At 37.8% G+C, this 72,089-nt stretch overlaps 3 protein-coding genes and 2 pseudogenes across 3 annotated transcripts; 2 read left to right on the forward strand and 3 right to left on the reverse strand.

Moving 5' to 3' along the window:
• The first annotated feature begins 1,061 nt into the window (after window positions 1–1,061).
• Window positions 1,062–11,718, forward strand: LOC138083288 (olfactory receptor 8B8-like). Its single transcript, XM_068977073.1, has 2 exons — window positions 1,062–1,090; window positions 10,785–11,718. Exons 1-2 carry the CDS (start codon window positions 1,062–1,064, stop codon window positions 11,716–11,718), a joined length of 963 nt encoding a protein of 320 aa, XP_068833174.1.
• Window positions 11,719–19,603: 7,885 nt separating this feature from the next.
• LOC138083482 (olfactory receptor 8B3-like) lies at window positions 19,604–20,538 on the reverse strand (annotated as a pseudogene).
• An 8,449-nt stretch (window positions 20,539–28,987) lies between these two features.
• Window positions 28,988–29,917, reverse strand: LOC138083259 (olfactory receptor 8B3-like). Its single transcript, XM_068977040.1, has one exon. It carries the CDS (start codon window positions 29,912–29,914, stop codon window positions 28,988–28,990), a length of 927 nt encoding a protein of 308 aa, XP_068833141.1. The 5' UTR covers window positions 29,915–29,917.
• An 8,606-nt stretch (window positions 29,918–38,523) lies between these two features.
• LOC138083483 (olfactory receptor 8B3-like) lies at window positions 38,524–39,443 on the reverse strand (annotated as a pseudogene).
• Window positions 39,444–48,363: 8,920 nt separating this feature from the next.
• LOC138083793 (olfactory receptor 8B8-like) lies at window positions 48,364–49,305 on the forward strand. The gene has a single exon (XM_068977697.1). The coding sequence runs from the start codon at window positions 48,370–48,372 to the stop codon at window positions 49,303–49,305; it is 936 nt and encodes a 311-aa protein (XP_068833798.1). The 5' UTR covers window positions 48,364–48,369.
• Window positions 49,306–72,089: the final 22,784 nt, after the last annotated feature.

The raw sequence follows: 72,089 nt of genomic DNA on the forward strand, positions 1-72,089 counted from the left end.
CCATTCACCATCGCAACAAAAAGAATAAAATATCCTGGAAGAAACTTACCTAGGAGAACAACAGAACTGTACACAAAAAATTATATGGCACTGAGGAAAGAAATCAAAGACGACATAAATGGTTGGAGAGATATTCCATATTCCTGGGTAGGAAGAATCAATATTGTGAAAATGACTATTTTACCAAAGGCAATCCACAGATTCAATGCAATCACTATAAAATTACCAATGGCATTTTAACAGAACTAGAACAAAAATTTTCACAATTCATATGGAAGAACAAAACCCCCCAAAAGCCAAAGCAATCTTGAGAAAGAAGAATGGATGGATCAACCTTCCTGACTTCAAATTATACTACAAAGCTACAGTCATCAAGGCCAGATAGTACTAGCACAAAAACAGAAATATAGATCAATGGAACAAGATAGAAAGCCCAGAAATAAACCATTCACCTATGTGTACCTTATTTTTGACAAAGGAGGCAAGAATACAAAACGGAGCAAAGACAGCCTCTTCAATAAATGGTGCTGGGAAAACTGGACAGCTACATGTAAAAGAATGAAATTGGAAAAATTTCCAACACCATACACAAAGATAAACTCAAAATGAATTACAGGAAGAAATGTAAGACACGAAGCTATAAAACTCTTAGAGGAAAACATAGACAGAACACTTCATGACATAAATCAAATGAAGATCCTCTATGACCCACCTCCTCGAGCAACAGAAATAAAAACAAAAGTAAACAAGTGGGACCTGATTAAACTTAAAAGCTTTTGCACAGCAAAGGAAACTATATGCAAGGTGAAAAGACAACCCTCAGAATGGGAGAAAATAATAGCAAAGGAAACAACTGACAAAGGATTAACTTCCAAAATATACAAGCAGCTCATACAACTCAATACCAGAAAAACAAACAACCCAATCAAAAAACAGGGGAAGACTTAAACAGACATTTCTCCAAAGAAGACATACAGATGACTGATAAACACATGAAAAGATTCTCAACATCTCTCATTATTAGAGAAATGCAAAGCAAAACTACAATGAGATATCACCTGATGCTAGTCAGAATGGCCATTATCAAAAAGTCTACAAGCAATAAATGCTGGAGAGGGTGTGGAGAAAAGGGAATGCTCTTGCACTGTTGGTGGGAATGTAAATTGATACAGCCACTATGAAAGACGGTATGGAGATTCTTTTAAAAACTAGGAATAAAACCACATTATGACCCAGCTCCTAGGCATATAGCCTGAAGAAACCAAAATTGAAAAAGACACAAGTATCCCATTGTTCACTGCAGCACTATTTACAATAGCTAGAATGTGGAAGCAACCTAGATGTCCATCAACAGATGAATGGGTAAAGAAGTATGGTACATATGCACAATGGAATATTACTCAGCCATAAAAAGGAACACATTTGAGTCAGTTCTAATGAGGTGGATGAACCTAGAGCCTATTATACAGAGTGAAGTAAATCAGAAAGAGAAAGATGAATATTGTATTCTAACCTATATACAGAATCTAGAAAAATGGTACTGAAAAATTTATTTACAGGGCAGCAATGGAAAAATAGACATAAAGAATAGACTTATAAACATGGGGAGAGGGGAGGAGAGGGTGAGATGTATGGAAAGAGTAACACGGAATCTTACATTACCATATGTAAAATAGATAGCCAATGGTAATTTGGCTCAGGAAACTAAAACAGGGGCTCTGAATCAACCTAGAGGGTTGGGATGACGAGGGAGATCAGAGGGAGTTTCAGAAGGGAGGGGATATATGTATACCTATGGCTGATTCATGTTGAGGTTTGACAGAAAACAACAAGATTCTATAAAGCAATTATCCTTCAATTGAAAATAAATTAAAAACAAAAAAACACCTCAACATACAGAAAGCTAAGATCATGATATTTGGTCCCATCAGTTCATGGCAAATATTGGGGAGATACTGGAAACAGTGAGAGACTTTATTTTGGGGGGCTCCAAAATCACTGCAGATGGTGACTGCAGCCTTGAAATAAAAAGACACTTGCTCCTTGGAAGAAAAGCTATGACCAACCTAGACAGCATATTAAAATGCAGAGACATTACTTTGCCAACAAATGTTCATATAGTCAAAGTTATGATTTTTCCAGTAGTCATGTATAGATGTGAGAATTGGATGATAAAGAAAGCTGAGTGCTGAAAAAATGATACTTTTGAACTGTGGTGCTGGAGAAGACTCTTGAGAGTCCCTTGGATGGCTTGGAAATCCAACCAGTCAATCTTAAAGGAAATCAATCCTAAATATTCATTGGAAGGACCTGATACTGAAGCTGAAACTCCAATACTTTGGTCACCTGATGTGAAGGACTGACTCATTAGAAAAGACCCTGATGCTGGGGAAGATTGAAGGCAGGAGGAGGAGACACAAAGGATGAGATGGTTGGATGGCATCACTAACTCTATGGACATGAGTTTGAGCAAACTCTGGGAGTTGGGGACGGATAGGGAAGCCTGGCATGCTGCCATCCATGGGGTTCCAAAGAGTCAAACAAGGCTTAGCGACTGAACTGACTGACTCACTCACTTCAGAGAAATATTTGATTTATATAACACACAGAAAGACAACTTTCTGGGATATTATTGATGTAAAAGTACTGGCATAAAATGATGTATGTATACTGGTGTTTATTTTGTCAGTGCTTTTGATGATAAAAACTGTAAGTATATAAAATCTCTGTCTATGTGAGATGGTTGGATAAATTATGTTTACAGCATAGAACACTGAAGAGGTTTCGATGAAGTTGTTTTAAATGATCAGATGTGTTCTTCAAAAACAAGAGGTCAGATACTCTTTTAAATAATATTTATTTTAAGTCAAGGATATAGCCCCTCTAAATGTATTTGAATATATCAAACAAGTAAGAAAATATGAGAGGGTATGCTAGGTTTAAACATGTGTAACTGGCTTGATGAGCTGGTGGGTAACTGTGAAAGGAAATAGATTGCTATGTAAAAGGGGAAGGAGGAGGATCCTGGGAAGAGGGCAAATAGGAAGCCCTGCAAATATTTCCCCACTTAAAAACAATTGCACTGCCAGAATCTATCTTATATAATTATTTTGGAGCTGTGTAGTCTATTGAAGCCTCACAACTTCCAGGACATTTGGACAGTTGATTGTGGTTGATTTCAGTCATTTTCACTGTAGTGCAGCTACCCATGCCCCCACACAACCCTATGGCTAACCCACCTGCACAAGTTCCAGTTGAGCTTTGCAAGAATGCTTATGGGACCCAGGTGGTAAATAGGTCATTTTCCTCTAAATATCCAATGTCTCTTGTCTGATTATTGATGGTTGCTTCTGAATCAGAGGTGCAGAGAGGAGAGCAGCCATAATTGGTGCATCTCCCCACCATGGCTTTGCCCCTTCCTCCCCCCAGCCCAGCTGAAGTGAGTTTCAGGGAATTAAAAGACCAGACCAGTACCTTGTATCCCTTCCATCTTCTTCTTCTTCTTCCTTTTTTTTTTATTTTCGTCTTTTAGAAGCCAGACATTAAAGACTGGGACTTTTAAGAGGCATACACACAAAAAATTAGAAAGTCTTCATGAATGTACAGTGAGAGGTGCAGGCTCAAACAGATCACGGAAGAACTTGTTTTGCCTGAAACTGGCCCTCAGCGCAGAGACTGCCTATAACAATGACAACTAAAAACATAAAAAGGGAGGTCAAGATAGCAGAGTAGGAAGACAGTGGGTTCACCTTCCCTGAAGAACATATCAGACTACAACCACATATAGAGCAACTCTTGCTGAAATCAGCGAGGATTAGCAAAACAACTGTTCACAACCAAGGCTGTAAAGAGAGATCCACATGGAGTCTGGATGGAATGTAAACTGATATAGCCATTATGTGAAACATTAAGGAGGTTTCTCAGAAAACTAAAAATGGAATCACTGTATGATCCAGCAATTACTACTCTGGGTGTATATCTGAAGAAATGAAAACACTAATTCCAACCCCATTGTTCATAGCAGCATTATTTATAACTGCCAAGATGTGGAAGCAACCTAAGTGTCCATTAGTAAATGAATGGGATGAATCAGGTTTGGAATATATATGCAGCAGGTACTAATCAGTCAAAAAAACTAAGTTTCCTATTTGCAAGTTTGGTGGACTTATGAAGTTATTATGCTTAGTGAAACAAGTCATATAGAGATAGATAAATTCTACATATTTCACTTATAAATGAAATATAAAAATTTAAATGAATGAATAACTATGCTGTTAGTATAACTAATGTGAGACTAATATAACAATGTAAATAAACTATGCTTTCATTAAAAATTAATTAATTAGAAACATTTCTAGGATTAATGTTAAGGAGGTTAGCACCTGTGTTTTCTTCTAGAAATTTTATGGTTTCAGGTCTTTCACTTAATTCTTTAATCCATTTTGAATTAATTTTTGTGTTTGGTGTAAGATAATAGTCTAATTTTGCTCTTTTGCTTGCCACAGATCTTTATTTGATTCATTTTTGGTAGGTTGTGTGTTTCTAGGAAAATTTCTTCTATACTCTTGCTATATTTCTTACAGCAATTTATTTTTTATTTTACTTTATTTTAGTTTACAATACTGTATTGGTTTTGCCATACATTGACATGAATCCACCACGGGTGTACATGAGTTCCCAATCCTGAACCCCCCTCCCACCTCCCTCCCCATACCATCTCTCTGGGTCATCCCAGTGCACCAGCCCCAAGCATCCTGTATCCTGCATCAAACCTAGACTGGCGATTCATTTCTTACATGATATTATACATGTTTCAATGCCATTCTCCCAAATCATCCAACCCTCTCCCTCTCCCACAGAGTCCAAAAGTCTGTTCTATACATCTGTGTCTCTTTAGAGCAATTTTTTTTCTTCTAAGTTAGTTCCAATATTATTTAAGAAAAAAGTTCCCATCAGAGGGAGCTGTTTACTTAGATTATTGCTGAGACAATTTCCAATTGAGACTAATTATCTTCACTGATAGGAACTGTTTCATACCTCATAACTTTATTCCTTAATACACAAGGACAATTAACACATTAATATATTTTCACACAAGGTTGTAGTTCTGATACAGAAGAAAAGTTTATTTTAGGATACTTGAAATTTTAAGAAATCTGTCTCCTAAGAACCAGTGTCCTTTCTTTCCTTTGCCAAGAGTTATTTTTTAGACTATGTAGATAATTTATCTATATGAACTAGTGAATCTAAGAGAAAACCTTTTTCCTATAAGTCATTGATAAGACTGTTGATATACATAGTAAGGTAAACTCCAGATACCTGCACTTCTCTTCAAATAATGCATGTACTGTAACACTGTGGGATTTGCTAGGACATATTTCTAAGTTCTGTTGTCCAGAACTGCAATTATCCATTGCCTTTGTGCCCAGGACTTCTATTCTTTTGGTCTGTTTAAAAATTCAAAATATGACAAGATTTGACTAAAAGAACATCCCTCAATCATGGCTACTTGCTTTGAAATGGGGAGTATTGGTTGTCAAAATAATTCTTGAGAAGAGAGTCTGGTGTCTCTTGTTAATATCACAAACATTCCTGGAATTTCCTAGAAGGATATCTAATTGCAATTCCTATAATTAATAATTGTCTATTTATTTGGATTATTTTCCAAAATGCTACGTCATTAATTTCCTCATTGTATGAGGACAGCATTTTCAAAATCCAATGCGATATACTGGAATGATCCTAAACATAGTTTTCAGGTTGTAGATACAAAGAATGAAGGAAAAAAATTCAAAGGGAAACCTAAAATTAAAATGGCAAAATGTGTAATCTTTAAGTGAAGATTACTATAGACTGAATGTTTGTGTCCTCCTGAAATTCATATGTTGAAACCTAATCCTCAATGTGATGGTCTTAGGAGGTGAGAACTGTGGTAGTTGATTACATCATAAGGGTAGAACTCTCATGGATGGGATCAGGGCTTTTGTAAAAGAGGTAGCAGAGAGGTCTACTTTATCTTTTGTCCTGAGAGGATATACCAAGAAATGGCAGGCTGTGAACCGGGAAGGTGGACCTCACCAGACACTGAATCTTCCAATGCCTTGATCTTGGATTTCCTTGGATCCAGAACTTTGAGAAATAAACTTTGTTTTTTTTATAAGCCCCTCAATCTGTAGATTTTACTGTGTGTGTGTGTGTGTGTGTGTGTGTGTGTGTGTGTGTGTGTGTGTTAGTTCTCCGTCATGTCTGACTCTGCCACCCTATGGGCTAGAACCTGCCAGGCTTCTCTGTCCTGAATTCCCATGTAATTCTCCAGGCAAGAATGCTGGAGTGCATTGCCATTCCCTTCTCCAGGGGATCTTGTCAACCCAGGGATTGAACCTGGGTTTCCTGCATTGTAGGCAGATACTTTAACATCCAAGCCACCAGGGAAGCCCCAGATTTTATTGTAGCAGCCAAAATGGGCTTCCCTAGTAGCTCAGACATTAAAGAGCCTGGCAGGCTGTACAGTCCATGTGGTCACAAAGAGTCAGACATGACTGAGCGACTAACACACAGACAGAATGGAATCTTACAATGTCTTTTAATCTTTTCAATATTTCTCTCTTTAGAGTTGCCTTGCAAAAAGTATCCCATAATTGTGGTAGCAAGGTCATTATTCTGGGTTTTGAATTTTGACCACTTCTTATTCTGTGCAGTTTGACAAATTTCAGAGAGTCTGGTACTTTCTTTTACTACTTAGGGGACCCTACTATATAGGTAAAAATGATACTGTTTTTCCCTACTAAATGTTGTTTATTTCTAAATTGTGTCTGACTCTTCTGTGACCCCATGGACTATAGCCCAGCAGACTCCTCTGTCCATGGGATTTCCCAGGAAAAAGTACTGGAGTGGGTTGCCAGTCTCCAGCATATTTTCCTGACCCAGGAATTGAACCACATCTCCTTTGCAGGTGGATTCTTTACTATTGAGTCACTAAGGTAGCCCTACTAAATACGTGTGTGTGTAAATAAATATATATGTATTCTTTAAGCTTCTCTGGTGGCTCAGATGGTAAAGAATCCTCCTGCAGTGAAAGAGGTGTGGGTTCAATAGGTTGGTAAGATACCCTGGAGAAGGAGGAACCTGTTTCAGTATTCTTGCCTGGAGAATTCCACAGACAGAGGAGCCTGGCGGACTACAGTCAATGGGGTCACAAAGAGTCGGACATGACTGAGTGACATTCTCTGTTCTCTCTATTCTATTCTTCAGCTCCATGATTTCTCCTTAGTATTTTTAAGTTTTTTGTATCTTTGTGAAATTCTCACTTTATTTATGTATTATTCTCTAATTACAGTAAGCTTGATACTTTTTTGAATTCTGTGTCAGGTACTTTACATATCCATTTCATTAAAGTCAGTTTGCAGTACTTTATCTTAATCTCTTCTGGAAAATATTTCAACTAGTTTTCATCTTCACCGAGTCTCTGCTTTGGTGTCTGCATGTTACACCAAACACTCACCTGTCCTAATAATTCATGGGCTAGCCTTGTACTGGAGAAAGCACTAATAAGCCTGGCCAGTCCTTTGTGTTAGTTCAGCCTTCTCTCTTTGTTCTTAGTGGGCTTCCAGGTATTCCAAGTGCTTGGTCCCCTCAGTGGTCTAAACAAGCAAGACCGAAGCCAAGTCCACATGCAGCCCCCAGATATAATGTGTCCCAAGATGTGTGGTGTGCTTCCTTCCTCTCCAGGGAAAGCTATAAGAGAGGGGTTTTCAGTACTTTGTTCTCTGCTGATCTGGTGAGGGGGAACTATAGTGACTTCCAGCCCTGGGTGGTTCTCTCTCACCCAGGATAGCTACTAATTCTGTATCCTAGGTCCCCTATGCTTTCTGACACAGGCAGTCTTGAAGCCAGTCTCCTGGGCAGCCCAAGTAGAAGTTGGGGCATTGGCCACATAGTGCATACCTTTCCTTCCCCAGGGAGAAGCTAGAGCTGGGGAGTTGGCCCCAACCTGAAGGTTCTTTGGAAGAATAAGTACTATGAAAAGAGGATTTCCTGAATTTCCCTAACAGGTTCTGTATAACTGGTTTCACACATTACTGGGAGCTGGACCTTTCTAATGGCTCTCTGGATTTCTTACAAAGGAAATCTGTACTTGAAATGTTTCTGAATCAGTGTGTTCATGGAGGGTAGGTGGTTCTAGGGCTTCCTTTTCTGTCATCTTGCTGAATAGGTAATAAGAATTTATTTTCAGCTTTTCCTTGGGGGATGTATATCTCTATGAAAGTGAAAAGTCACTCAGTTGTGTCTGACTTTATTCAACCTCATGGACTATACAGTCCATGGAATTCTCCAGGGCAGAATACTGGAATGGGTAGCCGTTCCCTTCTCCAGGGGATCTTCCCAACCCAAGGATCGAACCCAGGTCTCCAGCATTGCAGGTGGATTCTTTACCAGCTGAGCTATCACGGAAGCTCAGTTTTAGGGAATGTGGTTCAAGATGGCGACATAGGAAGATCCTGAGCTCACCTCCCTCCGTGAATGCAGTGATTCTACAGCTATATATGCTTTCATATATAGCTTTCATATATATCTTTTTCAATAGCTCTGAAAAATATCTGAAAACTTGATGAGCACTTTCTTCACCTTGTAAGGTGAGAAAAAGGCCACACTGAGGTAGATAGAACAGGCTGAGATACAGTCTCACTATAAACTCTACTCCGGTGCAGAAACCAAAATGGTGAGGGTACTCACAAACCTGAGTTTTTTGCTCTGTTCAAGTTCTGATATAGAAGAAAATTGTTATTTCAGAACCGTTTAAATTATAAGAAAGCTTTCAGCTGAAGACCCAGTGTTCCTTTACTCCTTTAATAAGAGTTATTTTCTAGACTGTGTAGAGAATTGATCGATTAGAAAATCTCAGAGGGAACATTTTTCCTATAAGTGAGTCACTGATAAGCCAGTTTATTGGGATTCCCTGGTAGCCCATCTGGTAAAGAATCCAAATGCAATGCAGGGGAACCTGATTCCATTCCTAGGTCAGGAAGATCCCCTGGAGAAAGGATAAACTACCCACTACAGTATTCTTGGGCTTCTCTGGTTTCTCAGATTGTAAAGAATCTACCTGCAATGAATGATGGGTTCGATCCCTGGGTTGGGAAAATCCCTGGAGGAAGGCATGGGAACCCACTCAAGTGTTCCTACCTGGAGAATCCCCATGGATAGAGGAGCCTGGCAGGTTACAGTCCATAGGGTCACAAAGAGTTGGACAAGACTGAGCGAGTAAGCACAATGCCAGCATTGATTTGCTAGGGCTCATTTCTGAATCATATTCTCCAGAAATGCAATTGCTCACTGCCCTTAAACCCAGCTTCAATATGTCTGGCTTCATGCATGAACGGGGTGAAAGACTCTCTTAACAATTTTCTGAATCTTACATATTTGGTACATAAATTGTTTTTGCATCAGTTGTTTTTGTAGGAAAAAAGACTAGGGCTTTCTCTTCATTTCTGTAATCTAAATGAACAGAACATGGGAGATTTGGCTCTTCTTTGGTTAATGGACAATCCCTAAGTGAAAACTTGAGTAAACTATGGAATCTCTAAGGGACTAAGGACAGATTAAGGTACAGGATGCAAATGCAATCCCCCCAGGTCCCTATTTTACATAGAGTATTTCCCTGGGGAAGAGATTGAACAAGCTTCTGCCGCATTTATAAGTCAGTGCATTATAGCATTACACTCACATTAAATCTGTGACTTACCAAGTGACAAAAATAATAATAAAGAAGAATGTTTATTTTTCTCTGCTGCTTGAGTAGACTGAAAGTCATAAAGAGAAATTATGATCTATATTTCTAAAAGATTTTGAAGTCAAATCAGAAAATACATGTGGGCTGCATTCTCTTAGAATCAAAGGAACCAAAGCTTCAGAACCTGAAATTGCCCTACTAAGACCAGAGGGTAAAACCAATGATAAGAAAGCCCTGGGGTTTTCTGAAGAAAGGAAGGTGAGTTTCTCAATTCCATTTATTCACGCCCTTCTTGTTTGAAATGGAAGTCCAAGGATCTAAGATATCGCAATTTATTTCCAATTTAGCACCCTGAGACTCACATAAAACTTAGAAAAATATCTATTCAAGGCATGGATCAGAGACTGCTCAGAGACATGGGGCCTGAAAGGATGCATTAGATCAGTCAGTAAGTTCCCTCTCCGTGGATGGAAGTCTCACTCATCTACAGTTACAGCTTTTACTCTGTAATGTGGGGTGAAGAGTTAACCTCTCATAGACTCTGGCCATTCAGTTTTAGTTAAGAAGCAATTTTCTTTGTTCTCACCTCACCAGTCTAATCTGCTTTAAAGGCCAGCACCTAATTGCTAGAGTCTCTGCCTATAGTCTTACTGGTGAGGGGAGACTCCAAGTAAAAGGAGAAATGTTGAGATGTGGGAAGAATGAGTCAACCCTGCTCCAAACCTCTCCTTTATCCACTGTCTGTTTCTCTCCCAGTGCAGTCAAGTCTGCACAGCGCAGTGGTTTCCTTCCTTCTGTAGGCTAAGTTTTGATATTCTTTTCTACTTAGTTTATAAAGATCCCAAAAAGTGAAATTCCCTGTCACTCAGAATCAGGATAATGGTAACACAGTTCCGTGAGAGAGTAGGTAAGACAATTCCATGAGTCCAAGCTGGGTTATTCTCAGATATCCCAGCCCAAATACTACACTTGTGAGAGGAGATACTGTGTGAAAATTGAGTCATTGTTCTGTATGTAACTTTTTCTTCTGTGCTCACAGATCACCTTAGAGAAGAATGGCTCCTGGAAATGGCTCTTTTGTGACAAAATTCATTCTGTTGGGATTAACCAACCAGCCAGATCTCCAACTCCCTCTGTTCTTCCTGTTCCTAGGAATGTACATGGTCACTGTGCTGGGAAATTTGGGATTGATAATCCTAATTGCACTGAATTCACACTTACACACTCCCATGTACTTTTTCCTTTTTAACTTGTCTCTCATAGACCTCTGTTATTCTACTGTATTTACACCCAAGATGCTGATTAACTTCTTATCAAAGAAGAATATTATCTCTTACATGGGGTGCATGACCCAGCTCTACTTCTTCTGTTTTTTCAGCATTTCTGAATGCTATGTGCTGACATCAATGGCCTATGACCGCTATGTGGCCATCTGTAAGCCACTCTTATATAACACTGCCATGTCCCCTAAAGTGTGTTCCAGCCTTATGCTTGGTTCCTACTTGATGGCATTTTCTGGTGCCATGGCTCACACTGGATGCATGCTGAGAGTGACCTTCTGTGATGCAAACACCATCAACCATTATTTCTGTGACATCCTCCCTCTGCTTGAGCTCTCCTGCACAAGTACCTACGTCAGTGAGCTGGAAGTGTTTATTGTAGTGGGCATTAATATCATTGTGCCCAGTCTCACCATCTTTGTCTCTTATGGTCTCATCCTCACCAACATCCTCCACATCAGCTCCACAGAGGGCAGGTCCAAAGCCTTCAGCACCTGCAGTTCACACATCATTGCTGTTTCTCTCTTCTTTGGATCAGGGGCATTCATGTATCTCAAACCACCTTCTGCTGTGTCTATGGATGAGGGGAAAATCTCTTCCGTCTTTTACACCAATATGGCTCCTATGATTAACCCATTAATCTACAGCTTGAGGAACAAAGATGTTAAACTTGCTCTGAGAAAAACTCTGAGTAGGAGACAGTTTTAATTAGAACTGTCTGTGTACACAAGTAACTTGTACCATGAGAGGTTGAGTTTTTAATTTTATTGACAACCTTCTTACCATATTTTTAATCTTTTTTTAAACCTAGTATCTTAAAGAAATTTGAGTCCTATTTGAATAATTTATTTCCATTTTTATAAATTTTCTCACTGTTTTCAAAATACATATCATATCTTTTTCTTGCATAGTAATAATATTAAATAGTGAACATATTATCTTTTTCATTATCATTTTGAAATTATTTTTCCACTGGGAAAAGACAAATGGCCTCCAAATAATGAATTACATAACATTAGACTGAATCATATTACATGGGTTACTGTTAATCTATCAACTTGTATTAAGAAGGATAAATAAAATACTCTGTTTCTACTCTTATCTTTCCATATTTCACTTGGTCAGATATACCGTCTTGAAATACCAGAGACTGATGGTTCTAAGAGTATCAAGGATAATCCCTTTCCCATCTGTAAACCTTTAATGTTAAGCTTCTTCTTGGGAAGAGTTTGATTTTTCATCTTTGTAAGTAAAACTGACACATGGCCAGTCATCAAAATACATGTTTGCATGGGTGGGAAAGTGAAGCCAAGAGTGGATAATAATTTACTTCAAGTCACACAGCTTTAGAAAGAAAAATTGTAGACTAAATTCATATCATTTTGACTTCAAGTGTATTACTCTTCAGTATAATCTATACACTGTTGATTATGTTATTCTATTTCAGTGAGCATGAAATATAAGAAAACATTCCTGATTTAAAGTTGACTCTCCTCTGTCTCAGAATGACATGAATTTTTCTCATGCTGGGTATTCCCTTCTTTTCTTTTTAGCAAAACAGTTTGATTGTCTTTTGCTGCTGTTGTCAAAAACAGAAAGACTTTTGAGTTCATATATCATGCTACTAAAGTAATGCTCAAAATTCTCCAAGCCAGGCTTCAGCAATACGTGAACTGTGAACTTCCAGATATTCAAGCTAGTTTTAGAGAAGGCAGAGGAACCAGAGAACAAATTGCCAACATCCGCTGGATCGTGGACAAAGCAAGAGAGTTCCAGAAAAACACCTATTTCTGCTTTATTGACTATGCCAAAGCCTTTGACTCTGTGGATCACAATAAACTGTGGAAAATTCTGAGAGAGATGGGAATACCAGACCACCTGACCTGCCTCTTGAGAAACCTATATGCAGGTCAGGAAGCAACAGTTAGAACTGAACATGGAATAACAAACTGGTTCCAAATAGGAAAAGGAGTACGTCAAGGCTGTGTATTGTCACCCTGCTTATTTAACTTATATGCAGAGTACATCGTGAGAAACCCGGGGTTGGAAGAAGGATGAGCTGGAATCAAGATTGCCAGGAGAAATATCAATAAGCTCAGATATGTGGATGACACCACCCTTATGGCAGAAAGTGAAGAAGAACTAAAAAGCCTCTTGATGAAAGTGAAAGAGGAGAGTGAAAAATTTGGCTTGCTTCCCTGATGGCTCAGAGGTTAAAGCATCTGCCTGCAATGTGGGAGACCTGGGTTCGATCCCTGGGTCAGGAATATCCCCTGGAGAAGGAAATGACAACCCACTCCAGTATTCTTGCCTGGAGAATCCCATGGACAGAGGAACCTAGTGAGCTACAGTCCACGGGTTGCAGAGTCAGACATGACTAAGCGACTTCAGTTCACTTCAAGATCGTGGCATCAAGTCCCATCCCTTCATGGCAGATAGATGGGGAAACAATGGAAGCAATAAAAAAAACTTTATTTTGGGGGGATCTAAAATCACTGCAGATGGTGACTGCAGCCATGAAATTAAAAGATGCTTGCTCCTTGGAAGAAAACCTATGACTAACCCAGATAGCATATTAAAAAGAGACATTACTTTGCCAACAAAGTTCCGTCTAGTCAAAGTTATGGTTTTTCCAGTAGTCATGTATGGATGTGGGAGTAGGACTATAAAGAAATGTGAGCACTGAAGAATTGAAGCTGTGTGGTGTTGGAGAAGACTCTTGAGGGTCCCTTGGACTGCAAGGAGATCCAACCAGTCCATTATACAGAGAATCAATCCTGACTATTCATTGGAAGGACTGATGCTAAAGCTGAAACTCGGATACTTTGGCCACCTGTTGTGAAGAAATGACTCATTGGTAATGACCCTGATGCTAGGAAAGCTTGAAAACTGGAGGAGAAGCATATGAGAGAGGATAAGATGGTTGGATGGCATCATTGACTCCATGGAAATGAGTTTAATAAACTCGGGGAGTTGGTAATGGACAAGGAAGCCTGGCGTGCAACAGTCTATGTGATCACAAAGAGTCAGACATGACTGAGTGACTGAACTGAACTGAGGAAATGGAAGCCAAATTCCCCTTTCCTATTTGCCTCAAAGTTCTCCCAGGAGATACACATATACTGACATAGGTAATAAATAGTACAGCGAAAATTACAACACTACTTCTAAGAGCAGTGGTGACACCCTATTCATTCTCTTCATTATTATTTGAAGTGGATTGATTTAGTTTGATGTAAGACAGACTTTAAATATCCAAGGTGACTCCATCTTCCTACCACTCAGTGAGGAACCTGGAAATTCCAGCCTCAGAATGTAAAACTTCATTACACAGAGAGGAATTTTAACACACAATAGTATAATATCATATATGAAATGAATCGTTAGTCCAGGTTCGATGCATGATACTGGATGCTTGGGGCTGATGCACTGGGACAACCCAGAGGGATGGTACAGGGAGGAAGGAGGGAGGGGGGTTCAGGATGGGGAACACGTGTATACCTGTGGTGGATTCATGTTGATGTATGGCAAAACCAGTACAATATTGTAAAGTAATTAACCTCCAATTAAAATAAATAAATTTATATTTAAAAAGTACAAAGGTATATATTTTGTACAGCAAAACCTCATATATAAACTGCCTACTTCATCTGATGCTTAAATGAATATAGAATGCAATGTCATAAAGGTATAGAAAACACCAACTGTGCCAGACTGAGGGGAAAATTGCATGTCTATCCTCAACAAGGGCATTTGCTGACATAATCATTTTTTAGGAATGATTGTAACCATGTAAGATCTATTTTGGGATCTACCCACATATAGGATGTAACTCTGTTATTTAGTCGCTACATCATGACCAGCACTTTTGGGACCCCATGAACTGTAGTCCACTGGGTTCCTCCGTCTATGGAATTTCCAAGGCAGGAATACTGGAATGCCTTGCCAAAGTCTACTATATTGCAAATGAAAATTTAAATGTATATCTGTCTCTTACATTTCTTTGTGTGCTAGGCACTTCACAGTTATAAAATGTGCATGGTGTTTTATTCTATTTTTCTTTTATATGAACAGTGAGTGGTTGAAGCAATAATTATTTCTTCCTGAAATAGGCAAGTATCTCTAGTTCAACCCTTGTTCCTAGGAGGTGAAACCAGGAACCACGTACCTGGAAGTGCTTGCAAAGATGGCAAGTGCGTTGCATGCCCTCCAGTAGTTATTAGGCAGTGATTTCACAAAACACAAGACTTGAAAGCAATCTGTGTATGTCTGTCTCTGTGCAAGTTTTTTTGTAAGGAGGTTGTGCAAAAGAGTGGAGGATGGAATTAATAAAATTAGCAAATTTTCTTTGTGGTTTCTGTAATTGCCCAGAGAGTATGCTTTCACACTGAATTGGGGGGAAAATAAAAAAATGTTAATGACTCAGTCATGTCCTGCTCTATAAACCAATGGACTGTAGCCTGCCAGGCTAAGCTGTCCATAAAATTTTCCGGACAAGAATATTGGAATGGGTTGCCACTTCCTGCTCTAGGGAATCTTCCCAATCCAGGGATCAAACTCTTTATAATCTGAGCCACCAGGGAAGCTCTCCTGTTACACAGACACAGGAGAAGCTCACAGCTTGCCTGTTTAACTCTCCGCTGTACAAGTTCAATAGAATTATCCTTTCTCTCATAATTTCTTTACTGCATAACACACAAAAAAGCAAATACTACAAAGGATAACTCTCCATTATACATGTAAACATTCTATCTTGATTCCCCCTTCTTTCAGTGAGGTCCAAACAGACACTTGGTGGCTCATGGTAAAGAATTCTGCCTGCAATGAGGGAGATGCAGGTTTGATCCTTGGGTCAAAGGGTTGATCCCTGGAGGAGAGCATGGTAACCCACTACAGTATTCTTGCCTGCAGAACCCCATGGACAGAGGAGCCTGGCAGGGTATATTTCATGGGTTCGCAAAGAGTTGGAGATGACTATGTGACTAACATGGAGAAACACACAGAGCTTGATTTGATAACTAAAAATGAGAACTAAGTTATTTCTTCTAAAACTTTGCCAAAAATAGTGATTACAATGGTATGCCAATTTTATTTTATTTTATTTTTAAATTTTTATTTTTACTTTATTTTACTTTACAATACTGTATTGGTTTTGCCATACATTGACATGAATCTGCCACAGGTGTACATGAGTTCCCAATCCTGAACACCCCTCCCACCTCCCACCCCATATCATCTCTCTGGATTACTTTTTCCTTAAATAATCTGAAAGAATGAAACCTAATTTTAAAGAAAGCTTATTGCTTCTAAAAAATAAAACAAGTTTTATTTTTTATTTTTATTTTGTTACTTTACAATATTGTATTGGTTTTGCCATATATTGACGTGAATCTGCCATGGATGTACATGTGTTCCCCATCCTGAACTCCCCACAAGTTAGATTTTTGTTTTGAGGCTTTGCAAATGAAAGATTTTTGACCAATTTTAAACACAATTTTGGCATCTCAAATAGTGATAAAATATATAATGGAATAGATGGGCCTCTGCAATGCCTACAAACATTCCCAAATGGTGTAATTATTAATTGCTTATTTAGATATACTTTAGAGGCAGAAGTGGATTTAAAATCAGAAAGCTAAATTTGGTCTAGACTGCTTCATTGAAAAGCTATATAACTGCAAATAAGGCAATAACTACACTAAACTTTATTCTCTCAAACAGGCAATAAATATATATTGACAATCCATGATGTACAGGACTGGGTGTGCAGAGGTAAAAATACACTTTGCCAGATGAAGCCTAATGTGAAGTGTTTACAGATGCAAAATGGGATATACTAAACATTCATTATAGAACCTTCCATCTCAGGCATTAAAGGAGAAATAAATATTCTTGCTCAACGAAGGCTAGAGAGACAGGAAAATCAAACATTGTCTGAGTCATGCTTCCAATAACAAGAGGCAGATAAGACATCTACAATATGTCAGTCTAATGTTCCCTGCTTCCAACAACACAAGACTCTACACATGGACATCACCAGATGGTCAACACTGATATCAGATTGATTATATTCTTTGCAGCCCCAAAGATGGAGAAGCTCTATACAGTCAGCAAAAACAAGACCAGGAGCTGACTCTGGCTCAGATCATGAACTCCTTATTGCCAAACTCAGACATAAATTGAAGAAAGTAGGGAAAACCACTAGACCATCGAGGTATGACCTGAATCAAATCCCTTATGATTATACAGTGGAAGTGAGAAATAGAAATAAAGAACTAGATCTGATAGACAGAGTGCCTGATGAACTATGGACGGAGGTTCATGACACTGTACAGCAGACAGGGAGCAAGAGCATCCCCATTAAAAAGAAATGCAAAAAAGCAGGATGGCTGTCTGAGGAGGCCTTACTAATAGCTTTGAAAAGAAGAGAAGTGAAAAGCAAAGGAGAAAAGGAAAGATATAAGATCTGAATGCAGAGTTCCAAAGAATAGCAAGAAGAGATAAGAAAGCCTTCCTCAGCAGTTAATGAAAAGAAATAGAGGAAAACAATAGAATGGGTACCAAGGGAACATCTAATGCAAAGATGAGCTCAATAAAGGACAGAAATGGTATGGACCTAACAAGCAGAAGATACTAAGAAGAGGTGGCAAGACTACACAGAAGAACTGCACAAAAAAGATCTTCATGACCAAGATGATCACGATGGTGTGATTACTCACCTAGAGTCAGACATCTTGGAAAATGAAGTCAAGTGGGCCTTAGAAAGCATCACTATGAACAAAGCTAGTGGAGATGATGGAATTCCAGTAGAGCTATTTCAAATCCTGAAAGATGATGCTGTGAAAGTGCTGCACTCAACATGCCAGCAAATTTGGAAAACTCAGCAGTGGCCACAGGACTGGAAAAGGTCAGTTTTCATTCCAATGCCAAAGAAAGACAATGCCAAAGAATGCTCAAACTACCGCACAATTGCACTCATCTCACACGCTAGTAAAGTTATGCTCAAAATTCTCCAAGCCAGGCTTCAGCAATACATGAACCGTGAACTTCCAGATGTTCAAGATGATTTTAGAAAAGGCAGAGGAACCAGAGATTGAATTGCCAACATCTGCTGGATCATCAAAAAAGCAAGAGAGTTCCAGACAAGCATCTATTCCTGCTTTATTGACTATGCCAAAGCCTTTGACTGTGTGGATCACAATAAACTGTAGAAAATTCTGAAAGACAGGAATACCAGACCACCTGACCTGCCTCTTGAGAAACCTATATGCACGTCAGGAAGCAACAGTTAGAACTGGACATGGAATAACAAACTGGTTCCAAATAGGAAAATGAGTATATCAAGGCTGTATATTGTCACTCTGCTTATTTAACTTATATGCAGAGAACATAATGAGAAACGCTGGGCTGGAAGAAGCATGAGCTGGAATCAAGATTGCTGGGAGAAATATCAATAACCTCAGAGATGCAGATGACACCACCCTTATGGCAGAAAGTGAAGAGGAACTAAAAAGCCTCTTGATGAAAGTGAAAGAGGAGAGTGAAAAAGTTGGCTTAAAGCTCAACATTCAGAAAACTAGGATCAAGGCATCTGGTCTCATCACTTCATGGCAAATAGATGGTAAAACAGTGTCAGTCTTTATCTTTTGGGGCTCCAAAATCACTGTAGATGGTGACTACAGCCATTAAATTAGGGGGAAAAAAAGAAATGCTTTCTGGGGTTAATGTCTGGGGAAAAAAAAAAAAGACACTTACTCCTTGGAAATAAAGTTATGACCAACCTAGATAGCATATTCAAAAGCAGAGACATTACTTTGCCAACAAAGGTCCATCTAGTCAAGGCTATGGTTTTTCCAGTGGTCGTGTATGGATGTGAAAGTTGGACTGTGAAGAAAGCTCAGCACAGAAGAATTGATGCTTTTGAACTGTGGTGTTGGAGAAGACTCTTGAGAGTCCCTTGGACTGCAAGGAAATCCAATCAGTCCATTCTAAAGGGGATCAGTCCTGGGTGTTCTCTGGAAGGACTGATGCTAAAGCTAAAACTCCAATACTTTGGCTACCTCATGTGAAGAGTTGACTCATTGGAAAAGATTCTGATGCTGGGAGGAATTGGGGGCAGGAGAAAAAGGGGGTGACCGAAGATGAGATGGCTGGATGGCATCACTGCCTCACTGGACATGAGTTTGGGTGAACTCTAGGAGTTAGTGTTGGACAGGGAGGTCTGGCATGCTCTGATTCATGGGGTCACAAACAGTCGGACACAGCTGAAGAACTGAACTGAACTGGACTGATTTCATCATCTATAGAACAGTCTCCTATTTCCAGAGAGAAATCATTGGAAATGATAAAGAAAAAAAACCCAGAGATAATGCCTTTCTTCTTACTAATATTAGTAAATGGGAAAAGAGGAAAGCAAATTGTGCAAACAGTGAGGAAAGAGAGAAGACCTACTCTTCAAAAACTGAAAATAAGAGAAGATTCAAATTTTCCTTAACATGGTGAGAAAGAAAAAAAAATGTCAATAAAGTTATTTTAAACACAGAAAATTCCTGCCCTGTGACTAATTGTACAGAGAGATGGTTTCTAATTAAATTTATCTCCTCCTCAGAGCTTTTCTCAGAGTAGTTTTCACATCTTTATTTCTCAAGCTATAGATTAATGGATTCATCATGGCAACCACATTGATGTAAAAGAGAGAAGATAGCTTTCTCTCATTCATAGACCCAGCAGAAGATGATTTGAGATACATAAATATGCATGATCCAAAGAACAGAGAAACAGCAGTGATTTGGGAACTGCAGGTATTGAAGGCTTTGGACCTGCCCTCTATGGAGCATATGAGGAGGATATTGGTGAGGATGAGCCATAGGAGACAAAATGGTGAGATTAGGTACAATGATGTTAATACCTACCACAATGAAAAGTTCCAGCTCACTGATGTAGGAACTTGTGCAGGAGAGCTGGAAGAGAGAGTGGATGTCACAAAAATAATGATGGATGGTATTTGCATCACAGAAGGTCAGTCTTAGCATGCATCCAGTGTGAGCCATGGCACAAGAAAATGCCACCAAGTAGGAACCAAGTATAAGGCTGGAACACAATTTAGGGGACATAACAACATTATACAAAAGTGGGTTGCAGATGGCCACATAGCGATCATAGACCATTGATGTCAGCACATAGATCTCAGGAAAAAAAAAAAAAAACACACACACAGAAAAAATAAAGCTGAGTCATGCACCCCATGTAAGAAATAATATTCTTCTTTGATGTGAAGTTACTCAGCATTTTGGGTGTAAACACAGAAGAATAACAGAGATTTATGAAGGACAAGTTAAAGAGGAAAAAGTACTCAGAGGTGTGTAGGTGTGAATTTAGCCCAATTAGAATGATCAGTCCCAAATTCCCCATCACAGTGGTCATATGCATTACTACAAACAGGAAAAACATGGGCAGTTGGAGATATGGTTGGTCTGTTAATCTCAACAGAACAAATTCAGTCACAAAAGAATCATTTATAGGAGCCATTCTTCTCTAAAGGAATCTGTGGACTCAGGAGAAAAGTGTAACATTAGAAAACACCTCAGTTCTTGCCATAATATTTCATCCTACAATAGAGTATACACTGGCAATGCATGAACTTAGACCCTACCTAGACCCTTGGAGTTTATCTTTACCATTATCATGTACAGAGTGAAATGGACTTTCCTTTTATCAGAGCTTTTATAAGCTAATATAGACATCACAAACTTAGCCTATAGTGGGAAGACCACAGGCAATGATGACGCTGGAAAAATAGAGGGAGAAACTGTTGACCAGGACAGGATTGTACTACTTTCCTCTCAATGTTTCTTCCCTCACCAGGAAAATTGGAGGCAGTGTTCCTAACAAGCTGGAGCTAGCTTCTAATACAGATTAGTCTTCACTGGTAGGAACCAAGAACCCTGTTTCTAATACAAAATGAAGGCACCAGAATCCTCATGAGGTTATTTACCCTGCCAGAGAGTAAAAGCTACAAAGGTAGAAGACTGAGAGTTCCACCTACTTAGGGGAGACTTCTTGATTGATATACTCTTTGAGCCCCTGAATGACTCTGAATATTCTCTGACCAATCCCCTGAAGAGATTTTCCCACAAGCTTCACTTCATTTAGGTCCCTGGATTTTTCTCAAAACAAAGATTATATATTGTAATTTGAATTCAAAAACTTACCCCCCCTTAGTTCAGAAAACTTCAGGGCTGGCTCTCTTACCAGGGGTCTCTACCCAGTTGATACTGGAAATGCATTTTCAGATTCTTGAGGCTTAATTCCTTTGATTCTAAGGGAGACAGCATAGACTTAAATCGACATATTCCTTGGAAATTTTTCTTAACTAATATAATATCTGATAATTATTTTCAGTCCTTTCGAGCAGCAGAGAAAAAAAAAGTTTTTATTATTACACTTGCTACCTGATTAGACACAGAAGATTTAATGTGTATGTAATCATGGGATGCATTTGGTTAAAAATAGGCTAGAAGCTTGTTCAGTCTTTTTCTCAGTGTATAGGTTATATGTATACATGGGAATAAGCCAATTATATATCTTGGATCATGACCTGTCTTTTGTTTCTTGTGGGCTCAATGCTTTACTCCTTTTCATTTTAGGTATTGTACATCCCTCAGTGTAGATCTGAAGTAACTTCTCATCTCCTCATTACCTTCACCTCTAAGGAAAAACTAATATATTATTTTGTTCCTTCTTATTCCCATTTCCCCAATGGACAAATTCTCTGTAAGGCTCCTATTTCCAGGTTTCCTTATTTCTTTATCTGAAAATTTTCAAGTGTTACAGCAACTCATTTCAGTTCTCTCTCTAGAATATCTCTGAAATAATTTGCAATGTTGTATACTCCTTCTATGGGGCTTCCCAGTGGCTCAGTGGAAAAGAAACTGCCTGCTAATGCAAGAGACACGGGTTTGATCCCTGGGTCCGGAAGATCTCCTGGAGAAGGAAATGGCAATCTCTTCCAGTATTCTTACCTGGAAATCCCATGAACAGAGGAGCCTGGTGGTTTACAGTCCATGATGTCACAGAGTCAGACAAGACTTAGCAACTCAACAACAACATTCCTCTATAGTTTACACTTTTAAAAACTTATTTGAAATTTCTACTTGATTCTCCCACTGGGTCATTTTCTGTTACATTTAAGTAACTGAGGTTATCAATTTCTTCTCATCACAGAAAAGAATAGGGACTATGGAGTTGGAGATAGTGTTGTGAACCTTAATTTCCTACTTACAAACTATAATTCTTTGGGTAAGTGATTTCTCTTTCTGTTCCATCCTGTAAAATAGTGATGGTAGAAACAGTTTCTGTTTGATTGAACTACTGTGTTGATTCAATGAAAAAAGCTTAAGTGAACTGGCTAAGAAAATACCTGGAATATGGTTAACAGTCAATAAACGACAGCTCTCATTATCCATGCTTATAAATTTCACTAGGTTCTCCACCACAGCACTCATCAGACTTTTTTGCCACCTGATTATCTGTGCTCCTCTAGAAACTGTAAATTCTATGAAGAAAAATATTTCTTCTACTTTGTTTACTATATGGCTCCCAGATCTAAGACAATGCAGAGTACCTAGAAGAAAATCAATAAATATACCTGAAAATCATGTTATTTTTCTCTAAGAGCCATCAGAACATATTCAACATTTCTCTTATACCAAGTCACAACATCTGCAACCACAATGACCTCCACCCATGTTCCTTAGCCACCACACAATTTCTGACTTTGGATGTTTAAACTGAACTACAGTAATACTGAACTTTAGTGGCTTCTAATGATTATTTTAGCATTTTTGAAAATACTCACTCTTATTTAGCCATAAACACCGAAGTCTGAAATCATTGCTGTATCTCTCTCTAGTTCAAGTACCTCCGATGGTTCTCCATTACCCACTTGAAAATTCAAGCAATGTAATAAAAATATATTTCTCAAAGTTATGATTAAATATTGGTTAAAACTAAATAAGAAATTGAGTAAGAGTTATCTTTGATGAGAAGCCATGAAAAGACCAATTTGATTTATGAAGTCTTTTGCATAAATTAACTATTAAAAAAAATTTAACCTTCTTAAAACCATATTAAAGAAAATTAGAGAATGTTTACTTTTCTGAGACAAAACAATTGCTTTGGTAAGTTCAACTTATTTTAGAAATATATATGTGTTTGCATTTGAAAAATAAATACTTATATGTCTATATTTATACACACATTGCTTACATTTAGTGGAAGGAAGGGAAAGATAATCATTTTGAAATATAAGAGCCTTCTCTTATTAACAGAAAAGCATCAAACTCTCAAAAGAATGTCTTCAATTTGCTCAAAAAGTAGTTCCTCACACACAAAACAGTGACTTGTGCTACCAAAATTAAGTGATTTATTTATTTTCATAACAACTCCTGAGAGAGAGAGAGATGGAAAAGACCAATAGGCACTGAACTTCTAATGAATAAAAATTAAGAGTATGGCATCTAAATTTTTTTGTTTTTTTGAAATTTTTTCATAGCTCCCTACCTGTTGTTTACAATCTTTGAAATACATTGTATAGTATTTAAATCTACTAGTCTAGCTAAATTAGGTAAGAGAAGGTATGATACATGATATAGCATTTTGGAGAATAATCCAATGTATTGAAGCAAATTACTAATTATATAAACAGAGGTTAGAAATACCCCAGGAAACTTCACAAATGCTTATGATATTAATTTTAAATAAGAGACACTAGACTCTTTTCAGGGAAATCCTTGTACCAGTCCTGGCTCTCCATCTCAAAGAAAGTCTGATTATACACAGTAAAGATGCCAGTGGAAGTTATGATGTATTAAAAGCTGACTAAGATGTCTGTGTTTCTCAGACCCTAAGTAAAGATAATCAAGCAGAAAAAGGACCTGTCAATCCATGTGGTCAGTGCTCAGTTTTCATGTCCTCTTCAGAACCAAGTGGCCATATCTGAGTGCCCCTTCATTTCCTCAAAAAAGTCCATAGCCAGAAATTTCTGAACAAATTAAAAAATGAAAAATAGCATGCAAAAATGTGTCTTAACAAATCCCACAGTGTAACAGTACATGCATTATTTGAAAAGAAGTGCAATAATTGGGGTTACTCTATGTAGGGTATCAACTAGTTATCAATGATCAACACAGAAAAAATATCTTGCCTCTGAGATTCGTTAGATCATAAATTCTCCAAACAGTCTACAAGATAATAGATGATAGATGAGGAAAAAGAGCATTGGGTCTAAAGATCTTTTTTTTTTTTTTCTCCTAAATGGGAAAGGAAAGCCTTCTTACAAATAGCATCTGCCCTGAAAGTAACAATATTCTTCAGAATCAAAACTATCAGAGTGTGAAAAATCAATCTCTGATAATTCTCCCTGTGAATTAAGTGAAAGTGAAAGTCACTCAGTCGTGTCAGACTCTGCAACCCCTAGGTTATACAATCCATGGAATTCTCTAGGCCAGAATGGCAAAGAATCCACCTGCAGTATGGGAGACCTGGGTTCAATCCCTGGGTTAGGAAGATCCCTTGGAGAAAGGAAAGTCTACCCACTGCAGCATTCTGGCCTGTGAATTAAGGAAGAATGTTATTTGTCTCTGAGTAGGTCCTTGTCAGAGAATGAGGATTTTATCATTGGGAAATATTTTGGAAATATTTTTAAATGTTTTCAAGATGTTCTAAGTAACCAGCTCCCATTGGTGGAAAATTTTGACTTGGATAAGATTTGAATTAATTAAAAAAATTGCTTCAGTGAATTTCCCAAATGAGAGCTCTTAAGAAAAATTTTAAAAATCAGATTAAGATCCTTGAAATGTATGCCTAAAATTTTAATTGCAGAAAAATTTATAATACTACGGGAGAACAAATTGACAATTATTTTGCAATCTAATTTCACCTCCTTTTATCTCACTCTGAGAAGACTGAGTTCTTCAGCAGAATGTCAATAAAGGAAAGCAGTTCTTTTTTTTAATTTAAAGTTTTAATTTCTATTGGAGAAATAGAATAGAAATATTGTGATAGTTTCAGTTGACAGTGAAAAGACTCAGCCATATACATATATTTTTCCATTCTTCCCCAAACTCCTCTCACATCCAAGCTATCACATAGCATTAGGTAGAGTTCCCTGTGGTATACCAGAGGTCCTTGTTGCTTTTCCATTTTTAAATATAGCAGTGTGCACAAATCCATTCCAAACTCCCCATCTCTTCTTCCCATCCTTCCCCTGGCAACCATTAGTTCATTCTCTAACTCTGTGAATCACTTTCTGTTCTGTAAGTTCATTTGCATTATTTCTTGTTGGATTTCAAATATAAGGGATTTCATATATTTCCCCTTCGGTGTCTGATGTACGTCGTTCAGTATAACAATCTCTAGGTCCATCCATGTTGCTGCAAATGGCATTATTTCATTCATTTTTAATGGCTGAGTAGTATTCCATTGTATATATGCACCATGACTTCTTTATCCATCCCTCTATTAATGGATATTTAGATTGCTTCCATGTCTTGGCTATTGTAAATAGTGATGCAATGAACATTGGGGTGCATGTTTATCTGTTCAGTCGATGCTTTTCTCCAATATATGCCCAGGGGTGGGATTGCAGTGTCATATGGTAGTTCTATTTTTTTTTTTTTTTTAAGGAACTGCCATACTGTTCTTCATAGTGGCTATACAAATTTACATTCCCACCAGCAGTGTAGAAGGGTTCCTTTCTCTCCACACCTTTTCCAGCATTTATTCTTTTTGGATTTTTTTGGTGATAGCCATTTTGGCAGGTGTGAGGTAATACTCAACCTAAAACAAATCAAATCAGGTTAAGGCCAAAATAAAACACTTCTAGACATAAAAAGAAAAAAATAATAAAGCTAGTGGAAGTAAAGAAATCCTAAAGATAAGAGCAGAAATAAATGCAGTAGATAAAACAGTTGCAAAGATCAAAGAAATGAAAATATGGTTCTTTGAAAAGATAAACAAAATGGATAAACCTTTAGCAAAACTCACATTAAAAAGGGAGGGGACTCAAATCAATAAAATTAAAAATGGAAAGTAAAAAGTTACAAATGACTCCACAGAGATACAAAGAATCATAAGACTATGATGAGCAACTGTATGCCAATATATGGACAACCAGGAAGAAATGGACAAATTCTTAGAAAAGCACAGTCTCCCAAGACTGAGCCAAGGAGAAATAGAAGATATGAACAGACCAATCTCAAGCACTAAAATTGAAACTGTTATTAAAATACTCCCAACAAACAAAAGCCCAGGACCTTATGGTTTTGAAGGGAATTCTACCAAACATTTACAGAAGAATTAACACATATGCTCCTGAAACTGTTCCCAAAAAATTGCAGAGGAAGGAAAAGGTTCAAACTCATTCTATGAGGCCACCAAGACCTGAAACCAAAGCCAGACAAAGATAGCACAAAAAAGAAAATTATAAGCCAATAGCATTGATGAAAATAGATGCAAAACTCCTCAACAAAATTCTAACAATCTGAATCCAACAATACTTTTGAAAGATCACACACCAGGATCAATTGGAATTCATCCCAGGGATGCAAGGATTTTTCAAATTCTGCAAATCAATCAATGTGATATACCACACCAACCAATCAAAGAATAAAAACAATATGATCATCTCAATAGATGTACAATAAATTTTTGACAAAATTCAGCACCAATTTATGATAAAAACTCTCCAGAAAGTCATGGAGGGTACATGTGCATGTGTGCTAAGTCCCTTCAATTTTGTCCAACTCTTTGTGACACTATGAACTGTAGCCCACCAGGCTCCTCAGTCCATGGGATTCTTCAGGCAAGAATATTGGAGTGGGTTGCCGTTTCCTTCTCCAGGGGATCTTCCTAACCCGGGGATCGAACCTGGGTCTCCTGCTTTACAGGCAGATTGTTTATTACTGAGCCATAGAAATTAGGGAGTAGCAGAGATCCTTAGGCTTCTGAGAGTCTGTTTCTGCCCTGTTTCAAACCAGGGATCTTTGACATATGAGGCAAACATGATAACTACTACACTACAGATAACAAGACCTAGAGGGTACCTTAACATAATAAAGGCCATATACAACAAACCTATAGCAACCCACTCCAGTATTCTTGCCTGGAAAATTCCATGGGCAGAGGAGGCTGGAGGGCTACAGTCTATGGGGTCACAAAAAGTGGGACACAACTGAAAGACTGTGCACAGAATCATTTAAGTATTTTAGACTAACCATTTCCCCATATTTTCTCAAAACGAAAGTAATCCAACATCCTATTTGAGAAAAGTCATAGCTTGAATTAGTCATCAAATATTTCTTTCAGATTATCATTTTCTAACAGCATTTTGAGTATTTTATACCTTAAAATCCACGAGGAAGTAGACAACAAAACAGAAGCGATAAGGTTTTGCCCAAGTCACATACAGTGTTGGAGGTTGATGAGTTTAATTTTTTAATTATCAAATGACTTTTCATTCTATCCATAGAAATCCTGTGATCTCTTTCATATTTCTAGGTCTTCCAGAAAAGGAAGGGAATCATAAAAATGAGTCTTTTAATTTCAAAATTTTATTTCCTAGATTCCTTATCCCTAATTTGAGTTTTAATCACTAATAGTTATTTTATCTTCAGGGGGGAAAAAAATGTCCTATAACTTTTTCCTCACAGGTAGTCACAACATTTCTACCTTCATCTCAAAAGACCCTACTATAGTATGGTCACTGTGTATCATAAGTTTATTAAAGCTTTATGGACTAAACATTTAATGTATTAGATGGAATAGGTAAAAAAAAAACCCATATTTAAACGCAGTTCCTAAGCCTCATGAGGAACCCCCACAAAGACCTCTTATTTATTGGCAATGTGGCTTGTTGACCTTGGCGTCATGACAGGATTCTGAACTCTTTAATCTACCAAACACTGTTCCTTGAATTACAAACACTTGAAAGTGTTCCATTTTTTTTTCTTAATTTTTTGGAAAAAATAATGTCCTTACTTAAGCCAGTCATTTCCCCAGTATTCAGGTCCATAGGCTTCTTATTTCCCAACAACAAGCACAAAATAAATTATTTTCATAAGCAAACAAAGCAACAACAACAACAAAAAAATACTGAAAAAAAAATACCCATCCTGAGAAAAATTCATGTGACCCAGGGACAAAGCATAGTCAAATTTCTAATTAGAACATTTTCCTTTGTGCCGTGTTTAATTAGACAAAAATAATGAGATAAAGCAGAAGCAAAGTATACTGAGATTAGTAGACTTTAAAACATAAAATTAAATTTAGTCTAGGTGTCTTCATTAAGAAATATACAACTGTAAATAAAGCAATTACTACTTTGAGTTATACTTTCCCATCCAGAAGTATACGTTAATAATCTGTTATGTGCAGGACTGGCTGTGTAAAAGTAAGAAACTTCTTGTCAAAAAAGCAAAATGTGCATTGGCAACAAAAACAAAAATTTTTATACTTAGCCATTATGTAACTTTATATCTCAGGGATTAAATGAAATATATTCTTGCTCAAGGAAGACTGGAAGGAAATGAAGAGAAAACATTCTCTGATTCATGCTTCCAATGGCAGATGTCAGCTAAGACAACCGTAAAGACACAACATCAAACTAATGTTCCCCGATTTAATCATCAGTAGACAAGTCTTCTATTTCAACAGGGAAAAAGTTCAAACTGATAGAAAAGACAGATTTAATAAATTTTTCTGAAGAGTATTAATAAATGGGAGAAAGTGAGGAAAGGAAATTGTGCTAGTGGTAAGAAAAGAGAGACCAATTCTAAAAAGTGGAAATAAATTGTGAGATGACTCAGCTCTCCTTCCACATGGTTAAAAAGAAATAAGATAGTCAACAAAGTTACTATGATTAAACACAGAAACTTTCTGCCCTTGACCAACTTCACAGAGAGAGATACTCTATTCAAAATTATCTCCTACTAAGGGTTTTTCTCAGAGCAGTTTTCACATCTTTATTTCTCAAACTATAGATTAAGGGGTTCATCATAGCAACCACATTGGTGTAAAAGACAGAAGAGATTTTTTCCTCATCCATAGAACCAGCAGAAGATGGTTTGAGATACATGAATGACATTGATCCAAAGAACAGAGAAACAGCAATTATGTGGGAAGTACAAGTGCTGAAGGCTTTGGACCTGCCCTCTGTGGATTTGATTTGGAGAATATTGGTGAGAATGAGACAATAAGAGACAAAGATAGTGAAACTGGGCACAATGATGTTGATTCCCACCACAATGAAAACTACAAGCTCATTGACATAGGTACTTGTGCAGGAGAGCTGGAGCAAAGGGTGGACATCACAGAAATAATGGTTGATGGTGTTTGCATCACAGAAGGTCAGTCTCAGCATGCATCCAGTGTGAGCCATGGCACCAGAAAATGCCATCAAGTAGGAAGCAAGCACAAGGCTGGAACATACTTTAGGGGACATGGCAACATTATACAAAAGTGGGTTACAGATGGCCACATAGCGATCATAGGCCATCGATGTCAGCACATAGCATTCAGAAATGACAAAAAAACAGAAGAAGTAGAGCTGGGTCATGCACCCCATGTAAGAGATAATATTCTTCTTTGATGTGAAGTTAATCAGCATTTTGGGTGTAAACACAGAAGAATAACAGAGATCTATGAAGGACAAGTTAAAGAGGAAAAAGTACATGGGGGTGTGCAGATTTGAATTCAGTGTGATTAGGAATATCAATCCCAAATTTCCCAGAACAGTGATCATATACATTCCTAGGAACAGTAAGAACAGAGGGAGTTGGAGATCAGGTCGGTCTGTTAATCCCAACAGAATGAATTCAGTTACAAAAGAGTCATTTCCAGGAGCCATTCTTCTCTGAGGGAATCTGTGGATACAGGACAAAAGGGTTCCATTAGAGAACAACCCAGCTCTTCCATAGTGTCTCATCCTACAAAAGAGCTCAGTTTTTTTCTTTTTTAGTCACTAAGTTGCGTCCAACTCTTTTGTGACCCCATGGGTTGTAGCCCTCAAGGTTCTTGGGTCCATGGAATTTCCCAGGCAAGAATACTGGAGTGAATTGACATTTCCTTTATCAGAGGTTCTTTCCAACCCAGGGAACAAACCACATCTCTTGCATTAGCAGGAGGGTTCTTTACCACTGAGCCCCAGAGAAGCCCAGCACCAAAGAGTATACACACTGGGAATGCCTGACACTATCCCAACCTGGTCCCATAGAATCTGACTTTACCATTATTACAATACAGAGTGATGTGGACTTGCCCTTTATTAGAGCGGTTACAAGCTAAATATAGCAAAGTACATTACAAACAGCCTACAGAGGGAGGACCAGTCCTGCCATATGCAAGCACACCTGCTGGATAATCCAAAGGGAAGACAGATGGATTAGGATACAATTGTTCTCCTCTCATTTCAACATTTCCTTATTTTCTTCAACTCTTCCCTCACCACTGTAACTGGAGGAAGTAATCCTAGCAACCTGGCCCTGGCTTCTAATGCAGATTAGCTGTGACATGGTCTAAATCAAAAATATGCTTTCTAATCCAAGATGAGGGGACCAGAATCTATAAGAGTTGTTACTCCACTTGTCACAGAGTTAAAAGCCATAAAGTTAGAAGAGTGAGAGTTACACATACTTAGAGGAAACTTCTGACTGATATGTCCTTTGAGCCCCCTCCGACAGATTCATCCACCAACTTCACTTGACTCCCAGAACTACACAAAATGAGAAAAAATGGACCCTGAATTTTCATCTCAGAACAAGGAATAAGTTTGCAAATTGAATTCAGCATGTAAGATGAATTCAGAAACTCACCCTCGTTAGGGCAGAAAACCTTGGGGCTGGCTCCATTATCGTTAGTCTTCACCTTGCTGGTATTGGAAATGCAATGTCAGGTTCTTGAGGCTTGATTCCTTTGACTCTAAAATGAGACAGCATTGGCATATGCCCTCAAAAACTTTATGAACTACCATAATTTCTGGTTATTTTCAGTCCCCTCAAGAGGTGGAGGAAAATAAAGCATTTTATTACCACACTCGCAACTTGATTAAACACAGAAGATTTAATATGAGTGTAATGATGTAAGGTACATGGTTAAAAACAGACTAGAGGTTTGCTTCAACAATTCCCCAGGAATTCAATCACATATCAAACAAAAAAAAAAGAGAAGGAAACTATATACATGGTTCATGATCTGTCTTTAGTTCCTTAGGGACTCACTCTTTTAACCATTTTCACTTTACTCTAGGGATTGAACATCCTCAGGTGGATCAAAGTAAATTCCTGTCTCCTCATTATCTACACATCTGAAGAGAAAGCTAGTGCATTGCTTCATTCCCTCTTTATGTCCATTTCTTAAATGAATGTGTTTTCTCGAAGGGTCCCATTTTCAAGTTTCTTTATTTCTTTATCTCAATGTTTTCAAATGTTGAAATAACTCATTTCAGATGTTCTGTCTGCAGGAAATTGCTGAAATAATTTGCAATACTCTATGTCCCTTTGACGGGGGCTTCCCTCATAGCTCAGTTGGTAGAGTCTGCCTGCAATGCAGGAGACCCTGGAGAAGGGAATGGCAACTCACTCCAGTATTCTTGCCTGGAAAATCCCATGGACAGAGGAGCCTGGCAGGCTACAGCCTAAGGGGTCACAAGAGTTGGACACGACTAAGCATACAGCACAGATGTCCCTCCTATATTTTATACACTTACAGTTTATAACTCTAACACACACCTGAAATTTCTTCCTGATTCTCCTGTTGGGTCACTTTCTGAAAAAATTCAGTAACTGAGGTTATCAGTTTCTTCTCATTATAGAAAACACTAGGGACTACAGAGTTAGATGGTTGTGAATCTTGCCTTCCTTCTTCCAACATTAAACTCTAACAGTTGCACAGTTAAGTTGCGCAGTCATTTTTTTCTACAATATTCTGTCAGAATAAAAACTAATATGAAAGAACATTTACCTTATCTAAAAATGAAACAAATTTAACTTCCATTTTGAGGCTTCTCAAATGGCAGAGTGTGACCAGCTTTAAAACTACTGGACCATTCAGGAATGACCTAAATCAAATCCTTTATGATTATACAGTAGAAGTGAGAAATAGATTCAAGGGATTAGATCTGATAGACAGAGTGCCTGATGAACTATGGATGGAGGTTCATGACACTGTACAAGAGACAGGGAGAAGACCATCCCCATGAAAAAGAAATGCAAAAAAGCAAAACGGCTATCTGATGAGGCCTTACAAATAGCTGAGAAAAGAAGAGAAGCAAAAAGCAAAGGAGAAAAGGAAAGATATACCCATTTGAATGCAGAGTTCCAAAGAATAGCAAGGAGAGATAAGAAAGCCTTCCTCAGTGATCAATGCAAAGAAATAGAGGAAAACAACAGAATGGGAAAGACTAGAGATCTCTTCAAGAAAATTAGAGATACCAGGGGAACATTTCATGCAAAGATGGGTTCAATAAAGGACAGAAGTGGTATGGGTCTAAGAGAAGCAGAAGATATTAAGAAGAGGTGGCAAGAATACACAGAAGAACTGTACAAAAAAGATCTTCATGACCCAGATAATCATGATGGTGTGATCACTCACCTAGAGCCAGACATCCTGGAATGCAAAGTTAAGTGGGCCTTAGGAAGCATCACTATGAACAAAGCTAGTGGAGGTGATGGAATTCCAGTTGAGCTTTTTCAAACCCTAAAAGATGATGCAGTGAAAGTGCTGCACTCAAAATGCCAGCAAATTTGGAAAACTCAGCAGTGGCCACAGGACTGCAAAAGGTCAGTTTTCATTCCAATCCCAAAGAAGGGCAATGCCAAAGAATGCTCAAACTACCACATAAATGCACTCATCTCACACTCTTACAAAGTAATGGCCAAAATTCTCCAAGCCAGACTTCAACTGTACGTGAACCATGAACTTCCACATGTTCAAGCTGGTTTTAGAAAAGGCAGAGGAACCAGAGATCAAATTGCTAACATCCATTGGATTATCGAAAAAGCAAGAGAGTTCCAGAAAAACATCTCTTTCTGCTTTATTGACTATGCCAAAGCCTTTGACTGTGTGGATCATAATAAACTGTGGAAAATTCTGAAAGAGATGGGAATACCAGACCACCTGACCTGCCTCTTGAGAAACCTATATGCAGGTCAGGAAGCAACAGTTAAAACCGGACATGAAACAACAGACTTGTTCCAAATAGGAAAAGGAGTACATCAAGGCTGTATATTGTCACCCTGCTTATTGAACTTATATGCAGAGTACCTCATGAGAAACGCTGGGCTGATGAATGAAGCACAAGTTGGAATCAAGATTGCTGGGAGAAATATCAATAGCCTCAGAAATGCAGATGACACCACCCTTATGGCAGAAAGTGAAGAATAACTAAAGAGCCTCTTGAAAGTGAAATAGGAGAGTGAAAAAGTTGTCTTGAGGCTCAACATTCAGAAGAGTAAGATCTTGGCATCCAGTCCCATCACTTCATGGCAAATAGATGGGGAAACAATGGAAACAGTGAGAGACTTTATTTTGGGGGGCTCCAAAGTCACTTCAGAAGGTGATTGTAGACATGAAATTAAAAGATGCTTACTCCTTGGAAGAAAAGTTATGACCAAATTAGATAGCATATTCAAAAGCAGAGATATATCTTTGCCAACAAAGGTCCATCTAGTTAAGGCTATGGTTTTTCCAGTAGTCATGTAAGGATGTGAGAGTTGGACTCTAAAGAAAGCTGAGTGCCAAAGAATTGATGGTTTTCAACAGTGGTGTTGGAGAAGACTCTTGAGGGTCCCTTAGACTGCAAGGAGATCCAACCTGCCCATCCTAAAGGAAATCAGTCCTGGATAGTCATTGGAAGGACTGTTGTTGAAGCTGAAACTCCAGTACTTTGGCCACCTGGTGCGAAGAACTGACTCACTAGTAAAGACCCTGATGCTGGGAAGGATTGAAGGAGGGGAGGGGAGAAGGGGATGACAGAGGATGAGATGGTTGGATGGCATCACCGACTCAATGGACATGAGTTTGAGTAAACTCTGTGGGTTGGTGATGGACAGGGAGGCCTGGTATGCTTCAGTCCATGGTGTCACAAAGAGTCAGACATGACTGAGCAACTGAACTGAACTGATGGAAAACATATTGGTAATTGTTTTTCCTTCTATTTTCACTTCCTGTTATCTCCTTGGAAGAAGGCTTTTAGTTCTATGGAGGAATATTAATAGGTAAGGGAAGTAGCTTTTCTAGGAACGAGTTCAAGAGAGAAAGAGTGTAAAAGTTCTTACCTTTACCTCTCTATCCTCTGTCTTACTGTTCACGATGGTCACAAATGATGAAAATTGTAGTTTAAAAATATTATAACACCATGCTCACCTCTGTTTTTGATCAATGGAAATAAAATTATTTTATTTTATTTTTTTAATATAAATTTATTTATTTTAATTGGAGGTTACATTTAGAGCACAGATATGAATTCACTGCATTTACATACACACATGTGAGGGGAAAACATATATATATATATATCTCAGGGAGTCTGAAAATAAGCCACTCCATTATGTTCACTTGATTTTCAACAGGGATGCCAAGATTATGTGGTAGAGAGAGAAGTCTTTTCAACAAAACCTACTAAAATAATTAAGTCCATTTTAAAAGAATGAATTTGGAGCACTGCACAAAGTAAGAAAGTTAATTCATAATAAACCTTATATCTAATTATAAAAGGTAATATTATTAAACTCTTAGAAGAAAACATCAGAGTAAATCTTTTTGATTTTGGGACGGACAATGGTTCTTAGACATGACTGCTGCTGCTGCTGGTAAGTCACTTCAGTCGTGTCCGACTCTATGCAACCCCATAGACGGCAGCCCACCAGGCTCCCCCGTCCCTGGGATTCTCCAGGCAAGAACATTGGAATGGGTTGCCATTTCTTTCTCCAATGCATGAAAGTAAAAAGTGAAAGTGAAGTTGCTCAGTCGTGTCTGACACTTAGCGACCCCATGGACTGCAGCCCACCAGGCTCCTCTGTCCATGGGATTTCTCAGGCAAGTGTACTGGAGTGGGGTGCCATTGCCTTATCCGTAGATATGACTAATAAAGGACAAATGAAAACAGAACAAAACAAAACAAAAAAAGTGGATGCTGAACATTATGAAATTAAAAACTTTTGGGTTTCAAAGATATCATCAAGAGCATGGAGGGCTAACACAATGGAAGAATTGCTTATAAATGATATATCTGATAAGTACATAATATCCAAGATATATTCAAATCCAAACACATGGAATTTTTTTTCCATTTTATTCATTTCTTCTGGGTTTTGAAATATAATCTGCTTCCTTGTTGGCTTAGATGCTGAAAAATCTGCCTGCAATTCAGGAGACCTCGATTCAACCCCTGGGATGGAAAGATCCCCTGGATAAGGGAATGGCTACCTACTGCAGTATTCTTACCTGGAGAATTCCATGGAGTTTCTGGGCTACAGTCTGTGGGATCACAAAGAGTAGGACATTACTGATAAACTAACACTTTCACTTTTTTTCATACAGCATTGTGTAAGTTTAAGGTGTACAGTATAATGATTTGATTTACATGCATCATGAAGCAATAACCACAATAAGAACATCCATCATCTGATATGGATACAAAATAAAAAGTAAAAAAGTATCCTTTTTCAGTATCATGCATCAAACCTGGGATGGTACGGGGAGGGAAGAGGGAGCGGGGTTCAGGATGGGGAACACGTGTATACCTGTGGTGGATTCATGTTTATGTATGGCAAAACCAATACAATATTGTAAAGTAATTAACCTCTAATTAAAATAAATAAATTTATATATATTTTAAAAAAGTATCCTTTTTCTTTGTAATGAGAACTCTAAGGATTTCCTCTCTTAACAACTTTCACAGAAAACATTTAGCAGTGTTATTTGTATTTATCATATTGTATATTACATCTAGTACTTATTTATCTTAGAACTGGATATTTGTCCTATCTTTATCCACTTGCTCTTCTCTCCAGATCCCTGCCTTTGGTAACCATAAATCTGATCTGTTTTTCTGTACATTTGTTAGTTTGTTTGCTTTTAAGGTATAAGTTACCAACAATATTATATTAGTTTCTAATGGGTAATTACTTTGCCAACAAAGGTCCATCTAGTCAAGGCTATGGTTTTTCCAGTGGTCATGTATGGATGTGAGGGTTGGACTGTGAAGAAAGCTGAGTGCCGAAGAATTGATGCTTTTGAACTGTGATGTTGGAGAAGACTCTTGAGAGTCCCTTGGACTACAAGGAGGTCCAACCAGTCCATCCTAAAGGAGATCTGTCCTGGGTGTTCATTAGAAGGGCTGATGCTAAAGCTGAAACTCCTGTGTTCTGACCACCTCATGCGAAGAGTTGATTCATTGGAAAAGATCCTGATGCTGGGAGGCATTGGGGGCAGGTGGAGAAGGGGACGACAGAGGATGAGATGGCTGGATGGCATCACCAACTCGATGCACATGAGTTTAAGTAAACTCTGGGAGTTGGTGATGGACAGGGAGGCCTGGCATGCTGCGTTCATGGGGTCGTGAAGAGTCGGACATGACTGAGTGACTGAACTGAACTGAATGAGTAATAAGCTGATTTGCTATCTCTATACACTTTGAAATTAACATCAATATGTCTTGTTACCAACTTTAACCATTCAAAGATACTACATAATAATCAGCTATATTCCCCACACTGTTCATGCTTATCACTTTTTTTTTTTTTTTGCAACTGGAAGATTATATCTCTTAAAGTCTCTCACCAACTTCTCTCCTGCCCCCTCTTCCTTCCCTCTGGCAACAGTCTGTTTATTCTCTGTATCTGTAACAATTTCTGCTTGCCTACATTGTTTATTTTTTCTGTTTTGTAGATTCCTAATATAAGTGAAATCATACAGTATTTGTCTTTTTCTATCTGACCTATTTCACTTAACATTCTCTAAGTTCATTTATGTTGTCTCAAATAGCAATATTTCATTCTTTTTTATGTATGAGAAGTATTCCATTGTATAAATATATACCATGTCTCCTTTATCCAATCATCCGTAATATCACTGTGACTTTAGGCATACATATCTTGGCCAATAATACTTCAATGAACTTCAGGGTATATATATATTTTTGAATTAGTGATTTTGTTTCCTTTAGGTAAATACTCAGGAGTGGAGTGTCTGGACTGTATAGTTCTATTTTTAATTTTTGAGGAACTTTCATACTGTTTTCCGTTGTGTTTACATGCCACCAACAGTGCATGAGGATTCCCTTTTCTGTACATCTTTACCAACAATTTTTGCTTATTGCCTCTTTGTTTGCCATTCTGACAGTAATGAGGTATCTCCTTGGATTTGATTTCCATTTCTCTGAAGATAAGTGAAGCTGAACATCATTTCATGGGTCTGGTAGTCATCCAGATGTCTTTGAAAAAATACACTTTTGCCCATTTTTTAATTGGGTTCTTTGTTTTCTAGATGCTGAGTAATACAGGTTATTTTTATATTTTGGATATTATTAGCCTGTTTTCAGACATAATGTTTTCAAATATCTTCTCCCATTCAGTAGACTGTGTTTGTATTTTGCTAAGTTTCTTGTGCTCTACAATGTCTTTTCAATCTGATGCAGTCCCTTCTGCTTAATTTTGCTTTTATTTCTTAGGCTGAGGAGACATATCCAAAAAACTTTTTTGATACTGCTGTAAACTTTTCTGATACTCACCTTGAGAAAAAGTCATATACAACCCAAAGACAAAGTTTGAAAATCAACTTTCAAATTAGAGTATTTTCTCCTTTCCATGTTTACTGAAATAAAAACAATGACATAAAGTAGAAGCAAATTACTACTCTGAACTTAGCTCTCACATCCAGGTAATATATTTTAACAATATGTTATGTGCAGGAATGGATATGCAAACTAAGAAAAAATTTTTCCAGGAAAATATCATGTGTAATGTTTAGAGAAGTAAAGTGGTTTATACTTAGCAGTCATTATGGAACCTTTCATCTCAGGCATTTAAGTAGATGCAGTCTTTCTCAAGGAAGATTGAAAAGACGGGAAGAGAAAAAATCGTCTAATTCATACTTCCAATGGCAAGTGGCAGATAAGACATCCTTAATGACACTATGTCACCCTAATGTTCCATGTTTCATCATCTATAGAGCAGTTTTCTATTTCCAGAGGGGAAATATGTTCAAACTGAGAAGAAAAAAAAAAGCAAGAGGTAATATTTTTTTCTAATTAGTGTTAATAAATGGGAGACTGTGAGAAATTCAGCAAATGGTTAGGTAAGAGAGAAGTATGGCTCTACACAGAGTGGAAATAAATTGAGAGATGACTCAGATTTCCTTCTACCTGGTTAAAAAGAAACAAAAAGATTGTCAACAAAATTATTAAATACAGAACCTTTCTGCCTTGTGACCAACTGCACAGAGAGATATTCTATCAATTCAAAATTCTCTCCTACTCAGAGATTTTCTCAGAGCAGCTTTCTCAAGCTGCAGATTAAAGGGTTCATCATGGCAACACATTGGTGTAAAGAGAGAAGAGACTTCTTTCATCCATAGACCCAGCAGATGAAGGTTTGAGATACATAAATGTATATGATCCAAAGAAAAGAGAAACAGCAATGATGTGGGGATAGCAGGTACTGAAGGTTTTGGACCTGCCCTCTATGGAGCTTATGTGGAAGATGTTGGTGAGGATGAGACCATAAGAGACAAAGATGGTGAAACTGGGCACAATGATGTTGATGCCCACCACAGTGAAAATTACCAGCTCATTGATGTGGCTACCTGTGCAGGAGAGCTTGAGCAGAGGAAAGACATCACAGAAATAATGGTTGATGTTTGTATCACAGAAGGTCAGTCTCAGTATGCATGCAGTGTGAACCATGACATCAGAAAATGCCATTAAGTAGGAAACAAGCATAAGTGTGGAACACACTCCTAAAGTATAGGGACATGACAACATTTTACAAGAGTAATTTACAGATGGCTACATAACAGTCATAGGCCATTGGTGTCAGCAGATAGCATTCAGTAATGATGAAAAAATGGAAAAAGTAGAGCTGAGTCTTGCATCCCATATAAGAAATAATATCCATCTTTGATAAGAAGTTAATCAGCATTTTGGGTGTAAATACATAAGAATAACAGAGGTATATGAAGGACAAGTTAAAGAGGAAAAAGTCCATGGGGGTGTGTAGGTGTGAATTCAATGCAAGTAGCATTATAAGTCCCAAATTTCCCAGCACAGTGACCATGTACATTCCTAGGAACAGGAAGAACAGAGGGAGTTGGAGATCATGTCAGTCTGTTAATCCCAACAGATTGAATTCAGTCACAAAGGAGACATTTCCAGGAGCCATTCTTCTCTAAGGGAATCTGTGGATACAGGAGAAAATTGTTCCATTAGAGAACAACTCAGCTCTTCCCATAGTGTCTCATCCTACGAAAGAGTATTTTGCTGTTGTTGAGTTTCTAAGTCATGTCCGAGCCTTTTGTGACTTCATGGACTGGTTCCATATCCATGGGATTTCCCAGGCAAGAATACTAGAGTGGGTTGCCATTTCCTTCTCTGGGTGATCTTCCTGACCCAGGGATTGAACCTGCATCTCCTACATTAGAAGATGGATTCTACCACTGAGCCACTAGGAAAGTTCAGCACTAAAGAGTACAAACACTGTGGATGCCTGACACTATCCCAACCTACTCCCATAGAATCTGCCTTTACCTTTATCACTATACAGTGATGTGTATTTAGCTTTTATAAGCTAAATATAGCAAAGGATATCACAAACAGCTTACAGAGGAAAGGCCAGTGCTACCATATGCAAACATACCAGCTGAAAAAAACAAGAGAGAAGAGGGGTGGCTTAGGACACTATCATTCTACTCTCAACTCAACATTTCCTCATTCACTTGAGGTCTTCCCTCATCAGTAGAACTGCAAGCAGTGACCCTAGCAACTAGGTGCTGGCTTCTAATACACCTTAGACTTCATATGGTTAGAACCAAGAATTCTGTTTGTAATTCAAGAAAATAGTCTATGAGAATTAAGTAACTTCCCTTGTCACAAAGCAAAAGCCATAAATGTAAAAGAGTAAGAGCTTTATTGTCTTGGAGGAAACTTCCTGACTGATATGATTTAAGCCCACTCATGTTTTGGAACATTCTCTGATCCCTCTCCAACAGATCCCCTGGGATCACTTCAGTCTTAGAACTACACAAAATGAGAAAGACTAGGCATACATTAGATTCCTCAATTTTCATCTCAAAACAAAGAATGAGTATTGTAAATTAAATTAGGTATGTAAGTTGAATTCAGAAACTCACCCTTCTTAGTTCAGAAAACCACAGAGCTGATTCCCTTATCATTGATTGTCGCTCTGTTGGTATTGGAAACGTAATTTCACGTTCTTGAGGCTTGATTTCCTTGATTCTAAGAGGAGACAACCTAGACATATGCTGAGGAAATGTTTATGATCTAGTGTAATTTCTGATTATGTTGTCCTTTCAAGCAGTGGGAAAAGTCAAAGCCTTTAATTATCACACTTGCTAGTAATTAGACACAGAAAGAGTTAATGTGAGTATAATTATGTAATGCTGTTGGTTAAAAACTGGGTAGAAGCTTTCTAAGTCTCTTCTCTGAGGTGTAGATCATATATATATATGATTTGTCTTTAATTCTTATGGACCTATTGTTTTAATCATTTTTGCTTTACTCTGGGGACTGTGCCTCCCTCAGGTAGATCCAAAGTGAATTCCCACCTCTTCATTATCTTCAACTCTGAAGGGAAATATAGGACACTGCTTCATTCCCTCTCTATGCCCATTTCCTAAATGGACATATTTCTGTTAGAGTCTTACTTCCAGGTCTCTTTATTTCTTTATCTGAAAATTTTCAAATGAAGCAGTTTTCAAGTTTTGCAGCAATATGTTCCATATTATACATGTAAGCATCCTAACTCGATTCCCCTCCTTTTAGTGAGGTCCAAACAGACACAAAGAGCTTCAGTTGCTACAAGAAATGATAATTAAGTTGATTCCTTAATCTATTGCCAAATGTAAACTTTAGAAGTGTTATTTAAACTTCTATATTATTTTATCCACAATATTCTGATAGAATGAAATCTAATTTGACAGAAAGTTTATTTTTTCTAAAAATGAAACAAATTGCATTTTGAGGCTTCTCAAATGGAAATCTTGTGACCAACTTTAACATATTTTTGGCACGTCAAATAATGGTAAAATACAAAACAGAGTGGCTGTACTTCTGTATGCCTTTAAGGGTTCCCAAGTGGTTTAATTATTATCTACTTTTTTAGATACACATTTTTCTCAATAAGGAAAAGAAGTTTATAAAATGGGGTAAAATATAAATGAAGAAAAGTTCCAACTGGGTCAACTATTTTTTAAATATAGGACTTGATATGTGAAAATAATATATGTTGATATTAAGATCAAGGGATATGGTATGAGTGCCATTGAAAATGATAAAGGATATAACAAGGAGTTAAAAACTGTAAGTCAATGTTGAACATCAAAAAATAAAAAAAAAGCAAGCATATCAATGTTGCTAAATTCATAACATGTAACCCTTCAGAGGATATTCAGTTCAGTTCAGCTTAGTCGCTCAGTTGTGTCTGACTCTCTGCGACCCTGTGAGCTGCAGCAAGCCAGGCCTCCCTGTCCAACACCAACTTCCAGAGCTTATCCAAACTCATGTCTGTTGAGGTGATGCCATCCAACCATCTCATCCTCTGTCGTCCCCTTCTCCTCCTGCCTTCAATCTTTCCCAGCATCAGGGTCTTTTTAAATGAAGCAGCTCTTCGCATCAGGTGGCCAAAGTATTGGAGTTTCATCTTCAACATCAGACCTTCCAGTGAACACCCAGGACTGATCTTCTTTAGGATGGACTGGTTGGATGTCCTTGCTGTCCAAGGGACTCTCAAGAGTCTTTTCCAACACCACAGTTCAAAAGTATCAATTCTTCTGTGCTGATCCCTCTTTATAGTCAAACTCTCACATGCATAGATGACTACTGAAAAAACCATAGCCTTGACTAGACAGGCCTTTGATGGCAAAGTAATGTGTCTGCTTTTTAATATACTGTCTTGGTTGGTCATAACGTTCCTTCCAAGGAGCAAGCATCTTTTAATTTCATGGCTGTAATCACCATCTTCAGTGATTTTGGAGCCCCCCAAAACAAAGTCTCTCACTGTTCCAGTGAGAAGAACACTCATCTATTCCTCATCTATTTGCCATGAAGTGATGGGACCTGATGCCATGATCTTAGTTTTCTGAATGTTGAGCTTTAAGCCAACTTTTTCACTCTCTTCTTTCACTTTCCTCAAGAGGCTCTTTAGTTCTTCTTCACTTTCTGCCATAAGGTTAGTATCATCTGCATATCTGAGGTTATTGATATTCTCCCAGCAATCTTGATTCCAGCTTGTGCTTCATCCAGCCCAGCATTTTGCATGATGTACTCTGCATGTAAGTAAGCCAAATAAGCAGGGTGACAATAAACAGCCTTGACATACTCCTTTTCCTATTTGGAACCAGTCTGTTGTTCCATGTCCAGTTCTAACTGTTGCTTCCTGACCTGCATATAGGTTTCTCAAGAGGCAGGTCAGGTGGTCTGGTATTCCCATCTCTTTCAGAATTTCCCACAGTTTTTTGTGATCCACACAGTCAAATGCTTTGGCATAGTCAATAAAGCAGAAAGAGATGTTTTTCTGGAACTCTCTTGCTTTTTTGATGATCCAGCGGATGTTGGCAACTTGATCTTTGGTTGCTCTGCCTTTTCTAAAACCAGCTTGAACATCTGGAAGTTCACTGTTCACGTATTCCTGAAGCCTGGCTTGGAGAATTTTAAGCATTACTTTACTGCGTGTGAGATGAGTGTGATTGAGAGGGAGTTTGAGCATTCTTTGGCATTTCCAAAGAATTTACCAAAATTATCATCAATATATGTACCACATCTTTATCCAATCATCTGTAAATAAACATTTATATTGTTTTCATATCATGTCTATTGTGAATATTGCTGCTTTGAATATAGGAGTACATGTATCTTTTGGAATTGCATTTTGACTGGATATATGCCTTTGAGTGGGGTTGCTGGATCTAAGGTGATACTCTTGGCATGTATGAATAAAAGCATAGTGGTTTTATTTATTGACAAGAGTGAGGGAAAGAGATGATGATAAGCACTGAGATGTAACATATTTCTTTCTGCAGGCCATTATAAAACTTGGTACTTTGAGTGAAATTGAATACAGGAATTTATAACACAGTGACATGCTTTATTTATTTATTTATTTATTTATTGACATACTTAAAAAAAAATGATCTTGGTTACTGTGTTGGGGATAGACTGTATGAGGCAATGGATGAATCAAGGATTTAGTTAGGAGGACTTACCTTGTAGTAATAAAAGCAAGAAATAACATTTTCTCAAATTTAGGTGGTTGTATCAGATCTGTGTTATATAGTGTAATTATGAATGTATTAAAAGTAGTCATATTTTATTGTATGATGTTTAAAAACTTTTGTTGGGGAAGAAATACCTTAAGCAAACCAGGGACTAATAATAGATCAGTGAAATATATAGTTTAATGATGGTGACAAATATTAAACTAATATCTATTATTGACAAATTATAATAATATAAAATGTATTGAATATATTCAGTCTCCTACCCCATTTGTGGCACAGAGCTCCTAAAACTCTTGGAATTCAAGGGATGACAAAGATAAAGGTATGCTTGGTAATGTTAATGAGGTGACTTTGGGGCCTCATCTAAGGATGCTGACTGGTTGCCATAAGAACCAACCTTGTTATTAGGGGGTTGGAGTTTCCAGTCTCTTCCTAGAACTTCTAGAATTCCATGGAGGGGAGAGGGATTGAAGATTGGTTTCAATCACCAATGGCCAATGATTAATCAATCATGCCTGTGCAATGAAGCCTCCATTAAACCTCAGATTGATGGGATTCCAAGAGCTTCTGGGTTGATGAAAGTGTAGAGATGCTGGGAGAGCTGTGTACCTGAGAAGGGCATGGAAGCTCCATACTCTTTATGCAAACCTTGCCCTATTCATCTCTTCTATCCAGATGTTCATCTATATCCTATATCAGATCATTTTATAATAAGCTGGTAACTATTAGTAAACTTTTCTTCTGTTCTGTGAGCCACTCTAGCTGATGAATCAAACTTGAGGAGGGGGTCCATGGGATACATGCTGGGAATTTATCCCATTAAAATAAAAGTACTGAAATATCAAGTGTATGTACAATATTGAATATTTTAGCATTGCTGTTGGATAGAAATTATGGATCTCTATCAATGGGGACTGGTTTGATGTATTAGAATATATCCACAACATAGACTTTTACAGACATTTTAGTATAATTCTGTTAGATGAAAAGAGAAAAGGGTCAAAAATATGAAGTTTGTAATCAATTGTAAAGTCTTTATAGTTGTAATTATTTTTTATATCAGTGAGTAGGAAGATATAGAAAGGTGTTTTTGGTTATAAACATGGATAATTGAGAGTGACTGATGGATGGGAGATCATATAGGAAGGAGAGTGCTAAGGAAAAGGAAATGATATGCTTTTAATATATAAAGTATGCATCATTTGGTCACTTATGCCATAATGTTAAAAACATGTATGTGCGGGAAGATGTGCATGTCATATTTTTGTTTTGTTTTTTTTGTTATAATATAAATTTATTTATATTAATTGGAGGGTAATTACTTTACAATATTGTATTGGTTTTGCCATACATCAACATGAATCTGCCACGGGTGTACACGTGTTCCCCATCCTGAACCCCCTTCCCACCTACCTCCCCATATCATCCCTCTGGGTCATCCCAGTGCACCAGCCCCAAGCATCCTGTATCATGCATCAAACCTGGACTGATGATTCATTTCATATATGATATTATACATGTTTAAATGCCATTCTCCTAAATCATCCCACCCTTGCCCTCTCACACAGACTCCAAAAGACTGTTCTATACATCTGTGTCTCTTTTGATGTCTTGCATCCAGGGTTATCGTTACCATCTTTCTAAATTCCATATATATGCCTTAGTATACTGCATTGGTGTTTTTCTTTCTGGCTTACTTCACTCTGTATAATCGGCTCCAGTTTCATCCATCTCATTAGAAATGATTCACATGTATTCTTTTTAATGGCTGAGTAATACTCCATTGTGTATATGTACCACAGCTTTCTTATCCATTCATCTGCTGATGGACATCTAGGTTGCTTCCATGTCCTGGCTATTATAAACAGAGCTGCAGTGAACATTGTGGTACACGTGTCTCTTTCAATTCTGGTTTCCTCAGTGTGTATGCCCAGCAGTGGGATTGCTGGATCATAAGGCAGTTTTACTTCCACTTTTTAAAGGAATCTCCACACTGTTCTCCATAGTGGCTGTAATAGTTTGCATTCCCACCAACAGTGTAAGAGGGTTCCCTTTTCTCCACACCCTCTCCAGCATTTATTGCTTGTACACTTTTGGATCACAGCCATTCTGACTGGCGTGAAATGGTACCTCACTGTGGTTTTGATTTGCATTTTTCTGATCATGACTGATGTTGAGCATCTTTTCATGTGTTTGTTAGCCATCTGTATGTTTTCTTTGGATAAATGTCTGTTTAGTTCTTTGGCCCATTTTTTGATCGGGTCGTTTAATTTTCTAGAATTGAGCTGCAGGAGTTGCTTGTATATTTTTGAGATTAGTTGCTTGTCATTTGCTTCATTTGCTATTATTTTCTCCCATTCTGAAGCCTGTCTTTTCACCTTGCTTATAGTTTCCTTTGTTGTGCAGAAGCTTTTAATTTTAATTAGATCCTGTTTGTTTATTTTAACTTTTATTTCCAATATTCTGGGTGGTGGGTCATAGAGGATCCTGCTGTAATTTATGTCGGAGAGTGTTTTGCTTATGTTCTCCTCTAGGAGTTTTATAGTTTCTGGTCTTACATTTAGATCTTTAATCCATTTCGACTTTATTTTTGTCTGTGGTGTTAGAAAGTGTTCTAGTTTCATTCTTTTACAAGTGGTTGACCAGTTTTCCCAGCACCACTTGTTAAAGAGATTGTCTTTAATCCATTGTATATTTTTGCCTCCTTTGTCAAAGATAGGTGTCCAAATGTGTGTGGATTTATCTCTGGGCTTTCTATTTTGTTCCATTGATCTATATTTCTGTCTTTGTGCCAGTACTATACTGTCTTGATGATTGTGGCTTTGTAATAGAGCCTGAAGTCAGGCAGGATGATTCCTCCAGTTCCATTCTTCTTTCTCAAGATTGCTTTGGCTATTTGAGGTTTTTTGAATTTCCATACAAATTGTGAAATTATTTGTTCTAGCTCTGTGAAAAATACCGTTGGTAGCTTGATAGGGATTGCATTGAATCTATAGATTGCTTTGGATAGTATACTCATTTTCACTATATTGATTCTTCTTATCCATGAACATGGTATATTTCTCCGTCTATTGGTGTCCTCTTTAGTTTCTTTCACCAGTGTTTTGTAGTGTTCTATATATAGGTCTTTAGTTTCTTTAGGTAGATATATTCCTAAGTATTTTATTCTTTTCGTTGCAATGGTGAATGGAATTTTTTCCTTAATTTCTCTATCTATTTTCTCATTATTAGTGTACAGGAATGCAAGAGATTTCTGTGTGTTGATTTTATATCCTGCAACTTTACTATATTCATTGATTAGGTCTTATAATTTTCTGGTGGAGTCTTTAGGGTCTTCTATGTAAGGATCTTTTCATCTGCAAACAAGAGTTTTACTTCTTCTTTTCCAATTTGTATTCCTTTTATTTCTTTTTCTGTTGATTGCTGTGGCCAAAACTTCCAAAACTATGTTTTATAGTAGTGGTGAAAGTGGGCGCCCTTGTCTCGTTCCTGACTTTAGGGGAAATGCTTTCAGTTTTTCACCATTGAGGATAACGTTTGCTGTGGGTTTGTCATATATAGCTTTTATTATGTTGAGGTATGTACCTTCTATTCCTGCTTTCTGGATAGTTTTTATTTCTATAGGATTAAAAATGTCATTAGCTATGTGTTAGCAATAGTACCCAAAAGTCAAAGAAACAGTAGAAGAAAGACAAAGGAAGAGAAAATCCCTAATATGAAATTTTGAGTGAAATATTGAGCTTCCAAAGACACCAGGGTTAAATTATCTTCATACCGTGTAAACAGTTTCCTAAGTCTATATTTCCTCAAGGATTTGCATGCAGAGGCTCCTGAGAAAATCTCTTTTTCAAATCCCTGAGACCTTGAAACTTGGAATAAAATACATATGATTATATTGAAAATCAAGAGTTGCTGTTTGGATTCCTTTTTGTGACTTAATGATCACCTCTGGGCAAAACAGTAATTAAAAATCATGATCTTCATCTGACTGACTCTCAGAACAAAAGAAATGCTGAGACTTATAAATATTCTGAACCCCTCCACAGGGTTGGAGGAGACGAGGTGAATTCAGTTCTGCTGTCTCTTGCAGCAGAAGATCTCTTCCTCTTTGGAGAGCCTTGGTGGAGGGGAAACCAGAAAGACAGTTCTGATGCCAGTAGGCAAAGAAGAGTGAGTATTGAATCCTTTTTGTTTTTACATCTTCCCCGAGTTCTGGCCCTGAGATAGAGACAACTAATGGGTCTGTGGGAGAGGAAATTAGAAATTAAAGGTATTGCTTAGATTAGTGGGTTTGCAGTGTTTCTAACCTTTATACACTTTAGGGAATTTCTTATGCAGGAGACCCAGGTTCTAGGCCTGACTTAATGGCTTCCTTGTTGTGTATGCTTGGGAAGCCAAAGGTTCTCTCTGAGTCTCTGTTTCCCCAACTCTGCTGTGGACTTGTGATTATGGTCACCCCCTACACAGTGTCCAGTTTGGACTGGTAGCTAGCACAGGGTAGATGAAGTGTGGTGAGTGAACATTAACAAATGCATACTTAAGCAGGTGAAGGAAGAAAAACTGTTAGCGACAAACTGAGGGAAGAAAAGGTGGAAATGCATGCTCTTTTTATATTCTCTTGCATTCTTACATTCTCCTAGTATTACTATGCTGATGCCCTCCAGGCACTTGCTTTTCTCGGTATGAGCAGAGCCAGATCCATTTATTTATTTATTTCTGTAAAATAGTTAAGCCTCAGCAGAGTCTTTGGTCTTCTTGGCTCCTGAATGGACTGGGCATGAGATTGCATGGGGAATCTGAGTTCCGCCTCAAATATGACTCTATTTTCTATCTTTCAGATCCCACTGGAAGAGAATGGATATTGGAAACGCCTCATTGGTCACTGAGTTTATCCTTGTGGGTTTAACTAACCATCCGGAGATCCAGGTACCCCTGTTCTTCCTCTTCTTGGGAATTTACATAATTACCATGGCAGGAAACCTGGGCTTGGTCACTCTAATTAGACTGACTTCTCACCTCCACACTCCAATGTACTACTTCCTCTTTAATTTATCCTGTATTGATCTCTGTTACTCTTCTGTCATCACCCCCAAACTGTTAGTAAACTTTGTATTAAAGAGGAACACCATCTCCTATGCAGGATGCATGACTCAGCTGTTTTTCTACTGCTTCTTTGTCAATGCAGAGTGCTATGTACTGACAGTGATGGCCTATGATCGCTATGTGGCCATCTGCAAGCCCCTGCTGTACAAGGTCACCATGTCCCCTCAGGTCTGCTCTCTAATGGCTGTGGTTGTATACTTGGGGGCCTTTATTGCTGCCTGGGCCCACACAGGATGCATGTTGAGGTTGACCTTCTGTGATGCCAACACCATCAACCACTACATGTGTGACATCCTCCCCCTCCTGGAGCTCTCCTGCACCAGCACTCACATCAATGAACTTGTGGTTCTCATCATCGTTGGCTTTGATGTTGGTGTGCCTGGCCTCACCGTCACTGTCTCATATGTTTTTATCCTTTCCAGTATCCTCCACATCAGTTCCACAGAAGGAAGGTCCAAAGCCTTCAGTACTTGTAGCTCACATATAATTGTTGTTTCTGTTTTCTTTGGGTCAGGGGCATTCATGTATCTTCATCCTTCTTCTGTTTTATCCATGAACCAGAAGAAAGTGTCCACCGTATTCTATACCATTTTGGTGCCTATGCTTAATCCTCTGATCTATAGCTTCAGAAATAAGGAGGTTAAGGTTGCCCTGAAAAAAAGCTTCAGTAGAAAAATATTTCTCTGAACTGGAACAGTATTAATTATGATAATAGAATACACCTTTCTTTCAAAATCTTTTTCTTTTCCTATATTGAGTTCTTTCACACAGGATGAAGTGAAGTATAATAGAAAGACTTTGATTTAGAAGGTTGGGTTGAACACTCTGCAAAGTATGGGTATACTGTTACTTTAGTTTTATTGGGAAGAAATTGAAGCAACTTAATATTTGTAGCAAAGAATTGGGGGTCTCATAGTTGTGAAAGATATTTCTTCCTTCTTCTTCCTCTATCTTCCTTCACAGTGTCTTCCTCTTAAAAATCAGAAAGAATATTCACACCTTTTTAAAGCAAGTTGACTAGTTCATAGCAGATAAGAGTGTTCTGATTATGGAAAATTTCTACACAGAAAACAAAAATAGGACTCACATTTGAACTTCAAACCTATGTTTAACTGACAAATATCTCTCTCTGAATACTCTACAGGCACCTGAACTTATAAGAATCAGCTTAATCACAGAAACATCACCAAGCCTACCAAACTCTCTTTTCTTCTGGTCTCTGTCATTGTGAATGGCACCATCTACTTAATTGCTCAAATCCCAAGTTGGTATCTTCTTTGAGCCCCCTCTCTGTACTTGTCTTCCACACCCAATTTATCAATTGCTAACAATTCTTGTCTTATGAACATTTCTCATCATTTCTCATCCAGACACCAGCCTTCCAACTGGCTTCTTCCGTTCTTATCTTTCCCCTTAAAATCTATTCTCCACACTGCAACCAGAATGCTCGTTCCATACTTCAAATAAGATCATATTTACCTTGGTTTACTATGTTCACTGGAATTTCTTTCAAGGTAAAACAAAATTTCTGCAGTAGGCCAAGCAAGAATCTTTCTGTTTGAACCCTGTTCATCTCTCCAGCCTGATGTTCTGTCACTGGAACTCCTTCCTCCCTGTTTCTTCCCAGTGCCGGGGTCCAGCCCCGGTGGATCCAGGGTGATTCAAAGGTGGGGATGGAGTCAGCGTCCTTGGAAATAACTTATTTAATTACAGATAGAGAGAGATTAGAAATGGATAGTGTAGTAGGAAAATTAGTGGAGAAAAGGAGGCTGAATAACCTGGTTTACGTGAAATACCAATCACCACCTACGTAGGCCACAGGAGTCTTTCCGTTCTCCCGAAGGAGAGGAGACACTGAGGCCTCCCCAGTCCAATCTTAGAAGCCCAGGCAAAATAAGCAGGCATGGTGAGTACCCGCATTCCAGATGGAAATTCAGCCAGAAAAACGGGGAGCAAGAAAGCTGGATGAACCTATACTGGCAGGCTAGATAACCTTCAGAGGAGTCTGTAAATTGAAACATTCTTGTCACACCCAGGAATTTTTATTGACTTGGAGCTGCATGTTTACTCCTTCTCCAAGAGAACCAGTGGGGAACAGCCCCCCATAAAGTCAGAGGTGTAGGCTGGAGCATGAAACAGTATAGACTCTGGTTTTGGGGGTAGATGCTCGGGAACAGGGGGTTTCCTGAGGCTTGATCACGCCTTTGCGTATGCCAAGCCTCCTTCCTCATGACCTTTGCCATGGGCGGAGTTCCTCATGCTGGCCCTTGGCACCAGTACCCTGCTAAAGTTTTATTGAACTTTCCCAAATTAAATAAACTCTTGTTCCTTTGTGTTACTTTTCTACAAGCTCTTCTTTTAGTCTGGAACACTTTCATGTACAAAGAAACAGTCCTTTTTCTTACTCAACCTGTTTATCCTTCAGGTATTAGGTTATCCAGAACTCCAGGAGGTCTTTCCTGGACAAAAAGATGGGTAGATGACCTTCAGGGTATATGCTTACCCTCTCCTGGCACATTCCACTGTACTGGAAGTTCTTTCCTACAAAATATTCAATCTCATTCTATGTATTTAATGATAAGAACATTTTAAGTTATTTATTTGCAGGAAAAAGTTTAGTTCAATACAAGGGAATATGTTACATAAGACACATGTTTAGTCAACTTGGATTTTCAAAAGTGGGATGAGAATCACATGATAACTTATGGAGTACATAGAGGGTTTCTCTTGTTTTCATTTTTCTACCTTTTCATGAAAACTCATTTTGCTCACTGAACAATGAGGTTTCCTCCCTGGTTATATTCTATGTGCTTTCCTTTTTCTAGCATGCTCTTATTACCTATTTATAACCTACTTTGTTTTCTGTTGATGTTTTAGGTATCAGTTGAATGGAAACCTGTCTAATCCACCTTGCAAAGTTTAGGTGCTCTTTTTTGTATTACCCAAAGTGTAGCAGTCAGGACTGACATGAAGTAATAAGAGCAATTTTCACAAGCTTTTCTAGTCATCTGATTATCTGTCTTCCCTGGGAGGGAAGGCACCTTGGGTATCTTCTTGGTTATAACTCTAGGGCTTAACATAGTGTTGGGTGTTTAGTAAAGGCTCAATAATTATGTCTGGAATAAGTGAATGCTTCTATTTGATTTTAAACTTTGAGTCATAGAGAATAGATATTTGGGGAGAAGGTGAGTCATTCTAAGAATTATTACCACTTCTCCCTCCTAGAATGGCTTTTGTAGCAGTTTATTTCCACAGTGCATTTCTCAATGCACAGGGATGGAAAACAAAGATGGATTTATTTTTATGTAGCTTATTGTGTGTATTTAAGAGTCAGGAAATGAAGGCATGAATTGGACAGACTCCTAGAAGCCCATTAGGGTGAGCAAGCTCACAGTTTCTGGTTTATATTTTTACTACCTGGGTTTAAATTTCAATTTTGCCATTTGCTCAGTACATGACTCTGAAATGTTACTTAACATTTCAGAATATCTATTTCCTCATTTCCAAAATTAGAAAAATAATAGTACCAATTTAAAAGGATTTTTGTGAAGGTTGTTATTTATTTACTTGGCATTCAAGCTACAGTAAATGATGTATAGTCCTGGATTTGACCCTACATAGTAGTATCATTTCACTTTTAGAGCCTCAGTTTAATAATATGAAAAATAAGATGTTAGGCTGGATGATAACATGTGTTCTATTCATTAAAAAAATCTTGCAATCACTGTGTCTCAGTTTCTTGACTTATATGCTAAAAGAACTGAATTGAATTAATCATTCTTTTTTATATAAAAAATCAGATTTATTGGTACTGTGAGTCATATAAGTTATGAAGTTTGAATTCTTAATCTCTGAAATAATCATTCTTAACTTGGGTATGTTAGAATCTTTCAGCATAATAATTAATATTATTATCTTCTTTTCCATTTTAAGACCTACTGTGTTGGAATACATCTGACATCAGGGCTCAAGAATATGCCCTTTTAAAATTCTTTTCAAATGATTATATTACTGTTTGGTTAGTTGGTGATTTGGAGCTTTCCACTTCTAATGTTCTATGATTCTAAAATTGTCTCTGCACAAGGATTTATGTGGGCACATATAAACTTTAATAATAAGCAATTTCCTGGTATCAAGAAAATTATTTCAAGAAGGAAAGAGGAGTCAGTAGTATTCAGTGCTGTAGAGAGTTTAGATGGTCTTTGCACTGGGGATCTATAAACTCTGGAAGATAATATTATGGAAATGATAGAAGCAGAAGTCTGATTGCAGTTGATTAACTAGTAGAGGGAGGGAGGGAGTAGAACATAATCATAGATTACTCATGTGAGTATTCTAATCTCAGGGTGAGTGCAGAAAAAGAAACTATAAGAAAAACTTTTCCAAAAACTCAGTGAAAACTTCTGTAAATATAAAAATAGAGAATAAAAGATACCAACTTTCACCTTTTGCAATACGCTGAATTAGATACTCTGGTGGACCCCATTTCTACAAAATAGCTAGATCTTGCATCAGATATCATATAAAAATTGTGCAATAAAATATACAGGAAATTGCCAAGGGGAACAGGAACCCACACTCCTTGTATGGCGAGACCGAACTTCCATGATGCCAATATTGTCAACCACCATCTTTGTGATATACTTCTTCTGCTTCAGCTTTCCTGCACCAGTACCTGCAACAATGAGCTTGTGGTTTGTCTTCTAATAAGATGATCATTTTGGTTCACACCAACACTACCTTCACCTCTACTTTTATCATCGCCAGTATTGTATCCGTCAGCACCACAGAGAGCAGAGCTAAAGCTTTAATTCAGTACCTCAGTATCCGAGGTTCCCATATAAGACTCTTTCACTTTTCTTCTGGGCAATAGCATTCATGTACCTCTCAGCTTCTAATGTAGTCTATGGGCTGGGGAAATGTGATCTCAGTCTTTCATACAAATGTTGGGCCCTTCTTGAACGCCATTACCTATAGTCTAAGCAATAATGATGTCAATTTTCTGTGAAGAGAACTAAGAAGAACGTATTTTCTTGGCAGCAACAGAATTTGTGTGAGGAGTTTTGAGGACTGGATTGTTCTGCTGATTTTGTTTGAGTTTCTTCATGGCTGGATCGTCACCTTAAATGGAAATGGGATACATTTTCCACTGTAATTCAGAGTCTCTTCCTTCCTTTCATCCTTCTTTCCTTCCTTTCTTTGCTTTCGTTTCTTTCTTCCTTCTCTCTTCCTTAGGTTTCTCAGAATTTCTTCTCCTTTCTCCTCTTAGCTTTTACAATTGTAATTATGTACTTGCAACATTAAGGAAAATAGAGAAATTATTATTACTTTGTCTTTGCTATGTGGAAGGATATCTACCTCTGGGACAAATATTGCAGATTCTGTAATAAATTAATAGAATAATATAAAAAATATCTATCTACACACTAAAGCAGTATGTCTAATATGTTGTGGACTTAGTTTTAAGTATGTCCTTGGTGTCAGTGATAGAATTCATATGACACAGACAGTTTCAAATTTGCTCACAAAAACAAAAGCAGTGAACAAGAGCTTTTGTGATTTACTACTTTCATTCTTTCCTGGTTTTATTAACATTTGCAAAATTTTTGTCGCCTCCTATTAGTCTTTAGAAATTATTAGATGAAAAAATATAAAATGGCAGTTAGTGTAGATGTGTGTTGAAAATAGGTACTATGTTGAATGCTGCCCTTCACAGTTTGGTTTATATCAACTTATCCAGCATTGGTCTGTTCTTCATAGTTTTAAGTATTCTTTGTTAACCCTATTATACTACTTGACACAGTTAATCTTGAAAAAGAATTACTTCTCTGCTACTCCTAATAGATTATGAAATCCTATAAAACTCAGACTCTTTTTTTTTTTTTTTTTTAATCTTTGTATTCCCGGTGTTCGACACAGTTTTTGTTTGGAAATCATTCAGTGTTTTATACTCTTAATATTGCAATGTAAAATAAATTATACTTTTTGCTTCCAAAACATAAAAGCTGGTGTTTCAGCCATTCAGTAAGAAGAAGATATTGCTTAATATAAAATTTTAAGAGATCATTAAAATGCTTCAAAATTCTGCAGTGTCTCTCTTTGCATCTAATCTTAGTGACTTTTTATTTAAAAATTTCAGAAAGTCAATATAAATCATACACATGTATTTTATGTCTGTAGTTTTAGAGAATGAATTCATTAAAATCATTTTTAAAGTGGCTGCAGTCTCATATTTTAAGGCATAAGTAAAATATATGAAAGTATTTGTTAATTTCTGACAACAAATAATTCCACTTTGCTTTGACAATGAATTAGGTGAATATTTGTCTTAGAGATTATTTTGAAATAAAAAGTAGATTTTCAACTGTTAACACATGGCAAGCATATTGGTTTTCTCATTCCCAAGATAAATTGTGCAGTATAATAGAAAGCAAGGAATTTTATTAAGGGTAAATGAAAAAGCTGAAAGAAATTAGACAGTGTTAGAAAGGTAAATGTTTTATTAAAATTGGTAGCAATTTATGACAACATATCTCTAGGGCTAAGGTAGGTGGTTGATTTAAAACTTTGCTGTTGATGTATTCCACTGGGTAAAAGAAAATTATTTTGAAAACCTATCTCAGAAGTCCCAATACTTCTAAATTTGTCCATTCACAATATTTCTATTTATTTTTACTAAATCTGTCATATCTGTTCAAAAGCAGATTAACTAGTGTACCATGTAGAGATTTGTAGGCTACATTAAATCATCAGAATAAGACAATATGGAAAAGATAAACAATAGCCACTGTGTATGTATATTCAAAGTAAATACCATAACAATACTGCCTTTCATAATTTGGCTTCTATCAAAGCTCCAGATTTTCTCTTGGTATACTGCCTCCTTCTAGCCCCTCCCTGCAAAAAACCCACTTTCCCCCCTAATATTCCAACTATCTCTTAACTTTGTATATTTGCTTTATGTCTTCCCCTTCTTTGAATTGAGTTGTTGCTTCATCTTGGGTAATAATACTGGGATGCCTGAAAAATATGCAAAACTTTTCTGGGTGGAAATTTCTCATATGTTAGCCTGCAGGGGATTTTCTCATGGAAAATTAAGTGCTTAAACAGAAAAGGGAATGATCCAGTATGAGTGGGAAGTAGAACATACAAAATATAGACACATTAACACCTCAGCAACTTTTATTAGTAGAATATTAACCTGTAAAAATTACTGTGGAGTATAGAGGGGCTACTTGCCTCCCAAGAGCAGAGGATTAAGGGGATAGTCATACTCTGCTCCTGGAGTTTCCCTCCACATGGAGTAGGAGCTTTAGTGCAATCACCTTGCTTTTCTCCAGCCATTACCTGATTGGGAAGAATATTTACCTTTTTCTCCTTTTTCGTATGTTGTTCAGTCACTCAGTCATATCTGACTATTTGCAACCCCATTGATTGCAGTATGCCAGGTTCCCTGTCCTTGACCATCTCAAGGAACTTGCTCAAACTAATTTCCATTGAGTCAATGATACCATCCAACCATCTCATCCTCTGTTATTCCCTTTTGCCCCCATCTTCGATCTTTCCCAGCATCAGGAGTTTTTCTAGTGAGTTGGCTCCTCGCAGCAGGTGGCCAAAGTATTGGAACTTCAGCTTTAGCATCAGTCTTTCTAATAAATATTCAGGATTGATTTCCTTTAGGATAGACAGGTTGATCCCCTTGCAATCCAAGGGACTCTCAAGAGCCTTCTGCAACACCACAGTTCAAAAGCATCAGTTCTTTGGTGTTCATGTGCTCTGCTGTGATACTGTTTCCCTAACATAAAGCCTTCCCACTGCAGGGAGAAGTAAGCCTGGTGAATAGATTAACAACTATATAATCATGTATTTGAAAGTAAATGTTAGATACAATTTAAAAAATACTGAAAATATGAATCAGTTCAGTTCAGTGGCTGAGTCGTGTCTGACTCTTTGTGACCCCATGAATCACAGCACACCAGGCCTCCCTGTCCATCACCAACACCAGGAGTTCACCCAAACTCATGTGTATTGAGTCGGAGATGCCATCCAGCCATCTCATCCTCTGTCATCCCCTTCTTCACCTGCCCCCAATCCCTCCCAGCATCAGGGTCTTTTCCAATGAGTCATCTCTTCACATGAGGTAGCCCGAAGTATTGGAGTTGCAGCCTCAGCATCAGTCCTTCCAATGAATACTCGGGACTGGTCTCCTTTAGGATGGACTGGTTGGGTCTCCTTGCAGTCCAAGGGACTCTCGAGAGTCTTCTCCAACACCACAGTTCAAAAGCATCAATTCTTTGGCACTCAGCTTTCTTCACAGTCCAACTCTCACATCCATATGTGACCACTGGAAAAACCAGAGCCTTGACTAGATGGACCTTTGTTGACAAAGCAATGTCTCTGCTTTTGAATATGCTATCTAAGTTGATCATAGCTTTCCTTCCAAGGAGTAAGCGTCTTTTAATTTCATGGCTGCAATCACCATCTGCAGTGATTTTAGAGCCCCCAAAAATAAAGTCTGACACTGTTTCCACTGTTTCCCCATCTATTTCCCATGAAGTGATAGGACCAGATGCCATGATCTTAGTTTTCTGAATGCTGGGCTTTAAGGCAACTTTATCACTCTCCTCTTTCACTTTCATCAAGAGGCTTTTTAGTTCCTCTTCAATTTCTGCCATATGGGTGGTGTCATCTGCATTTCTGAGGTTATTGATATTTCTCCCAGCAATCTTGATTCCAGCTTGTGTTTCTTCCAGCCCAGTGTTTCTCATGATGTACTCTGCATATAAGTTAAATAAGCAGGGTGACAATATACAGCCTTGACGTACTCCTTTTCCTATTTGGAACCAGTCTGTTGTTCCATGTCCAGTTTTAACTGTTGCTTCCTGACCTGCATATAGGTTTCTCAAGAGGCAGGTCAGGTGGTCTGGTATTCCCATCTCTTTTAGAATTTTCCACAGTTTATTGTGATTCACATGGTAATAGGCTTTGGCATAGTCAATAAAACAGAAATATATGTTTTTCTGGAGCTCTCTTGCTTTTTCGATGATCCAGCGGATGTTGCCAATTTGACTTCTGGTTCCTCTGCTTTTCTAAAACCAGCTTGAACCCCTGGAATTTCACGGTTCACGTACTGCTGAAGCCTGGCTTGGAGAATTTTGAGCATTACTTTACTAGCATGTAAGATGAGTGCAACTGTGAGGTATTTTGAGCATTTTTGGCATTGCCTTTCTTTGGGATTGGAATGAAAACTGACCTTTTCCAGTCCTGTGGCCACTGCTGAGTTTCCCAAGGTTATTGCAAGAGGGCATTGAGGGCAGACACACTGAAACCATAATCACAGAAAACTATAGTCAATCTAACCACATGGACCACAGCCTTGTCTATATGAAACGAAGCCATGCCCTGTGGGGCCAACCAAGATGGGCAGGTCATGGAAGAGAGGTCTGACAGAATGTGGTCCACTGGAGAAGGGAATGGCAAATCACTTCAGCATTCTTACCTTGAGAACCCCATGAACAATATGAAAAGGCAAAATGATAGGATACTGAAAGAGGAACTCCCCAGGTCAGTGGGTGCCCAATATGCTACTGGATATCAGTAGAGAAATAACTCCAGAAAGAGTGAAGGGATGGAGCCAAAGCAAAAACAATACCCAGTTGTGGATGTGACTGGTGATAGAAGCAAGGTCTGATGCTGTAAAGAGCAATATTGCATAGGAACCTGGAATGTTAGGTCCATGAATCAAGGCAAATTGGAAGTGGTCAAACAGGAGTTGGCAACAGTGAACGTCAACATTCTAGGAATCAGCTAACTAAAATAGACTGGAATGGGTGAATTTAACTCAGATGACCATTATATCTACTACTGTGGGCAGAATCCCTCAGAAGAAATGGAGTAGCCATCATGGTAAACAAAAGAGTCTGAAATGCAGTACTTGGATGCAATCTCAAAAATGACAGAATGATCTCTATTCATTTCCAAGGCAAATCATTAAATATCACAGTAATTCAAGTGTATGCCCCAACCAGTAATGCTGAAGAAGCTGAAGTTGAATGGTTCTATGAAGACCTATAAGACCTTTTAGAACTAACACCCAAAAAAGATGTGCTTTTCATTATAGGGGACTGGAATGCAAAAGTAAGAAGTCAAGAAACACCTGGAGGAACAGGCAAATTTGGCCTTGGAATACGGAATGAAGCAGGGCAAATGCTAATGGAATATTGCCAAGAGAATGCACTGGTCATAGCAAACACCCTCTTCCAACAACACAAGAGAAGACTCTACACATGAGCATCATCAGATGGTCAACACCGAAATCAGATTGATTATATTCTTTGCAGCCAAAGATGGAGAAGCTGTATACAGTCAGCAAAACAAGACAGGGAGCTGACTGTGGCTCAGATCATGAACTCCTTATTACCAAATTCAGACTTAAATTGAAGAAAGTAAGGGAAACCACTAGACCGTTCAGGTATGACCTAAATCAAATCTCTTTTGATTATACAGTGGAAGTGAGAAATAGATTTAAGGGGCTAGATCTGATAGATAGAGCCTGATGAACTATGGAATGAGGTTCATGACATTGTACAGGAGACAGGGATCAAGACCATCCCCATGGAAAAGAAATGCAAAAAAAGCAAAATGGCTGTTTGGGGAGGCCTTACAAATAGCTGTGAAAAGAAGATAGGGGAAAAACAAAGGAGAAAAGGAAAGATATAAGCATCTGAATGTAGAGTTCCAAAGAATAGCAAGAGATAAGAAAGCCTTCCTTAGCTATCAATGCAAAGAAATAAAGGAAAATTACAGAATGGGGAAGACTAGAGATCTCTTCAAGAAAATTAGAGATACCAAGGGAACATTTCATGCAAAGATGAGCTCGATAAAGGACAGAACTGGTATGGACCTAACAGAAGCAGAAGATATTAAGAAGAGGTGGCAAGAATACACAGAAGAACTGTACAAAAAAGATCTTCAGGACCAAGATAATCACGATGGTGTGATCACTCACCTAGAGCCAGACATCCTGGAATGTGAAGTCAAGTGGGCGTTAGAAAGCATCACTACGAACAAAGCTAGTGGAGGTGATGGAATTCCAGTTGAGCTATTTCAAATCCTGAAAGATGATGCTGTGAAAGTGTTGCACTCAATATGCCAGCAAATTTGGAAAACTCAGCAGTGAGCACAGGACTGGAAAAGGTCAGTTTTCATTCCAATCCCGAAGAAAGGCAATGCCAATGTATCAGGATATGTGTCCAGTTTTATTCATGGCAGTTGTATCCAATCTACTAAAGGAAGGTTGGTGATCAGCAATGCTGCTATCCATGTGCAATGTTTGTGCTTTATCCAGAAGGATACTTGCCCTACTGTTCTTTCCACTTGGTTATGTCCACTCTTCTCCTCTCTTATTAATCTAATCTTGTCACTTCCTCATAACTTGGGTTACAACATTCTGTAGGAGTGTTTCCAATCTGAGTTCACCTATCTCTGAAGCAGAAAGCATCAATGGGATTTCCATATGACTTTGAGCTTTCACTTCCCTGGAGTGCTTCTGCTGCTGCTGCTAAGTCGCTTCAGTTGTGTCTGACTCTGTGTGACCCCATAGACGGCAGCCCACCAGGCTCCCCTGTCCCTGGGATTCTCCAAGCAAGACCACTGGAGTGGGTTGCCATTTCCTTCTCCAATGCATGAAAGTGAAAAGTGAAAGTGAAGTCGTTCAGTCGTGTCCACCTCTTAGCAACCCATGGACTGCACCCTGCCAGGCTCCTCTGCCTATGGTATTTTCCAGGCAAGAGTACTACAGTGGGGTGCCATTGCCTTCTCCGGGAGTGTTTCTAGTTGATATATTTATTACTTGTCCTTATCTTCTTGTACACCAGCCGACATAAGTCTCCACTAGATAAAAAATAAAAGCTTAGATACAAACCCAGGTACCATATTAAATATTGGAAAGAATATCAGACAAAAAATCCTACTTCTCTTTTGTCTTGGAACATTGTTCTCAGGTCAGTGGGAGATAGAGAATAGTCCTTTCACCCCCTTAGCCCTGCTTTGTTTCCTTTGGTCTCAGAAGCACTTGCCAAAGAAAGATACACGTTTTGGAATAAAGAGCCTTCAATGCCGATAATGTTCAATACTTCCAATGACTCTCAGAATATACAAATCTAGAGACACAAGTGTTTAAAAACCTAAGCCCCTCAAACACTTAAAATAATTTTATCACTCACAGCAAGATCTAAAATCTAGAATGAATAAGAAACACACATCTTTTTTTTCTTCCTATAAAGGTTATGTATACCCATTATTGTGTGTACTGTGTTCCTTTTGGGAAAAAAAAAAATTATATTGAGCAAAAGCTGAAACTCCAATACTTTGGCCACCTCTTGTGAAGAGTTGACTCATTGGAAAAGACTCTGATGCTGGGAAGGATTGGCGGCAGGAGGAGAAGGGGACAACAGAGGATGAGATGGCTGGATGGCATCTCTGACCTGATGGACATGAGTTTAAGTGAACTCCAGAAGTTGGTGATGGACAGGGAGGACAGGTGTGCTGCGATTCATGGGGTCACAAAGAGTTGGACACGACTGAGTGACTGAACTGAACTGATAATGACTTTACAATGTTGTGTTAGTTTCTACTGTTCAGCAGATATATATTATATATATATACATACACAGATATTCCCTCTTTTTTGGATTTCTGTCCCATTTAGGTCACTACAGAGCACTACAGAGTAGAGTTCCCTGAGCTACACAGTAGATTCTTATTATTTACTTATTTTATACATATTAATAGTACCAGTCAGTTTAGTTGCTCAGTCATGTCTGACTCTGTGATACTCTTTGCAGCGCCATGGACTGCAGCACACCAAGCCTCCCTGTCCATAATTAGAAAAGACCCTGATGCTGGAAAAGACTGAAGGCAGGAGGAAAAGGGGATGACAGAGGATGAGATAGATGGTTGGACAGCATCAACGAGTCAATGGACATGAGCAAATTTAGGAGATGGTGAAGCACAGGGAAGCCTGTCATGTTGCAGTCAGTGGGGTTGCAAAGAGTTTGACATGACTGAGTGACTGAACAATAACAATGACTGAACAATAACAATGAAAAGACTACAAACAAATCCACACAATTACGTTGTAATCAAGTTATCAAAAGTCAAAGATGATTTTCAAAACAGCAAAGGAAATTCAACTTATATGATGGAAAAAGTGAAAGTGTTAGTCACTCAGTTGTGTCTGACTTTTTGCGACACGTGGACTGTAGCCTGCCAGGCTCCTCTGTCCATGAGATTCTTTATTCAAGAATACTCGAGTGGATAGCCATTCCCTCCTCCAGGGGATCTTCCCATCCCAGGGACGGAACACAGGTCTGCTGCATTGCAGGAAGATTTTTTACTAATTGAACCACCATGGAAGCCCTATATGATGGAACCTCCATTTAAATATCAGCAGATTTTTTTGCAGAACTCAGTAGTTATAATAAAAAACGTTTTTATATTTAAAAAGAAGAGAGACTGAATTCAACAGCTAACATTTATACTTAAAGTAATTAGAAAAAAAACAACTGAGGCCCCAAATTAGAAGGCAGGAAATAGTACAGATTAGATCACAAATATATCAATTAATGAATAAAAAATAATAAATCAATGAAACTAAGATCTTTTTGAAAATTGACAAATTGACAACCCTTCAGCAATAAGAAAATAAGAGGACTCAGATAAAATCAGAAATGAAAGGCAAAAATAAAACTGATGCACAGAAATAAAAGTTTAGTAAACTTGTATGAACAGTTGCCCACCAAAAAAATGATGTCTATAAGAAATGAATAAATTCTTATAAACATACAATCCATTCCATGCAGTCAGCATTACTGTGATATTAAAGCCAGACAAAGCTACTACAAGATTTATAGGCCCAACCCCTGAGGAATTCTGAATTTGTATTCATCTGAAGAACACATAGCATTTATTTGTTGTTCTTCAGTGATTAAGTCATGTCCAGTTCTATGCGACCCCACTGACTGTAGCCCAGCAGGCTCCTTGATCCATGGGATTCTCTAGGCAAGAAAACAGGAGCCAGTTGCCATGCCCTTCTCCAGGTGACCTTCCTGACCCAGGGATAGAATCTCATTCTTTTGCATTGAAGGCAGATTCTTTACCAAATGAGCCCCCAGGGAAGCTCCAAACACATAATATATGCTTGAATTGTGAGTTTCACGGGATTAAGAATGATCTGAGCTATGTCTGCACCACATATACAAATGGAAAGAATGAGCCTTCATCTGGTTAATTAAGATCAATGTATTTCCTGATTTGATAAATTTAGCCCTCTGCATTCTCTCTTGAAATTCATTGTGAGGCTCAAATAGTTCACCCTGACATGTTGCTTGGGTGAACTTGTTTAAGAATTCCACCCTTCATTATGCACAGTGCAAAGTCTGCTCTGAGCGCAGGGACTGCCCGACAGAATGTGATTTGCAGATTTCACTTTTTTTTTTTTTGTTTTGCCAGTGGATTACATATCCAAAACAGGCAGCCACTTGAAGCCCTGGCATCAAGCAACGCTTTTTCACTGTTGCATTTTGTCAGAATCAATAACAGCAATTTGAAACTTGTGTAAGGCATATTTATTAATAACACAATGAGAAAGGTTGATGCTACAAGATTTTGGTTTTCCCTTTTAATGCAGTGACTTAAGAGCAATCAGCTTCATTTGGGAAGTGCTGGAGAAATCAGTCTAAATAGCATCTGTGTGTGTAGTCATTAAACGTGTATGTGTTGCACTGCTGCTCAGCTTTGCCTTGGAATATCACGAGAGAATTCAGCACATCATCGTTTAAACAAAATTTCTAAATTGCTTCATTTAGTTCCCAAGGTGATCAATCGACTTTGCCTCGTTAGACAATTCTCAGTTGAGGAAAGGGAAGTAAAATAATCAGATATTATAATGAGGGCAGGGAATCTGATCTCTACATGACTAGTGAATGAGGACCTTTGAGATTAATTAACTGAAAATTCTTTTCTAAGAGATTTCTTAATTCAAAAAGTTCTTGTAGTATGATGTAAATGGTAACAAAAGTTACCTTAAATTTCTCACTAAAGATCATCATGGTGGTAATTTTAAGAAACAAGGACATTTTCCTGAGTTTTCTTACTGAAATGATGTTGATCTGCTTCTTCTCAAGTTAAATACACATTTTCATAAGATACAACAGTATATTTACCCTCAAAAATGAAAACATGTCTCAACAAATATGTACATGTACATGCATGACAGTTTCATTTAGAACAGTAGAAAACTGGAAACAAGTGAAATAGTCATCAATAAGTGAGTAAATAAATTGCATTATTTCCATGAGATAGCATATTTCAACAATAAAAAAGGCATGAATTCAAATACACATCAGAACAAGGATGAATATCAAAAGCATTAAGTGAAAAAGTCTAGACACCAAAGAGTTTACATTATAGATCCCATTCATATAAAACTATCAAAAAGGCAAAACAAATATATAGTGAGAAAAAAGATTAATTCTTATCTGGGATGGAGTGTTTGGAGATTGACTACAAAGGGGTGTGAGCAAATTTTTGTCTTTAATAATGGTAGGTACATCCTTAAATTTCACAGTCTTCTTATGGTTACTAATACATTATTTCACATAAAATTTAGAAACAGTAAAATATTATTGGCCAATATCTCCACCCACTGCCATACACATCTGTACTTTGTGGGATGGTTGTTATATACACAGAACTGAAACTTTGTTAAATTTGCTTTTTATTTATTTTTTTAATTTTTATTTTTACTTTATTTTGCTTTACAATACTGTATTGGTTTTGCCATACATTGACATAAATCAGCCATGCCTTTTTATTTTTAGTAGTTTCTTGGTAGATTCCTTAGGATTTATCACAAAAATGCTCATATAGTCAGCAAATACTGAACATTATTTCCTCCTTTCAGGATGGATGCTTTTATTTCTTTTCCTTTTTGCTCTGGGTGGCATCCTTAACTAAATACTGAATAAAAACTGTCAGAACAAACATCTTTGCATTGTTTTGACATTAGGTGGAAAATGAATTATTCAAGAAATAGAAACCACACAATGATTTGAATAGAGAAGTTTTAATACAAACATTTTAAATTGAGCATTAGAGTAACAGGAATTTAGCTCATGAGAACAAAAGACAATTCTAAAGAAGAAAGGAATAGTATATATAAGGAGGAATATTCTATCTAGGATGTTACAGAGACTCGAGGAAAGGCACTTCTGCCTGGCATGAGACCCAAACCTCCATGGAGACAGTGTGTCTTTAGAACTTGGGCTTAGGTGATATTTTTCATCATCCATATTTCTCGTGATGCTTACGAGTTCTTTTATCTTTTGAACATATGATATGTATTTAAAAGAATTTCTTTTATGTCCTTGTCTACTAATTCCAGCACTTGTCACTTTTCTGGGCCTTTGTATATTAACTTATTTTCACCTTAATTATGGGCCTTACATTTCAACTTCTTTATGTATCTGAATATTTTTGATTCTGTGATGCAGTTTTTGGGAAATCTTGCTTCTTTCAAGGCTTGCTATTAAGTTTTATTTGATCTGATCAGCCTTTAATCAACTGATAGTTTTGCTCCACTGCTGAAACAAAATCTTCGTACCCTACTCAATGCTCTTTGTAACACAAAGGTTTTCTACTTTGGATGGTGGAACTATAAAACAGTTCTTAGCTCTAGGGCCCCCATGACAGTGCCGCATTTTGGTATGCTTCTTTAGGGGGTTGGAGCTTGTTCTGACAGGTAGCTATGTAACTTTTGGATCATCTTGATTAATCAAAGCCTTGGTTTCAAGCTTCTTTATTATGTTTCTGAAGTAGTTTTCCTTGGGGGCTAATTCAGCCCCAATTCTGAATGTTGACCACTCTTGGATCTCTATCAAACTTCCCATATCATCCCTATTGGGAAGGTCAGAACTCAAACAATTTCAGCTCTGAGTACTTGAAATATTTTTGCTTATAGCTTCTTACCGGTTATGATTGTTCCAGCATTTACTTTGCCTTATCTTGGGGAATTTCACAAATTAGTAGTTAGTCATTTATTCAAGAGGACCCTCATGTTGATTTCTGGAGCACATTCTCTGAATACCTCCTTCCTCTCTATGTTCCACCCCACAAACCCTAGCCATTCTAATATCTCTGAAATCTGAATTCTGTATCATTAGTTTAGCAAGACTTCTATGCAAGTTTTTAAATCACCTTTCCTGTGTCCATGTCCAAAAATTCCACAAAAGGAAAAAGCCAAGGGTGATCACAAGGCTAATTTGTTCATCTAGTTGGTTATTTTTTTTCTTGCATTCGTCATAAACTTGTGATTCCTGTTAGTATATCAAAAGTGTAGTTTTCACCTTTCTAGTAGTTTAAAGAGGTTGAGCAAGTGCTGCAAGTTCTGTAGCAGTTATCCATTCATAAATGGATACATCTTTTTCCTTTGATTCTGTGTAACATCACTGACATTATGGTCACTAAAGTGCCATATGATGTCATTGATGCAGTTTTTAATTAGTACATTTTTTGTATTTTATTTTACTATTCATGTCTTCTAAATATAACCTTTGTCTTTAATAATAAACATATGACCTCCTTTTTTGTTATATGTCTTTTTTTTAACTGAAGGATAATTGCTTTACAGAACTTTGTTGTTTTCTTTCAAACCTCAACATGAATCAGCCATCATTTCAGTTCAGTTCAGTCGCTCAGTCGTGTCCGACTCTTTGCGACTCTATGAATCGCAGCACACCAGGCCTCCCTGTCCATCACCAACTCCCGGAATTCACTCAGACTCACATCCTTCGAGTCAGAGATGCCATTCAGCCATCTCATCCTTTGTCGTCCCCTTCTCCTTCTGCCCACAATCCCTCCCAGCATCTGGGTCTTTTCCAAAGAGTTAACTCTTTGCATGAGGTGGCCAAAGTACTGGAGTTTCAGCTTTAGCATCCTTCCTTCCAAAGAAATCCCAGGGCTGATCTCCTTCAGAATGGACTGGTTGGATCTCCTTGCAGTCCAAGGGACTCTCAAGAGTCTTCTCCAACACCACAGTTCAGAAGTATCAATTCTTTGGCACTCAGCTTTCTTCATAGTCCAACTCTCACATCCAAACATGACCACTGGAAAAAACCATAGATGTACATAAATCCCTTCCCTTTTGAACCTCTCTTCCATCTCCCTTCCCACCCCACCACTCTAGGTTGATACAGAGCGCCTGTTTGAGTTTCCTGAGTCATAGAGCGAATTTCTGTTGGCTATCTATTTTACATATGGTAATATAAGTTTCCATATTACTCTTTCCATAAAACTTACCCTCTCATCCCCTCTGCCCATGTCAATAAGTCTGTTCTCTATGTCTGTTTCTCCATTGCTGCCACATAAAAAAAATTCTTCAGTACTATTTTTTCTAGATTCCATATATATGTGTTAGGATATGATATTTATATTTCTCTTTCTGATTTATGTCACTCTGTATAATAGGTTCTAGAGTCATCCACCTCATTAGAATTGACTCAAAGACATTCCTTTTTATGGCTGAATAATATTCCATTGTGTATATGTACCACAACTTCTTTATTCACTAATCTGTTGATGGATATCTAGGTTCCTTCCATGTTCTAGCTATTGTAAATAGTGCTGCAATAAATAATGGGATACCTGTGTCTGTTTCAATTTTGGTTTCCTCAGGGTATATGCCTAGCAGTGAGAGTGCTGGGTCATATGATTGTTTTATTCTTAGTTTTTTAAGGAAAAGCTATACCATCTTTCACAGTAGCTGTTATCAGTTTATATTCCCACCAACAGTGCAAGAGCGTTCCCTTTTCTCTACACCCTTTCCAGCATTTCTTGTTTGTAGACTTTTTGATGATGGTCATTCTGACCAGTGTGAGGTGATATCTCATAGTAGTTTTGACTTGCATTTCTCAATAAAGAGCAATGCTTAGCATCTTTTCATGTGTTTGTTAGCCATTTGCATGTCTTCTGAGAAATGTCTGTTTAGGTCTTTCTCCCACTTTTTGATTGGGTTGTTTGTTTTTCTGATATTGAGTATTTTGGAAATTAATCCTTCATCAGTAGGTTCATTTGCTTTTATTTTCTCCCATTCTGGGGGTTGTCTTCTCACCTTGCTTATAGTTTTCTCTGCTGTGCAAAAGCTTTTAAGTTTAATCAGGTCCCACTTGCTTACTTTCATTTTTATTTCTATTACTCTAGGAGGTGGATCATAGAGTACCTGGCTTTGACTGATGTCATCAAGTGTTCTGCCCATGTTTTCCTCTAAGAGTTTTATATTTTCTAGTCGTACATTAGGTCTTTAATCCATTTTGAGTTTAACTTTGTGTATGATGTGTTCTAATTTCATTTTTTACACATAGCTGTCCAGTTTTCTTAGCACCGTTTATTGAAGAAGCTATGTTTGCCCCATTGTAAAGCCTTGCTTCTTTACTCAAAAATTAGGTAACCATAGGTGCATTTTTTTTTCCTGGATTTTCTATCTTGTTCCATCGGTCTATATTTTTGTTTCTGTGCCAGTACCATCCTGTCTTGATGACCGTAGCTTTGTAGTAGAATCTGAAGTCAGGAAGGTTGGTTCCTCCAGCTCTATTCTTCCTTCTCCAGATTGCTTTGGCTATTCGGGTCTTTCGTGTTTCAATAGAAATTGTGAAATTTTTTTCTAGTTCTGTGAAAAATGTCATTGATAATTTAATAGGTATTGCATTGAATCTGTAGATTGCATTTGGTAGTATAGTCATTTTCACAATATTGATTCTTCCTACCCAGGAACATGGATTATCTCTCCATCTGTTTATGTCATCTTTGATTTCTTTCATTACTGTTTTTTAATTTTCTGTGTACAGCTCTTTTGTCTCCTTAAGTGTATTCCTAGATATTTTATTCTTTTTGTTGCAATGGTGAATGGGATTGATTCCTTAATTTCTCTTTCTGATTTTTCATTGTTAGTATGTAGAAATGGAAGTGATTTCTATGTATTGATTTTGTATCCTGCAACTTTGCTAAATTCACTGATTAGCTCAAGTAATTTTCTGAAACTATCTTTAGGGTTTTCTATATACAGTATCGTGTCATCTGCAAACAGTGATATCTTTATTTCTTTTCCAAACTGAATTCCTTTTATTTCTTTTTCTTCTCTGATTGCTTTATCTAGGACTTCCAGAACTATGTTGAATAAAAGTGGTGAAAGTGGGCACCCTTGTCTTGTTCCTGATCTTAAAGGGAATGCTTTCAGTTTTTCACCATTGAGAATAATACTTGCTGTAGGCTTATCATATATGGCCTTTCCTATGTTGAGGTAGGTTCCTTCTATGCCCATTTTTTGATGAGTTTTAATCATAAATGGTGCTGTACATTGTCAAAGGCTTTTTCTGAATCTATTGATATTATCATATGGTTTTTATCTTTCAATTTGTTAATATGGTATATTACATTGATATATTTGCATATATTGAAGAATCATTGAATCCCTGGAATAAACCCAACCTGACTATGGTGTACAATGTCATGAACCTCATTCCATAGTTCATCAGGCACTCTATCTATCAGAGCTAGGTCCTTAAATCTATTTCTCACTTCCACTGTATAATCATAAGGGATTTGATTTAGGTCATACCTGAATGGTCTAGTGGTTTTCCCTGTTTTCTTCAATTTCAGTCTGAATTTGGTAATAAGGAGTTCATGATCTGAGCCACAGTCAGCTCCTGGTCTTGTCTTTGTTGACTGTATAGAGCTTCTCCATCTTTGGCTGCATAGAATATAATCAATCTGATTTTGGTGTTGACCATCTGGTGATGTCCATGTGTAGAGTCTTCTCTTGTGTTGTTGTTGTGTTAGACTGGAAGAAACACAAGCTGGAATCAAGATTACTGGGAGAAATATCAATATCCTCAGATATGCAGATGACACCACCCTTATGGCAGAAAATGAAGAGGAACTAAAAAGCCTCTTGATGAAAGTAAAAGAGGAGAGTGAAAAAGTTGGTTTAAAGCTCAACATTCAGAAAACAAAGATCATGGCATCCAGTCTTATCACTCCATGGGAAATAGATGGAGAAACAGTGTCAGACTTTATTTTTGGGGACTCCAAAATCACTGCAGATGGTGACTGCAGCCATGAAATTAAAAGATGCTTACTCCTTGGAAGAAAAGTTATGACCAACCTAGATAGCATATTCAAAAGCAGAGACATTACTCTGCCGACTAAGGTTCGTCTAGTCAAGGCTATGGTTTTTCCAGTAGTCATGTATGGATGTGAGAGTTGGACTGTGAAGAAAGCTGAGCACCGAAGAATTGATGCGTTTGAAGTGCGATGTTGGAGAAGACTCTTGAGAGTCCCTTGGACTGCAAGAATATCTAACCAATCCATTCTGAAGGAGATCAACCCTGGGATTTCTTTGGAAGGAATGATGCTAAAGCTGAAACTCCAGTACTTTGGCCACCTGATGTGAAGAGTTGACACATTGTAAAAGACTCTGATGCTGGGAGGGATTGGGGGCAGGAGATGAAGGGGATGACCGAGGATGAGATGGCTGAATGGCATCACTGACTCAAAGGACACGAGTCTGAGTGAACTCCGGAAGCTGGTGATGGACAGGGAGGCCTGGCGTGCTGCGATTCATGGGGTCGCAAAGAGTTGGACGTAACTGAGTGACTGAACTGAAATGAACTGAACTGATTATGGTGTATGAGCTTGTTGATGTGCTACTGAATTCTGTTTGCTGTAATTTTTTTTTGAGAATTTTTGCATGTATGTTCATCAGTGACATTGGCCTGTAATTCTCTATTTTTTATTGTCCTTGTCTAGTTTTGGTGTCAGGGTGATGGTGGCCTCATAGAAGAGTTTTAGAAGAATAGGTATTAGCTCTACTCTGAATGTTTGCTAGAATTTTCCTGTGAAACCATCTGGTCCTGGGCTTTTGTTTTTTGGGAGATTTTTTATCACAGCTTCAATTTCAGTGCTTGTAATTAGGTTGGTAATAATTTCTGTTTCTTCCTGGTTCAGTCTCTGAATATCTAAGTTTTCTAAGAATTTGTTTATTTCTTCCAGGCTATCCTTTTTTTTTTTTTTTTTTGGTCATATAGTTGTTCATAATAGTCTCTTATAATCCTTTGTATTTCTGCATTGTCTCTTGTAACCTCTCCTTTTTAATTTCTAACTTTGTTGATTTGATTCTTCTCTCTTTTCTTCTTGATGAGTCTGGTTAAAGATTTGTCAATTTTGTTTAACTTCTCAAAGAACCAGCTTTTAGTTTTTTGATCTTTAATATTCTTTCTTTCATTTCTTATTCATTTATTTTTCCTCTGATCTTTTTGATTCCTTTCCCTCTACTAATTATGGGTTTTTTTTGTTTGTTCTTCAAGTTGTTTTAGATGTAAAGTTTGGTTTTCTAGTCGATGTTTTTCTTGTTTCGTGAGGTAGGATTGTATTGCTATAAACTTCCCTTTTAGAACTGCTTTTGTTGCATCCCAAAATTTCTGAGAGTTGGGCTATAAAGAAGGCTGAGCACTGAAGAGTTGATACTTTTCAACAGTGATGTTGGAGAAGACTTTTGAGAGAGTCCTTTGGATTGCAAGGAGATCAAACGGATCCATCCTAAAGGAAATCAGTCCTGAATATTCATTGGATGGACTGATACTGAAGCTGAAACTCCAATACTTTGGCCACCTGATGTGAAGAAATGATTCATTGGAAAAGACCTTGATGCTGGGAGGGACTGGGGGCAGCAGGAGAAGGGGACAACAGGATGAGATGGTTTATGGATCACTGACTCTATGGACATGAGTTTGAAGCCTGGCATGCTGCAGTCCATGGGCTCACAAAGAGTCGGACATGACTGAGCAACTGAACGGAACTGAATTGAGGGGTTTTGAGTTGTTGTGCTTTGACTGTCATTTTTCTAGAAATTTTTTCATTTCCCTTTTGATTTATTCAGTAACCTATTGGTTACTTAGAAATGTGTTGTTTAATTTCCATGTGTTTGTGGGTTTTATAGTTTTTTTTTTCTTGTTATGGATATCTAGTCTCATACTGTTGTGTTCAGAGAAGATGTTTGATATGATTTCAATTTTCTTAAATTTACTGAGGCTTGATTTGTGACTCAAGATGTGGTCTATCCTGGAGAATGTTCTATGTGCACTTGAGAGGAAGGTGTATTCTTCTGCATTTGGATGGAATGTCCTGAAGATTTCAATGAGAGCCATCTCATCTAATGTATCATTTAAGACTTGCATTTTCTTATTAATTTTCAGTTTTTATGATCTGTCCATTGGTGTGAGTGGGATGTTAAAGTCTTCTACTATTATTGTGTTACTGCCAGCTTCTACTTTTATCTCTTTTTAATGTTTATCTTATGTATTGAGGTGCTCCTATGTTGGGTGCATAGATATTTACAATTGTTATGTCTTCCTCTTGGA

Source organism: Capricornis sumatraensis, chromosome 8 (assembly GCF_032405125.1).
Source record: "Capricornis sumatraensis isolate serow.1 chromosome 8, serow.2, whole genome shotgun sequence".
Taxonomy (NCBI): Eukaryota; Metazoa; Chordata; class Mammalia; order Artiodactyla; family Bovidae; genus Capricornis; species Capricornis sumatraensis.

Excerpts from the sequence above, each read along its gene's own strand:
- LOC138083259 (XM_068977040.1), bottom strand. The coding sequence starts at position 29,914 with ATGGCTCCTGGAAATGACTCTTTTGTAACTGAATTCATTCTGTTGGGA.
- LOC138083793 (XM_068977697.1), top strand. The coding sequence starts at position 48,370 with ATGGATATTGGAAACGCCTCATTGGTCACTGAGTTTATCCTTGTGGGT.
- LOC138083288 (XM_068977073.1), top strand. The coding sequence starts at position 1,062 with ATGCTAGTCAGAATGGCCATTATCAAAAA. Across the intron at positions 1,091-10,784 it reads AGAATGGCCATTATCAAAAA|AATGGCTCCTGGAAATGGCT; the intron begins GTCTACAAGCAA and ends ACCTTAGAGAAG.